Consider the following 54,291-nt stretch of genomic DNA (forward strand, 5'->3'; position numbering starts at 1 on the left):
ACTCAAGTACTTGTCTTAGGAGCCAGGCACAGTAGCTCACGCCTGTAATCCCAGCACTTAGGGAGGCCAAGGTGGGTGGATCACCTGAGGTGAAGAGTTCGAGACCGGCCTGGCCAACATGGTGAAACCCCATCTCTACTAAAAATACAAAAATTAGCTGGGCGTGATGGCGTGTGCCTGTAATCCCAGCTACTTGGGAGGCTGAGGCAGGAGAATCGCTTGAACCCGGGAGGTGGAGGTTGCAGTGAGTCGAGATTGGGCCACTGCACTCCAGCCTGGGTAACAGTGAGAGTCAGTCTAAAAAAAAAAAAAACTTGTCTTAGGGTCTGCTTCTGGGGAACCCAAACTAAGACAGAAAGCAGTCATTTATTCATTCAACAAATATTCATTAAGCCCTTCTATGAGTCAGACCCTGCGTAGATCACGGGGATAAAGCCTTGAACAAGACACGATGTGTCCCTCCTCTCAGGGAGCTGATAGTCCAAGGAATAGGCAGTAATAAGAAAACAAGTAATGTCAACATTTTGAATAGTGACAAATACGGTGAAGAAAATAATATGAGAAGTGATGAAGTAGTTTATATGAAGTGGTCAGAGAGGGTCTCTCTGAAGAGCTGACATTTATGCTGAGACCTAAAGGATGAGAAGGGGCCAGCCATGAAACAATTTTGGAGAAGAGCATTCCAGAAAGATCATAGTAAGAAGAGAGGCTCTGTGGGCATGGTGTCACGTGCCTGTAATCTCAGCTACTTGGGAGGCTGAGGCAGGATAATTGCTTGAACCCGGGAGTCGGAGGTTGTAGTGAGCCAAGATCATGCCATTGCACTCCAGCCTGGGTGACAGAGCAAGATTCTGTCTCAAAAAAAAAAAAAAAAAAAAAAAAAAAAAGAGAGAGAGAGGGTCTGAAATAAACATTTGCTTGGGATATTTAAGGAGCAAAATAAAATTATGTAGTTGAACTATGTCAACTAGAGAGAACACAGTAGGAGAAGTAAGTGGTAAGAAGTACATGGGTTAGAGAAGTAAAAGTAAGCAGGGGGCCAGACATGGTGGCTCATGCCTGTAATCCCAGCACTTTGGGAGGCTGAGGTGGGAGGATCACTTGAGGCCAGGAGTTTGAGACCAGCCTGGCCAACATGGCAAAATCCCATCTCTAGTAAAAACACAAAAATCAGCTGGGCATGGTGGTGCTTGCCTGTAATGCTAGCACTTTAGGAGGTCGAGGTTGGCGGATGACTTGAGGCTAGGAGTTTGAGACCAAGCTGGCCAACATAGTGAAACCCTGCTCTACTAAAAATACAAATATTAGTTTGGTGTGGTGGTGCACGCCTGTAATCCCAGCTACTCATGAGGCTGAGGCAGGAGAGTCGCTTGAGCCTGGGAGGCAGAGGTTGCACTGAGCCGAGATTGCGCCACTGCACTCCAGCCTGGGTGACAGAGTGAGTGAGACACCATCTCAAAAACAAACAAACAAAACAAAACAAGTAAGCGGGGCCACATCATGCAGGCCCCTAGGACACAGTAGGAAATCTGGATTTTATTGCAAGGGCAACGGAAAGCTCTTAAGCTTTTTGTTTTGTTTTGAGATGCAGTCTTGCTCTGTCGCCCAGGCTGGAGTGCAGAGGCTCGATCTCGGCTCACTGCAATCTCTACTTCCCGGGTTCAAGCAATTGTCCTGCCTCAGCCTCCCGAGCAGCTGGGACTACAGGCATGTGGCACCATGCCCAGCTAATTTTTTTTTTTTTGTATTTTTAGTAGAGATGAGGTTTTACCATATTGGTCAGGCTGGTCTTGAACTCCTGACCTCGTGATCCAACCACCTCAGTTGCCCAAAGTGCTGGGATTACAGGCGTGAGCCATTGTGCCTGGCCGTTTTTGTGTTTTCCTTTTTCCAGACATGGTCTCATTCTGGTACCCAGGCTGGAGTGCAGTGTTGAGATCATGGTTCACTGAAGCCTCAACTTCCCCGGCTCAAGTAATCTTCCTGCCTCAGCCTTCTGAGTAGCTGGGACCACAGGCACCCGCCACCACGCCAGGCTAATTTTTGTGTTTTCTGTAGATATGGTGTTTCATCATGTTGTTCAGGCTAGTCTAGAACTCCTGGGCTCAAGCAATCTGCCCATCTTGGCCTCCCAAAGTGCTGGGATTACAGGCATGAGCCACCATGCCCAGCCTGCCACGGAGAGTTCTCAGGAGAGGAGTGATATAATTTGATTTAATAAAACAGACAAATTCCCTTAGGCTGTGTGTGGGAAACTGTTCTCAGGAGACAAGGTGACCGTTAGCAGGCTACTGTGATTGTTTCTGATGAGACAGTGGTGGCCTGGGTAGTTGTAGCTACCGAGTAGACAGATTTGACATTTTGTAGTTAAAGTTGACAGGGCTTGCTGACAGGTAGAACGTGGGGATCCAGGGAGGTGAAGAAAATGACCATTCAGTTCCTCCTAGTGCACCTGGAAGGATGGTTGGGCCATTTACTGAGATGGGCCAGAATGGCAGGTACAGGTTTTTGGTGAAGGTGCGTGTGTGGAAATGAAGAGTTCATGATAGAGATGGTCATCAGACACCCAAGAAGTGTCAAGTAGGCAGCTGAGCTATGGCTCTGGAACTGCAGGGAGGGTCCAGCTGGAGATGTGAATCAGGAAGTCATTAATCTACAGGGCAGCACCCTCCAATAGAAATAGAGCATGAACCTCTTAGGTGACTTAAAATTTCCCAGTAAGGACCTGGTACAGTGGCTCACACCTACAATCCCAGCACTTTGGGAGGCCAAGGTGGGAGGATGGCTTGCGCCTAGGTAGGAGTTTGAGACCTGCCTGGGCAACACGGGTAGACCCGTCTCTCCAAAAAAAAAAAAAAAAAAAAAAAATTAGCTGGGCGTGGTGGCGCCTGCCTGTAGTCCCAGCCACTTGGGAGGCTGAGGTGGGAGGACTGCTTTAGCATGGGAGGCGGCAGCTGCAGTGAGCCATGACCACACCAATTTTTTACCCCCTGCTAGCCACATTGAAAAAGTAAAAAGAAACAACAGGTGAACTTAATTCAAATATTTCTGTCACCATAGCTACAAATAAAAAAAAAATTCAACGAATGTACCCAATATGTCCCAACAATTATTGCAGCACATAATCAATATAAACATATATGAACTATTTGACACCATTTGACATTTCTTCTTCCATATCCGATGTATCTGACATTTAGCGCACATTTCATTTGCACTCACCCACGCTGAGGCGCTCAATTGCCTCTTAAGCCCGTGGCTAGAGGCTGCCTTAAAGTTCAGCGCCGCCACGGAGCTTTGGGTCCACCCGGACTGTAAAAACGAAGCACTTCCGTTAGACTGACCCGGCCTGAAGTACCGGCGGAACGGAAGTCGCTTGTGTATCAGCCCAGCGGCGGACCGGTGAGTGGACCCGATTTGCCGGCAGAACTAACGCTGCGGGACCCCGGGCACTGTTGCTGCTGCGGGAGGTGAGCAGCGCGCCCGCCAGGGTGGGCTGCGCACCTGCTTTTGAGTGGCGCCTGGGGCAGGAGGGGCCGCGGATCCCGGGAAGCGCGCGGTGTTCAAGAGGGAGGATGGCACGGTGGTTACGGCGTGGGGCCTGGCGTCAGGCTGTCGGAGTTCGTACCCTAACCCCGCCGCCTAACCCCGTGTGACTTTGGACAGGTCACCTCCACTTCTTCCAAGGCTTCGCTTCGCCACCCATGAAGTGGGGTTGACGGTACAGCCTGCCTCACAGGGTTGCTGTGAGGGTTATAGGTAATAATTCGCGGAAAATGTTTTGCACCATGCCTAACGCATTGTAACCAGCCAATAAAGTGTTTGGGATGTTGTTGTACACTATTGTTCTAGCCTCATTGCCGACTGTCAGAATTAATTTCGAGCCTGCAGAGAGGCTTCTACACTGTGTTATGCAAAGCATTTTGCTTGTATTACTGCGTTTGATCCCACAGTAGGCTTATGGAGATAGGTGCTATTATCCCCATCTAGAGGCTCCCAGAGTTTAAGACAGGTGCCTAAGGTTTAGCTGGCTTAGCAGCAGTGGGGTCAGATTCAGACTCTAGGGTCCATACTGTTTTTTTTAATTTTTTTTTGTTTTTGTTTTTTGAGACGGAGTCTTGCTCTGTCGCCCAGGCTGGAGTGCAGTGACGCGATCTCGGCTCACTGTAGCCCCTGCCCCCCGAGTTTCAGCGATTCTCCTGTTCTCCTGCCTCAGCTTCCTGGGTAGCTAGGATTACAGGCGCATGCCACCACACCCGGCTAATTTTTGTATTTTTAGTAGAGTCCATACTCTTAACCAGGATGCTCTAATACTCTCCATGAAAGGGGGTGTGGGCTGTGAATTGCAGTTAGTGAACACTTACTGTATCTCAAGTTGGGTTTTTAATATCTTATTCTTATAACACTTCTTGGGTGGGGGGGTAAGTGCTGCTTTTATCCTTATTTTACACAAGTGGAATTGGTGACTCAGAGACAGAAATTTGTCTTGCCAAAGGTCACACAGCAATTATGGAGTAGAAATGGGCTATTTTAAAGCTCACACTTTAAGGCTGTTCTTCTGTGACACTTGAAACTGGGTTGGCATTGCTCCTGAGTGCTAGTAGCAGATGTGGCAGGTGATCTCATTGGAAATGTAATGGGCCATATCTGCTCATTACACATGTATAGCGGGGTTCCCCTGACCCTAGGTGGCAGAATGGTGCCTGTCCGTGGCCTGTGAGGAACCAGGCCGCACAGAAGGAGGTGAGCAGCAAGCTGGTGTTACTGCCTGAGCTCTGCCTCCTGTCATATCGGCCGTGGCATTAGATTCTCATAGGAACACAAACCCTATTGTGAACTGCGTGTATGCAAGGGATCTAGGTTGTGCATTCCATTTACTTTTTTTTTTTTTTTTTTTTTGGAGACAGGGTTTCTCTCTGTTTCCCAGGCTGGAGTGTGGTGGCACAATCTCGGCTCACTGCAACCTCTGCATCTCCGGCTCAAGTGATCCTTCTAGCTCAGCTTCTCCAGTTGAAGGGACTACAGGCACACACCACAATGGCTGGCTAAGTTTTTATTTTTTAATTTGTTGTAGAGACGGTGTCTTGCCATGTTGCCCAGGCTGGTCTTGAACTCCTGAGCTCAAGCAATCCTGCTGCCTCAGCCTCCCAAAGTACTGGGATTATAAAGATGTGAGCCACCGCACTGGCTCAAGATTACACACTCCTTATGAGAATCTAAATGCCTGAGGTGGAACAGTTTCAACATACCCCTGCTTCCCTGTCTGTGGAAAAATTATCTCCCATGAAACCGATGCCTGGTACCAAAAAGGTTGGGAACCACTGATGTTTAGCACCTGCCATGAGGCAGCTACCACAATGGGAGATGGTGAAGGTGTAGAAATGAATGATGCTTGTTCCCTGCTTACAGGAACCTGCCAGTTTACTAGGGCTGGCAGAAGTGTCAGTAATAACAGCAAAGTGTGATGAGTCTTGTGATGGAGAGCTAGAAGAGAGCTTTGGGAACCCAGAGAAGGATCCCACCTAGACTTCGAGGGTGATGGCCAGAGCAGTCTTCCCAGAGGAAGAAAGCTGAAAGTATCACAGGTGTTATACAGCCACTAGAGGGAAGATATGCCAGCCAGAGAACAGCGTGTGTAAAATCCTACAAGCTAGTGAAGATTAATACAAAGAAGTGTGGCATGGCTGGAGTGTGGTAGGCCATAGTCAGGGGGTCCATTAAAAATATATGGTGATCCTAGAATTCTTCCTTAGTCAGAAAAAAAAAAAAAAAAAGTAAATAGTATGGCTTCATCTCCTGTACCTTAGTTACCTAAGTCTTCCTGGGAGGCAACTATTGTTTCTTATGCACTCTAGAGATATTGGATGTACCTGCAAATAGGTACCTCAATATTCCTACCCGCTTTCCCCACAGATTCATCAGTAGTATAATGTAGGTAGCGTGGAGCATTTTACTTCCTTGCCTTTGTCACGTATAGGTTCAGCCTCACTTTTTTTTTTTTTTTTTTTTTTTGAGCTAGGGTCTCACTCCGTCACCCAGGCAGTGGTGCGATTATGGCTCACTGCAGCATTGACCTCCCGGGCTCAAACAGTCCTTCTACTTCAGCCTCCTTAGTAGCTGGGACTACAGGTGTGCATCACTGTGCCTGGCTATTTTTTGTTATTTTTATAGAGATGAGGTCTCACTATGTTGCCCAGGCTGGTTTCAAATTCCTGGCTCAAGTGATGTTTCTGTCTCAGCTTCCCAAAATGCTGGGATTACAAGCATGAGCCACTGCACCTGGCCACCAGCCTTGGTTTCTAACAGTTGTATCTTGTTCCATTGTATGGATGTACCAGAACTTACTTAACTAGTCCTTTATTGATGACATTTAGACCTTTCCCTTTCTTTTGCTATTAGAAACACTGTTGCATTGAATATCTTTTTATTTTTTGAGACAATCTCACTCTGTTGTCCAGGCTAGAGTGCAGTGGCGTGATCTTGGCTTACTGCAACCTTCTCTTCCTGGGCTCAAGAGATTCTCATGCCTCAGCCTCCCGGGTAACTCAGAATACAGGTGTGTGCCACCACATCCAGATAATTTTTGTATTTTTAGTAGAGATGAGGCTTCATTGTGTTGGCCAGGCTGGTCTCGAACTCCTGGCCTCAAGTGATCCACCAGCCTCAGTGTCCCAAAGTGCTGGGATTACAGGCGTGAGCTACCATGCCTAGACTGAATGTCTTTATACATAGGTCATTTTGTATGTGTATAGATTTATCTGCAGGATAAATATGAGTGGAAATGCTCTGTCAGATGGTTTGCACACTTGTAATTTTGATGGAAAGTGGCAAATTGTTCTCTATAAAGGTTGTGTTATTTGCTAAACCAAGTGTGAGAGGGTCTGGGTGGAAAGTTTGAAGGTAGTAGTTTGAAACTCTTGTTTTTTTTTTTTTGAGATGGCGTTTCGCTCTGTTGTCCAGACTGTAGTGCGACCTCAGTACATAGCAACTTCTGCTTCCTGGGTTCAAGCGATTCTCCTACCTCAGCCTCTTGAGTAGTTGGGACTATAGGCACGTGCCACCACATCTGGCTAACTTTTGTATTTTTAGTAGAAATGGAGTTTTGCTATGTTGGCCAGGCTGGTCTTGAACTCCTGACCTCAAGTGATCCTCCTGCCTCGGCCTCTCAAAGTCCTGGGATTAGAGGCATGAGCGACTGCGCCCAGCCAAGACTCTTAAAGGGTAGGAGTCACTGATCAGGCATACAGTGCCCTCACATTAGATGCTTTCCTTCTGAAGGAACTCAAAGGAAGATGCCCTCAGACAGTGAGTGGTTTTCACAGTATTAAGAGGCAGTGTAGCAAGATGGGTATTGGCACGGGCTTTGCATCCATGCGGATTTTTACCTGAGTTCTTGTTTGACTGCTTACTGGCTGTAGGAGCTTAGGTGAGTTCCTCAACCTATGTCTTTCGGAATAGGAACAATAATAGTGTCTGTTTCCTAGGATTGCTGTAAAGATTTAATGAGTTAATACACTTAAAGCCTTGGGAACTGGTCTTGGCACAAGGTGCTATTTTGTCATTTTGTCAGGGCTTTCCATCTCATCTCTACCACCCCTTGTTTTGAAAACGCTGCCTGGATTTGCATCTCATCTCTGGCACTCCTCTGTGTGGTCTTGGGCAAGTTGCCTCTGTGTTTTCAACTGTAAAACAAAGGTCATATTATTAGGAGTACCTTCATCATGGGCTTTTGTGAGGGGTAAATGGATGTATACACTGAAGTGCTCAGAGCAGTGTTCTGTCCATAGTGTTCAATAAATGCTGGTGATGTCTGTCATTCTTTTGCAGACCGTGGGCTGGTTAGTGCCATGCACCCTTTACAGTGTGTCCTCCAAGTGCAGAGGTCTCTGGGGTGGGGGCCATTGGCCTCTGTGTCTTGGCTGTCGCTGAGGATGTGCAGGGCACACAGCAGTCTCTCTAGTACCACATGTCCCAGTCCAGAGAGGCGGGAGGATGGAGCTCGGAAGGATTTCAGCTCCAGGCTGGCCGCTGGACCGACTTTTCAACATTTTTTAAAAAGTGCCTCAGCTCCTCAGGAGAAGCTGTCTTCAGAAGTAGAAGACCCACCTCCCTATCTCACGATGGATGAACTTCTTGGAAGGCAGAGAAAAGGTTGGTTTTACTTCTCTTATCCCTTTGGGCTTCCTGCCTTGCTCCTTTCTGTCATTCCTGGCGTGATTCTTTTATTACAGACCTGGCTTGGAAGGTTAACAGTGTGGGAAGGCTGTGGGAATCATCAGACTCCACCCAATAATATTAATATCAAGAAACTTGGCCGGGCACGGTGGCTCATGCCTGTAATCCCAGCACCTTGGGAGGCCGAGATGGGTGGATTGCTGGAGCCCAGGAGTTCAAGAACAGCCTGGGTAACATGGTGAAACACTGTCTCTACAAAAAATAAAAAATTAGCCAGGTATGATAGCCTGCACCTGTAGTCCTAGCTACTCAGGAGGCTGAGGTGGGAGAATCATTTGAGCAAAAGCTTATTATCATTCAGCTCTTAACTTTTAGTTGGAATTTATTGGAGTCTGGAAATAAGACCTGCTGGTGGCGACAACTGCCAGAATGTGAAATTCATATTCCTACCACTGTGTACAAAATTTGTTTTACTTCATAATATAGCCTTGCTTTCATTTAAGATGAAGTTACTCTAAGAAGAGGCCTCATTTTAATTTTGTGACTTTATGTACCCTCTGGCCACTGCTGCTACTTCCAGAGGCTGGAAAACCTCTTTATTTTGAGGAGGAGTGTAACATGTGGATTTAAACTTATTTTCCCTTCAGGCTGATAAACACTATCACCTAGTCCTTCCTTTTCTGTTCTTTTCTTTTTTTTTCTTTTTTTTTTTGAGACTCACTCTGTCACCCAGGCTGGAGCTCAATGGTGCGATCTCAGCTCACTGCAGCCTCTGCCTACTGCCTCCTGAGAAGTGATTCTCCTGCCTCAGCCTCCTGAGTAGCTGGGATTACAGGTGCACACCACCATACCTGGCTAATTTTTTGTGTTTTGGTGGAGACATTGGTTTCACCATGTTGGCCAGGCTGGTCTCGAACTCCTGACCTCAAGTGATCCACCCGCCTTGGCCTCCCAAAGTGCTGGGATTACAGGCGTGAGCCACCACGCCTGGCCTAGTCTTTCCTTTTCTAATTGGTTTTAAAACTGTATTTCCTTGATTCTCAGGTACATGTTTTCCCCATTTAAAAAAAGATAACATGCCTTGTAATTGGTGTGGATATATAATGTGGTATTTTTGTTTGTTTGTTTGAGACAGGGTCTCACTCTGTTGCCCAGGCTGAGTGCAGTGGTGTGATCATGGCTCACTGCAGCCTCAGACCCCTGGGCTCAAGCAGTTCTTCCTCAGCTTCCTGAGTAGCTGGGACCACAGGCATGTATCACTTGGCTAATTTTTAAATTTTTTGTAGAGACAGGGTCTCCCTATGTCGCCCCGGCTGGTCTCAAACTCCTGGGCTCAAGTAATTCTCCTGTCTCAGCCTCCCAAAGTACTGTGATTATAGGCATGAACCACTGAGCCCAGCCTAATATGGTATTTCTTTTGTTCTGAAGGTCTGTCATTAATTTGGGGGTACATCTGGCAATTTATGTTATCTTAGGATTGAGGCAATAGGGGACTCAGTGGATAACCAGATGCCTCAGACATTTCTAGATCATTTGGGAGGGAGACCTTCTGAGACATGAGGCCCCTTCTTGTCTGTCTACCATGGATTCCCCCCAACCTCTCACTGCAGTCTACCTTGAGACCTATGGCTGCCAGATGAATGTGAATGACACAGAGATAGCCTGGTCCATCTTACAGAAGAGTGGCTACCTGCGGACCAGTAACCTCCAAGAGGTACATGCATTTCCTATTTCCTTTGTTTCCTGGACCTGGGCAAGGTTCTGCATTTGTGCCCATTCTTAGGTGCAGTTTCAGGAGCAGGGTGCCCCCTGGTGAGAGAGAGTTCCCTTGGGTGAAGTGTTCACCATGGGACTGAGTTGTACTGAGTTGTTCCAGCTGTTTTTGAAACTTTTATGGTGATGTGCACCTTCAGGCAAGGAGCTAAGTTAAGAATTGGCTGTGGGGAGGGAAGTTGGAGAGTTACTGTTTAATGAGTACAGAGTTTTAGTTGCAGATGATGAAAAAGTTATGGAAAATGCATAGTTATGAAATTGCAGATGTTCTTAATGCCACAGGACTGTACACTTAACAATGGTTAAAATGTCCAGGTGTGGGTTACCATGCCTGTGATCCCAGCACTTTGGGAGGCCAAGGCAGGATTGCTTGAAGACAGGAGTTTGAGGCTGCAGTGAGCTATGGTTATGCTATTGCTCTTCAGCCTGGGCAAGTGAGTGAGACTCCCTTCTCTATTTAAAAAAAAAAAAAAAAAAAGGGAAAAAAATAGTTAAAGAAAAATAATAGCGTGGGTGCAGTGGCTCATGCCTGTAATCCTAGCACTTTGGGAGGCCAAGGCGGGTGGATCACTTGAGGTCAGGAGTTTGAGACCAGCCTGGCCAACATGGTAAAACCCCATCTGTACTAAAAATACAAAAATTAGCTGGGCGTGGGTGCCTGTAATCCGAGGCTGAGGCAGGAGAATTGCTTGAACTGCTTGGGAGGCAGGGGTTGCAGTGAGCCGAGATTGCCCCACTGCACTCCAGCCTGGGAAACAGAGTGAGACTCTGTCTCAAAAAAAAAAAGAAAAAAAAATAATAATAAAGAGCTGTAGGGCAGGAACTGTACAAGGCTAATATCCAAGATTCCAAGATTGTAATTTTCCTTGTTTTCCTTTCTCTCCATTCAGGCAGATGTGATTCTCCTTGTCACGTGCTCTATCAGGTGCGAATTTGTTCTTTTCCTAGGAGTGAATGTATCTTATGTAATAATGCCACAGCTAACAGTTCCTGGCCTGGCTGTCTATGGAGATGAGCCAGTGGCCCCATGGCAGTAGGACTTGCAGTTTTCCCACAGTGGAGATAGTCTTTATACGACTGGCTGACATCGGCTGAGCATGTACCGTGGTGTCAGGTTCTGAGTGAGTAACATAATGCATGAACAAATTTAATGATCACAACAACGCTGTGTGTTTGGTGCTGTTATAGATGAGGAAACCAAGAATGTGCTGAGCCACTCAGCTCTTCCTGAGCTTTGTTTTGTAACTAATGGCATGTATTTATAGTATAGCTGCCTGGGGTAGGATACAGTCATAGGCTCAGGGAGAGTTTTGAATAGAGGTGGGTGACATCCATCAGAGGTGAACATACCTTCTTTCTCACTTTGGTTCTGTGTTCAAGACATGCTAGTGTTAATGTTTCCATATCTGGCTATACCCTCAATTAATTCATCTGACATTTTTCTTCTGTAGACCTCTGCTGCTTGACACTGAGCTATGTGCTTTGGGTGATTCAGAAATGAACCTTTTTCCTTGGCCTGGCTTTGAGGAGCTTAGTCTGATATGGGAACTAAGATAGATGAACAAATAGCTCCAACATCTGGCAGAAAATGCTAGTTCAAAAAAATCAAACAATGAGGCTGGGTGCAGTGTGTCACACCTATAATCCCAGCACTCTTAGAGGCCGAGGTAGGAAGGATCACTTGAGTCCAGGAGTTCAAGGCTGCAGGGAGCTATTCAAGACCAGCCTGGGCAACAAAGTAAGACCCTGTATCTACAAAGAAAAATAAAAGATAAATTGCTGGCCAGGCACGGTGGATCACACCTGTAATCCCAGCACTTTGGGAGGCCAGGGTGGGCAAATCATGAGGTCAGGACTTTGAGACTAGTCTGGCCAACATAGTGAAATCCCGTCTTTACTAAAAATACAAAAATTAGCCAGGCCTGGTTATGCATGCCTGTCATCCCAGCTACTCAGGAGACTGAGGCAGGATGATTGCTTGAACCAGGGAGTTGGAGGTTGCCGTGAGCCGAGATTACACCATTGCACTCCAGCCTGGTGACAAAGTGAGACTCCATCTCAAAAAAAAAAAAAAAAAAGAGAAATTGCTAAGTACAGGGAAAAATCTAGTTAAAGTAGAAGGGCATTAGGATCTGGAATCATAAAAAAAAAAAAAGTTGAAGGGCAGTTAAAGGAAGGACAAACTCTCCAACAGAGGAGAATTGGGGAAGGCCTTACGAAGTAGATTGTTTTTGAGTTTGGCTTAAAGGCTTGTTAGGATTTGAAGATGTGTAGGAAGGGTGTCATTCTAGGAAAGGTAAATCATAGCAAGTGTTGCTTCTTCAGGTGGTCCCCCATCTACCTTCCCCAAGTGTAAATGGTAGATACGCATTTAAGGCAGGGCTGTCCAATCTTTTGTCTTCCCTGGGCCACATTGGAAGAAGAAGAAGAATTGTCTTGGGCCACACATAAGATACACTAACACTAATAATAGCTGATGAGCTAAAAAAAAAAAAAAATCGCAAAAAAAAAAGAAATCTCATAATGTTTTACAAAAGTTTATGAATTTGTGTTGGGCTGCATTCAAAGCCATCCTGGCTGCATGCGGCCCGTGGGCTGTAGGTTGGAAAAGCTTAATTTAAAGGGTTGAAGGTGGTTTTTATTTTCTTCCCACTGTCCTACTCTCTTAGATTCCTCTGTGGTTTATTTTTGGTTCAGTTTTGCCTCCTTTGATCTCTGTAGGGAGAAGGCTGAGCAGACCATCTGGAACCGTTTACATCAGCTTAAAGCCTTGAAGACAAGGCGGCCCCGCTCCCGGGTTCCTCTGAGGATTGGGATTCTAGGTATCTGGTAATTTACGCATTTTGTCAGTTTTGAAACTTGGACTCTATGTGGCTTTATTTGCTAGTGTTTCCTTTAGAGGCTGGGTTCCCAGTGTCTGAAGAAATCTTACATACCCCATGCAATTCTTGTACTTACTGCCAGAGGCTACAGGATTAAATGAGATAAAGTTCATGAAAGGGCTTTCCGTAGTTCCTTAAAGTAATAGGTGCTCAGAAAGTGGTATATCCTGCCTGGAGTCTAATGTGGCTCATGGTAGCACAGAGTTATGGATAGAATTGGAGTCTGAAGGGACAGCATGAATTTCCTTTTTTTTCCTTTGAGGTGGAGTTTTGCTCTTGTTGCCCAGGCTGGAGTGCAATGGCGAGATCTTGGCTCACCGCCACTTCTGCTTCCTGGGTTCAAGCGATTCTTCTGCCTCAGCTTCCTGAGTAGCTGGGATTACAGGCATGTGCCACCACACCCGGGTAATTTTGTGTTTTTAGTAGAGACGGAGTTTCTCTATGTTGTTCAGGCTGGTCTTGAGCTCTCCACTTCAGGTGATTCACCTGCCTTGGCCTCCCAAATTGCGGGAATTACAGGCGTGAGCCACCACACCGGGCCGGTGGTTTAATTTTTTTTCTGGGCATTATAATTGGATTGCTCTGGAACCCTTTTCTGTGATTTTCTTATATAGGAAGATGCAGGCTCCAGTGGTATGGGAGTGTTGGTTAAATTTGAAGGATGGTACTCAATTTTTAGAGAAGTTTTCTGTGCCCTGGTCTCTAATCCCAGCTTGAGATAAAGTGGAATAAGAAGCCATTAAACACCTGGTGAATTTGGGGAAAGGTGCTTGTTTCTTTTTCCCTTCCAGGCTGCATGGCTGAGAGGTTGAAGGAGGAGATCCTCAACAGGGAGAAAATGGTGGATGTTTTGGCTGGTCCTGATGCCTACCGGGACCTTCCCCGGCTGCTGGCTGTTGCTGAGTCAGGCCAGCAAGCTGCCAACGTGTTGCTCTCTCTGGACGAGACCTATGCTGATGTCATGCCAGTCCAGACAAACCCCAGTGCCACATCTGCCTTTGTGTGAGTCACTGCCTAAGAGATGGGGAATAAGCCTCTTCTTTCTTTCACACGTTTTTTTTTTTTTTTTGAGACACAGTCTCACTCTTGTCACCGAGGCTGGAATGCAGTGGCATGATCAGGGCTCACTGCAGCCTTGACCTCCTGGGCTCTTGCTTTAGTTCCCTGAGTAGCTGGGACTACAGGTGTGTACCACCACACCCGGCTAATTTTTTTTGAATTTTTGCAGAGATAGGGTCTCACTATATTGCCCAGGCTGGTCTCAAACTCCTGAGCGCTGGTGATCCTCCCATCTCAGCCTTCCAAAATCCTGGGATTATAAGGGTGAACCACCATGCCTGGCCATGGCATTAAATTTTCTTTTCCTTTCTTTTTTTTTTTTGAGACCGAGTCTCACTCTGTTGCCCAAGCTGGAGTGCAGTGGTGCAGTCTTGGCTCACTGCAACCTCTGCCTCCCGGGTTCAAGCGATTCTCCTGTCTCGCCCTCCTGAGTTGCTGGGACTACAGGCGTGTGCCACCACACCTGGCTGATTTTTTTTGTATTTTTAGTAGAGACGGGGTTTCACCGTGTTAGCCAGGATGGTCTCGATCTCCTGACTTCATGATCTGCCTGCCTCACCCTCCCAAAGTGCTGGGATTACAGGCGTGAGCCACCATGCCTGGCAAGGCATTAAATTTTCTATAACAGAGGTTGCCAAATAGCTTACCACCTCTTTTTGTAAATAAGGTTTTATTGGAATACAAGCATGCCCATTTATTTACATATTGTCTCTGGCTGCTTTTGCCACTAAAGCAAGGTTAAATAGCTGGGACAGAGACTATAGCCTGCTAAGTCTCAAATATTTACTATCTTTTTTTTTTTTTTTCCAGAAAAGTTTGTCAACCTCTGTTTATTTTAATGGCTGTATAATATTCTCTTGTTGGAATGCTTAGTAAAAATAATAGCTAACATTTATTACGTAATTCTTCAGTGAACGTCTTTGATACATATCCGTAATTATTTCCTTCAGATAGATTAAGGCTTTCACATGCAGGATGTGAATTAAAGAGAGTGATTTAGCTTAGATATCTAGCAGTTGGATCAGGAATGCGTGAGAAATGCAGAATTCTGTGTTTTAAATCCAGAGTCTCCTTGCCCTATACGCACACACATACAAACATTTTATAACATTTATTTTTTTCTGGTCTGGATGTAAAAAATCCAGATAATATACTCATAAAAACAATAGGTACAAATGTATTTAGGCTGTCTGGAAAAAAGAATTTAAAAACAGTAGAGGGGCTGGGCGCAGTGGCTCACACCTGTAAATCCCAGCACTTTGGGAGGCCGAGGCGGGTGGATCACCAGGTCAAGAGATTGAGACCATCCTGGCCAACATGGAGAAACCCCATCTCTACTAAAAATACTAAAGTTAGCCGGGCATGGTGGCGGGCACCTGTAGTCCCAGCTACTTGGGAGGCTGAGGCAGGAGAATCACTTGAACCCAGGAGGTGGAAGTTGCAGTGAGCTGAGATTGAGCCACTGCACTCCAGCCTGGTGACAGAGTGAGACTCTGTCTCAAACAAAACAAAACAAAACAAACAGTAGAAAGTCCAGGTGTGGTAAGTGTGTACTCGAGCCTCTCACCGCTGTGCTTCCTCAAGGCTGGCCACTGTCCCACTGGTTATAGTTTGGTTTGTATTCTGTGATTAGATACCAATTTTTAAAGATAAAAAAGGTCTACTTTAGTGCTTAGGTATCAGACTGATCCAGTGTGAGCACTGTGGCAAGAGGATTCAGAGCCAAAGAATAATGCCATTAGAGCTGAGACCTGCTCCTTGGGTCACACCAGCACACCTTGCTACTGTTACTAAGTTCTGGTACTTTCTTCTCCAGGTCGATCATGCGAGGCTGTGACAACATGTGTAGCTACTGCATTGTTCCTTTCACCCGGGGAAGGGAGAGGAGTCGGCCTGTTGCCTCTATTCTAGAGGAAGTGAAGAAGCTTTCTGAGCAGGTGAAGAGTTCTCCAGGCTTTCTTGCTGTGAGCATGTTTGAGGGAGGATGAGGATAACCTTTGTAGTTTTGGAGCCTGTGCCGTCTCTGAGTTATTAAAGTTTAGGACCATGCTTGGCCAGAAAGAACTACTTGGGTGTACATCATTGGTTTATTGCCCATAAATTATAGAGCTCCACTGTGGAGGCAGCACAGTGGATGGAGAAGGCATGGGTTTACAGTCAGGTGATGGAGTGTGAATTCTGGCTTGGTTTCTAGGCATGTCAATTTAACTGTTGTTGTAATGCATTTACCTCATCTATGAAAAGAGAATAAAAGAATACCTTGCTTGCAGGGTTATTAGAAGAATTGGAGGAAAAGTTTTTAATTACCTGGCACATAGCTAAGTTTTCGAGGAATTAGGTATTTGTCTCTTCCAGGAAAAACTCCCAGATTTATTGTTCATTTTATCACTGATCCAGCTCACTAGTTGAGGAACAGAATAAATGAGGGGACTAAGGCGGATCAGAAGCCACAGAGGAGATCTGTTCCTTTTCCTCCCACTGGGAGCTGGTCCTCAGCTTCTGAGGAGGTCTTTTCCTTAGCCCCAGGCCTGAATCTGCTACCCCTGCAGAAGAGGACAATAGGTGGGAATATGGTGGCTTTTCCTTCCAGTGGTGTCTCCCTGCTTCCTAACTTGTTTGGCACAGGAATCATGGGAGGGGGCCAGGGTAGCCTCTGCTCCAGTTCTTTTTTTATTTTTTATTTTTGAGACGGGCTGTCACTCTGTCACCCAAGCTGGAGTACAGTGGTATGGTCAGAGCTCACTGCAGCATCAACTGCCTGGACTCAAGCGATTCTCCCACCTCAGCTTCCCAAGTAGCTGTGACCACAGGTAGGTGCCACCATGCCCAGCCAATTTTTATTTTTTATTTATTTTTATTTTTATTTTTTTTTTGAGACAGAGTCTCGCTTTGTCTCCCAGGCTGGAGTGCAGTGGCACGATCTCGGCTCACTGCAAGCTTCGCCTCCCGGGTTCCCGCCATTCTCCTTCCTCAGCCTCCCGAGTAGCTGGGACTACAGGCGCCTGCCACCTCATCTGGCTAGTTTTTTGTATTTTTTTAGTAGAGACGGGGTTTCACCGTGTTAGCCAGGATGGTCTCAATCTCCTGACCTAGTGATCCACCTGTCTCGGCCTCCCAAAGTGCTGGGATTACAGGCTTGAGCCACCACGCCCGGCTGCCAATTTTTAAATTATTTGTAGAGATTAAGTCTCACTATGTTGCTCAGGCTGATCTAGAACTCCTGGGATCAAGCAATCATCCTGTCTTGGCCTCCCAAAGTGCTGGGATTACAGTCATGAGCCACTACGCCTGGCCTCCCTGCTTCACTTCTAAGTCACCAGTTGGCTTTCATCCTCACATTCTGGCAGTGCTGTCTTCTCTTGCCCCACTCCCAGATAATCAGTTCCCTGATTTGGCCCCTAGCTGCTCCCCTGCTCTGTGAGGCATTCTCCATACCTCACCTCTCAAAGTGCTTCCTGGTCTAAAGTTGTCTCCTTCCTCTCCCCTTCCAGCTCTCCCTCGGTACCAAAACTCACTCCTTCAAGATAGAGACATTCTGTTGAAATAGATTGAGATGGTGAAAAAACTAACCAGCCTTCCTAGGCCGTTTGCCTGTAAAAGAAGGAACTTAATAACATTGAAGTGAGTGTTAGTGAATTCAAGGCCACAGACTTGTGGAAAATTAAGATTTTACTTGTATTTTAAAGTATCTGTTAGTCATTTAATAATTTCGCTTGTCTAGTAACTTTTAAGATTTTTTTCTTTCATTTAGATTTTTAGACTACAGTTGCAAAGAGTATAGAATATTGTGCCTTTACCAGAATGTCCATTTATTCATTCAAACAATGATTATCCATTGGAAGTCTTCTAAGTAAGCAGCTTTTATAAAAAGTCTTTTAAATCTTTTTATATGAAAAAAATATACAGAAAAGAGAGAATAGTACAATGACCCCTCTGCCCCAGCTAACAATCACCTAATTTTAACAATTGTTGCATTTTGCCATATTTGTTTCATTTACTTTTATTTTTCATTTTTTTTTGAGATGGAGTCTCACTCTGTTGCCCAGGCTGGAGTGCAGTGGTGTGATCTCAGCTCACTGCAACTTCCATCTCCCGGGTTCAAGTGATTCTCCTGCCTTATCCTCCTGAGTAACTGGGATTATAGGTGCCTGGCACCACACCTGGCTAATTTTTGTGTTTGTTTTTTTTTTTTTGAGACAGAGTTTCACTCTTATTACTAACCAGGCTTGAGTGCAATGGTGTGATCTCGGCTTACCACAACCTCCACCTCCCAGGTTCAAATGATTCTCCTGCCTCAGCTTCCCAAGTAGCTGGGATTATAGGCATGCATCACCACGCCTGGCTCATTTTGTATTTTTTTAGTAGAGACGGGATTTCTCCATGTTGGTCAGGCTGGTCTCCAACTCCTGACCTCAGGTGATCCGCCCGCCTTGGCCTTCCAAAGTGTTGGGATTACAGGCGTGAACCACTGCACCTGGCCTAATTTTTGTATTTTTAATAGAGACGGGGTTTCATCATATTGGTCAGGCTGGTCTCAAACTCCTGAGCTCAAGTGATCCACCCACCTCGGACTCCCAAAGTGCTGGGATTACAGGTGTGAGCCCACCACGCCTGGCCTCATTTATTTTTTTCTTATTGAAAACGTATTTCAAAGTAGAGCATGTCATTTCACCCTTAAATATGCATCTCTAAAAAATAAGGATATTTTCTCTTTTTAAAAAATATTTTTATTATTTATTTATTTATTTACTTATTTTTGAGATGGAGTTTCACTTTTTTTGTGCAGGCTGGAGTGCAATGGTGCAATCTTGGCTCACTGCAACTTCCGTCTCCTGGGTTCAAGTGATTCTCCTGCCTCAACCTGCCAAGTAGCTGGGATTACAGGTGTGTACTGCTACACCTGGCTAATTTTGTATTTTTAGTAGAGATGGGGTTTCACCAGGTTGGCCAGGCTGGTCTCAAACTCCTGACCTCAGGTGATTCGCTCGCCTCAGCCTCCCAAAGGGCTGGGATTACAGGCGTGAGCCACCGCGCCTGTCCTATTTATTTATTTATTTTGAGAGACAGCGTCTTGTTCTGTTGCCCAGGCTGGAGTGCAGTGTTACAATCTTGGCTCACTGCAACCTTTGCCTCTGGGACTCAAGTGATCCTCCTGCCTCAACCTCCTGAGTAGCTGGGATTATAGGCATCCACTACCATGCACTGCTAAAGAATATTTTTATTTTATTTATTTATTTATATATTTATTTAGAGACGGAATTTCACTCTTTTTGCCCATGCTGGAGTGAAATCGTGCGATCTCAGCTCACTGCAACCTCCGCCTCCTGGGTTCAAGTGATTCTCCTGCCTCAGCCTCCCGAGTAACTGGGATTACAGGCATGCGCCACCACGCTCAGCTCATTATTTTTATTTTTTTTTTGAGATGGAGTTTCACTCTTGTTGCCCAGGCTGGAGTGCAGTGGCACGATCTCGGCTCACCGAAATCTCTGCCTCCCAGGTTCAAGTGATTCTCCTGCCTCAGCCTCCCTAGTAGCTGGGATTATAGGCATGTGCCATCACGCCCGGCTAATTTTGTAATTTTAGTAGAGACGGGGTTTCTCTATGTTGATCAGGCTGGTCTCGAACTCCCGCCCTCAGGTGATCTGCCCGCCTCAGCCTCCCAAAGTGCTGGGATTACAGGCGTGAGCCACCGCACCTGGCCCATTTTTGTATTTTTAGTAGAGACGGGGTTTCACCATGTTGGGCAGGCTGGTCTCGAACTCCTGACCTTAGGTGATCTACCCTCCTCGGCCTCCTAAAGTGCTGGGATTACAGGTGTGAGCCACCGTGCCCAGCCAAGAATATTTTTAATACCATTAGTTCTTCCAGTGACATTAACAAAAATTGCTAAATACCGTCTCATTCCAGTTCATCCTTATTCAGACTTCCCTAATTGTTCCTTAAGTCATTCTGCATTTGGTTTGTATGTCTTTTTATATATGTGTGTGTATTTTACTTAGTTTTATGTCCTACTTTTTAATAAATAAACTCTTTGTTTTGGAATGAGTTTACGTTTACAGGAAGGTTGTAAAGAGAGTCTCCTCGAGCGTTACCATCTTTCTTTGGTACATTTTTTGGTGCTGTAATCCCAGCACTTTGGGAGGCCAAGGCAGGAGGGTGCCTTGAGTGTAGGAGTTCAAGACCAGCCTGGGCAACACAGGGAGATGCTGTCTCTATTACAAAACAAACAAAACAAAAACTAAGAGATTAATATTGGTGTGTTACTATCAACTCTCTTGAGACTTGATTTGGATTTTGCCTGTTTCTCTACTAATGTCTTACTTCGTTTCCAGGATCCAATCCAGGATTCACATTGCATTTAGTATATCCTACTTTTTAGATAAGAGAATGACTTACACAAATAAATAGCCTTTATGGAGACTGGAGTTATGACAGCTAAATGCATTGCATGGTCCTTGATTGGGATTCTGATCAGGGAAAAAAATGTTATAAAGAACATTATTTGGACCGGGTGTGGTGGCTCACACTTGTAATCCTAGCATTTTGGGATGCTGAGGTGTGCGGATTACCTGAGCTCTGGAGTTTGAGACTAGCCAGGGCAACATGGTGAAACCTGTCTCTACTAAAAAATACAAAAAATTAGCTGGGCGTGGTGACACACGCCTGTAGTCCCAGCTACTCAGGAGGCTGAAGCAGGAGAATCACTTGAACTTGGGAGATGGAGGTTGCCGTGAGCCAAGATCGCGCTAGTGCACTCCAGCCTGGGTGACAGAGTAAGACTCTGTCTCAAAAAAAAAAAAAAAAAAAAAAAAAAAAGGAACATTATTTGGACTATTGGTAACATTTGATTTATGGAAAGTAGATTAGATAATAGTATTGTGTCAATATTTCTGATTTTGATGATTGTCCTGAAATTATATAGGAGAATGCCTTGTTTTTAGGAAATATGTACTAAAGTATTTGGGAGTAAAAGAATATGATATCTGCGACTTTTTCTCAGAAGGCTTAAAAAAAATGTAGTCGGCTGGGCATGGTGGCTCACGCCTGTAATCCCAGCACTTTGGGAGGCCGAGACGGGCGGATCACGAGGTCAGGAGATCGAGACCATCCTGGCTAACACGGTGAAACCCCGTCTCTACTAAAAATACAAAAAATTAGCCGGGCGAGGTGTCGGGCGCCTGTAGTCCCAACTACTCGGGAGGCTGAGGCAGGAGAATGGCATGAACCCGGGAGGCGGAGCTTGCAGTGAGCTGAGATCCGGCCACAGCACTCCAGCCTGGGCGACAGACCGAGACTCCGTCTCAAAAAAAAAAAAAAAAAAAAAAAAAATGTAGTCATATGTGTGTTGAAAGAGTGTATATGAGTGTCTGAATGTGAGTGATAAACAAATGGGGAGCATTGTTAACATTTGATGAATTCAGGTAAAGAGTATATGGGAATTCTTTTAATACTGCAGTTTGTAAATTGAAATTATGTCAAAACAAAGTTACAAAACAAGTCTTTTCTAGCAACCATTATTTATGAAACTTTATAATATAACATTTCTATTTTTTTTTTTTTTTTTTGGGACGGAGTCTCGCTCTGTCACCCAGGCTGGAGTGCAGTGGCCGGATCTCAGCTCACTGCAAGCTCTGCCTCCCGGGTTTACGCCATTCTCCTGCCTCAGCCTCCGGAGTAGCTGGGACTACAGGCGCCCGCCACCTCGCCCAGCTATTTTTTTGTATTTTTTAGTAGAGACGGGGTTTCACCATGTTAGCCAGGATGGTTTCGATCTCCTGACCTTGTGATCCGCCCGTCTCGGCCTCCCAAAGTGCTGGGACTACAGGCTTGAGCCACCGCGCCCGGCCAACATTTCTATTTTTTGAGACGAAGTCTCGCTCTGTTGCCCAGGCTGGAGTGCAGTGGCATGGTCTCGGCTCACTACAACCTCCACTTCCTGGGTTCAAGTGATTCTCCTGCCTCAGCCTTCTGAGTAGCTAGGATTACAGGCACCTGCCACCACGCCCAGCTAATTTTTTGCATTTTTAGTAGAGATGGGGTTTCACCATGTTGGCCAGGCTGGTCTCGACCTCCTGACCTTGTAATCTGCCCACCTCAGCCTCCCAAAATGCTGGGATTTCAGGAGTGAGCCACTGCACCCGGCCTATAATATAAAATTTCAAACAGACAAATTGAAAGACTAGTATAATAGAAAAACGTGATTGTTAACATTGAAAGACTAGTATAATAGAAAAACGTAATATCTCCATGCACCCATAAATGTATTTTTTCTGAACCATTTGAAGTAATTTGTAGACCTCAGGACACTTGCCCCTAGATACTTCAGTATGCATCTCCTATGAGTAACAATTTTTCTCTTTATAACCATGGTATCGTTATCATATATATGAAGATCAATAGTTATCTAAGCCAGACACTTTGGGAGGCTGAGGTGGGAGGATTGCTTGAGTTTAGGAGTTTAAAACCAGTCTGTGCAACATGGTGAAATCCCTTCTCTACAAAAGAAAAAAAAAAAAGTAGTCCCAGCTACTTGGGAGGTAGAGGCAGGAGGATTGCTTAAGCCTGGGAGGTTGAGGCTGCAGTGAGCTATGATCATGCCACTGCACTCCAGCCTGGGCAACAGAAGGAGACCCTGTCTCAAGAAGAAGAGGAAAAAAAAAATCTAAAACAGTTCTTTTATTTACTTTTTTGTTGTTTGCTTTGAATGATGCATTAACTTTTTGAAGAAATCAGACATGAGTCTCCTTTGTCTGATTTTTTTTCCTCATGTTGTCATTTAATATATCTCCCTGAATTCTGGTAACTGGAAGTTAGGTGTAAAAGCTTGATTACTTTAGGTTAAGTATTTTTGGTGAGAATACTTTATATAGTCATGGTGTATAACATTCAAATGACAGATCTATCATAAATTAACCATTATTGTTGATTATTGAGTTTGTTTCCAGTTTTTCTTCTATTCTAAATAATGTTTTGAAGATTACATGAGGCTTCATTATGAGTTTTAGCTCTTTAGGTAAGATATCTAAGCTTGAAATTATCAGGTTATAGACACAACATATTTATCGGTGTCTCTTGGTAGGTTTGATTTTTCTTTTGTTTAAAACAAAAGATGTGTTAATTGCAGCTAATTTTTAATTAGTGTTTTTTTATGAAGCTACCCAAAAGTTTTAAAATTCCAATATATTTTCCCACGTTTAGGGGCTGAAAGAAGTGACACTTCTTGGTCAGAATGTTAATAGTTTTCGGGACAATTCAGAGGTCCAGTTCAACAATGCAGTGTCTACCAATCTCAGCCGTGGCTTTACCACCAACTATAAAGCCAAGCAAGGAGGACTTCGTTTTGCTCATCTTCTGGATCAGGTCTCCAGAGTAGATCCTGAAATGAGGATCCGTTTTACCTCTCCCCACCCCAAGGATTTTCCCGATGAGGTGAGCATCAGGTTAGCTGTGACAAACTGATATTAGTATTCTTGAGCATGCCAAAGGCTGGACCTAGTAGGGAGGCAACAGAGACCTGGAGTCCTGCTCAGGGATCCTGTGGGGTATTGCTGCATCACCCTCTGGATCTGCTGGTCCTTTGAAGATTTAAAGTCCACCAGTGTCTGGGCATGGGGCTCATACCAATAACCTCAACACTTGGAGAGGTTGAGGCAGGTGGATTGCTTAGGCTCAGGAGTTGGGCAGCCTGGGCAACATGGGGAAACCTTGTCTCTACTGAAAATACAAAAAATTAGCTGGGTGAGGTGGCATACGACTGTTGTGCCAGCTACTTGGGAGACAGAGGTGGGAGAATCATTTGAGCCCAGGAAGTCAAGGCTGCAGTGAGCCAAGATTGCACCACTGCACTCCAGCCTGGGTGACACAGCAAGACCGTGTCTCAAAAAAAAAAGTCTGCCAAGGTGGGAGTGGAGGTAGGACTGATATTCAGCGGAGGTTAAGACCGCCTGCAGGACCGTGAGGGCTATACAGAGAGGGTTCGTTACAAAGTGGGCAGCTGAGTGGTAATAATGGTGATGGGGTGGTAATGGTGGTATGGGGTGGACAGGAAGGAGGTGGTGTGGTGCTCTGGGAAACAGCCCAGACTTTTGCCTCAGACAGACCCAGGTTCAAATCTCAGCTCTTCCACTGCTTTACCAGCAAGCATGTGATGTTTTCAGCTTTTCACCTTTATCTGTAAAATGGGGTTAATAAGGCGTTAACAGTTACCTCCTGCTATGGGTTGTTGTGAAATAGATACAAAGGCATACCTTGTTTTATTGCACTGTGCAGATACTATGGAGTTATTTTTAACAAATGGAAGGTTTGTGGCAACTCTGAGTAAGTCTGTCAGCACCATTTTTCCAACAGCATGTGCTTACTTCACGACTCTGTGTCATATTTTGGTGATTTTCACAGTATTTCAAACTTCATTATTATTATGTCTGTTATGGTGATCTGTGATCATTGCTGTTTAATGTTACTCTTAAAATTGTTTCGTGATACTGTGAGCCACACCCACATAAGACGGCGACCTAAACTGATAAATGATGTGTGTGTTCTGACTGCTCCACTGACGGCCATTCCCCCATCTCTCTCCCTCTCCTCAGCCCTCCCTATTCCCCGAGACACAACAATATTGAAATTGGGCCATTTAATTACCCTACAGTGGCCTCTAAAGTGCTCAAGTGAAGGGAAGGGTCGCACAGCTCTCACTTGAAATCAAAAGCCAGAAATGTTTAAACTTACTGAGGAAATCATGTTGAAAGCCAAGCTAGGCTGAAAGGCCTCTTATGCCAACCAGCCAAGTTGTAAATGCAAAGGAGAAGTTTATGAAGGAAATTAAAAGTACTACTCCACTGAACACATGAATGATAAGAAAACAGCCCTTTTGGCTGGGTGTGGTGGCTCACACCTTTAATCCCAGCACTTTGGGAGGCCAAGGTGGGCAGATCATCTGAGGTCAGGAGTTCTAGACCAGCCTGGCCAACATGGCAAAATGCTGTCTTTACTAAAAATAGAAAAATTGGCTGGGTTTGATGGTACACACCTGTAATCCTAGCTGCTTGGGAGTCTGAGGCTGGAGAATTGCTTGAACCCAGGAGGCAGAGGTTGCAGTGAGCCGAGATTGTGCCACTGCATTCCAGCCTGGGCAATAGAGTGAGTCTTCATCTCAAAAACAAAAAAACAAAAAAACAAAAAAACCCACCAACCCAAACCAGCCTTTTTGCTGATATGGAGAAAGCTTCAGTGATCTGAAGAGAAGATCAAAGAAGCCACAGCACTGCCTTATGCCAAAACCTAATCCAGAGTAAAGCCTTAGCTCTCTTCAGTTCTCTGAAGGCCAAGAGATGTGAGGAAGCTGAAGAAGAAAAGTTTGAAGCTAGCAGAGGTTGACTTACAAGGTTTGAGGAAAGAAGCCATCTCTCTAACATCAAAGTGCAAGGGGAAGCCACAGTGCTGATGTAGAAGCTGCGCAAGTTATCCAGAAGATCTAGCTAAGATCAATGATGAAGGTGGTTCTACTAAACAACAGTTATTCTGTGTAAATGAGCCGTCTTCTATTGGAAGAAGATGTCATCTGGGACTTTCATAGCTAGAGAAGAGTGTCAGTGCCATTCTTCAAAGCTTTAAAGGACAGGCTGACTTTCTTTTGTTTTCTTTTAAAAAAAATTAGAGATGGGGTCTTACTGTGTTGCCCAGGCTGGTCTTGAGCACCTGACCTCAAGCAGTTCTCCCACCTAGGCCTCTCAAGGTGCTGGGATCACAGGCGTGAGCCACTGCACCCAGCCAGACTCTCTTTAGGGGCCAGGGCAGCTGGTGACTTTAAGTTGAAGCCAGTGCTCATGTGCCATTTTGAAAATCCTAGGGCCCTTAAGAATGATGTTAAATCTCTGCCTGTACTCTATAAATAGAGGAACAAAGCCTGGATGATAGCACACCTGTTTATAGCATGATTTACTGAATATTTAATTTTTAATTTTTTGTAGAGTTGGTGTCTCCCTGTGTTGCGCAGGCTGGTCTCAAACTCTTGGACTCAAGTGCTCCTTCTACCTCATTCTCCCAAAGTGCTGGGATTACAGGCATAAGCCACTGTGCTTGTCTAGTTAACTGAGTATTTTAAGCTCACTGTCGAGAGCTACTGCTTAGGAAAAAAGATTCCTTTCTAAATATGACTGTTCATTGACAATGCACCTAAGTCATCCCAGAGCTCTGATAGAGATGTACAGAGAGATTATTAGTGTTGTTTTTATGCCTGCTAACACAATATCCATTTTGCAGCCCATGGATCAAGGAGTAATTTCAACTTTCAAGCCCTATTATTTTAGTTTTTATATAAGATCGATTCTTATTTAAGAAATATATTTCATAAAGCTATAGCTGTCATAGATAATGGCTTCTCTGATGGATCTGGGCAGAGTAAATTGAAAACATTCTGGAAATAGTTCATCATTCTAGATGCCATTAAGAACATTAATGATTCATGGGAACAGGTCGAAATGTCAACATTAATAGGAGTTTGGAAGACACTGATTTCAACACTCGTGGATGATTTTGAGGGGCTCACGACTTCAGTGGAGGAAATAACTGTAGATGTGGTGGAAATAGCAAGAGAACTAGAATTAGAAGTGGGGCCTGAAGATGTGACTGAATTGTTGCAATCTCATGGTCAAACTTCAATGAATGAGGAGTTGCTTCTTATGAATGAGCAGAGAAAATGGTTTCTTTTTTTTTTTTTTTTTTTTTTTTTTTGAGACGGGTCTCACTCTGTCGCCCAGGCTGGAGTGCTGTGTTGCAATCTTGGCTCACTGCAACCTCTGCATCCAGGTTCAAGTAATTCTCCTGCTTCAGCCTCCCAAGTAGTTGGGATTATGGACACCTGCCACCACGCCCAGCTAAATTTTTGTATTTTTAGTAGAGATGGGGTTATGCCATGTTGGCCTGGCTGGTCTTGAACTCCTGACCTCAAGTGATCCACCCACCTGGGCCTCCCAGAGTTCTGGGATTACAGGCATGAGCCACCGTGCCTGGCCTGAAAATGGTTTCTTGATATAGAATCTACTCCTGGTGAAGATGCTATGGATATTATTGAAATGACAACAAAGTGTTTAGAATATTGCATAAACTTAGTTGATAAAACAGTGGCAGGGTTTGAGAGGACTGCAGTTTTGAAAGATGTTCTATTGGGGTAAAATATTATTATAGAATAAATATTCTATTGTGGGTAAAATACTATCAAACAGCATCGCATGTTGTAGAGCAGTCTTTCATGAAAGAGTCATTTGATATGGCCGACTTCATCGTTGTCTTGTTTTAACAAATTGTCACAGCCACCTCAACCTTCTGCAGCCACCACCCTGATCAATCAGCAGCCAGCACCATTGCTCACTTGAAGGCTCAGATGATCGTTAGCATTTTTTTTAGCAATAAAGTATTCTAAGGGTGGGTGTGGTGACTCATCCCTGTAATCCCAGCACTTTGGGAGGTTGAGGCAGGAGAATCACTTGAGCCTAGGAGTTGGACACCAGCCCAGGCAACATAACAACTTTATAATTTTTATTTTTATTTTTTTTCGAGACTGAGTCTTGCCCTGTCGCCCAGGCTGGAGTGCAGTGGCATGATCTTGGCTCACTGCAACCTCTGCCTCCCGGGTTCAAGCAATTCTCCTGCCTCACCTCCCAAGAAGTGGGGACTACAGGCGCGTGCCACCGCGCCTGGTTAATTTTTGTGTTCTTGGTAGAGACGGGGTTTCACCATGTTGGCCAGGCTGGTCTTGAACTCTTGACCTCGTGATCCTCCCGCCTCGGCCTCCCAAAGTGCTGGGATTACAGGTGTGAGCCACTGCGCCTGACCCTATAATTTTTAAATAAAAAAATTAGCTGGGCATCGTAGCACATGCCTGTAGTCATAGTTACTTGGGAGGCTGCAGCAGGAGGATCGCTTGGTCTAGGAGTTCAAGGTTGGGGTGAGCTATGGTTTCACTGCACTCTAGTGAGGGCGATAGACTGAGACCCTATCTCAATATATTTAAAAAAATTTAAGTATAATGAAATTAAGGTATGTACATTGTTTTCACTTAATGGACTGCAGTATAGAGTAAATATAACTTACTTGCACTGGGGAACCAAAACATTTGTGTCACTCACGTTATTGTAATATTCTTGTCATTGTGGTGATCTGGAGCCAAACCTGTGATATCTCTGAGGTATGCCTGTGTTGTGTCAAAGGTACTTAGCACAGGGCCTGGCATGGAGTAGGTAAGCCTGCATCTGAAACCTTCTATTGGAGGTTTTTGGTTTCAGTGAAATGTCTTTCTTTTGGCCCCCACTTTCATCTTTTTTCCTCTGGATTGTCTTCTTATTCAGTTGTAAAAGTTCTTTATATATCCTTTAATTTTTTGACCACTGCAAAACGGCCTTTCTTGCAATGGAGGAGAGAGACTGGGCTCCATTCTCTTTATGTTTTCTTTTCTTTTCTTTTTCTTTTTTTCTTTCTTTTTTTTTTTTTTTTTTTTTTTTGAGATGGAGTCTCGCTCTGTCACCCAGGCTAGAGTGCAGTGCCGTGATCTGGCCTCACTGCAACCTCTGCCTTCGGGGTTCAAGTGATTCTCCTGCCTCAGCCTCCTGAGTAGCTAGGATTACAGGTGCACACCACCATGCCCAGCTAATTTTTGTATTTTTAGTAGAGACGGGGTTTTACCATGTTGACCAGGCTGGTCTCAAACTGCTGACCTCAAATGATCTGCCCAGCTCAGCCTCCCAAAGTGCTGGGATTACAAGGGTGAGCCACCACGCCCAGCCTCTATGTATTCTTGATTCAAATCCTTTGTCAATATGTTTTCAAATATTTTCCCCTAGTATCAGTTTTTTGATGGCATCTTTTTTTTTTTCCCCCTTTTTTCTTCTTTTAAAAATTAAAAAAAAAAATAGACCCAAGGCCTTGCTGTGTTGTCCAGGCTGGTCTTGAACTCTTGGCCTCAAGCAATCCTCCTGCCTTGGCCTCCCAAAGTGCTGGGATTACAGAGGTGAGCCATGACACCTGGCCTGATGGTATGTTTAAAAGTAACTAGTTTGGGCTGGGCATGGTGGCTCACGCCTGTAATCCCAGCACTTTGCGAGGCTGAGGCAGGCAGATAACTTGAGGTCAGTATTTCTAGATCAGCCTGGGCAGCATCGTCTCTGCTAAAAATACAAAAATTAGCCAGGCGTGGTGGTTCACACCTGTAATCCCTGCTACTAGGGAGGCTGAGGCAGGAGAATCGCTTGAACCCAAGAGACAGAGGTTGCAGTGAGCTGAGATGGCACCACTGTACTCCAGCCTGGGTGAGGGAGTAAAACTCTGTCTCAAAAAAAAAAAAAGAAAGTGACTAGTTTGTTGTAAGCTAGATGAAAGAAGTGCCATTTTTGCCTTCTTTGCCTGCTGACCCTAGTGTCAGCATTACCTGTATTCAGCTCCATGGCTTTAATCTGACCTCTGCTTGCTTGCTTCTCTCTACTCTTTAATTTTTTTTTTTTTTTGAGATGGAGTCTTGCTCTGTCACCCAGGCTGGAGTGCGGTGGCGTGATCTCGGCTTACTGCAAGCTCTGCCTCCCGGGTTCACGCCATTCTCCTGCCTCAGCTTCCCGAGTAGCTGGGACTACAGGCGCCCGCCACTACGCCCGGCTGATTTTTTTTTGTATTTTTAGTAGAGACGGGGTTTCACCGTGTTAGCCAGGATGGTCTCGATCTCCTGACCTCGTGATCCGCCCGTCTTGGCCTCCCAAAGGGCTGGGATTACAGGCGTGAGCCACCGCGCCCGGCTTCTTCTCTCTGCTCTTTGAAAGCAGAGATGCCATTAGGTGAAATGTCTGGGATAACAGAAGGGGGCTTGAACAAAAGTTAGGGAATAGGTGATTTGTGTGTTTGGTTTAATTAGCCTCTTTATTATGTGAAAATTAACCTTGGAGGATACATAGTAAGAGCAGTGTTGCTTTCTGTAAGGTTCTTTGGTGAGATTTTGATTACCTATAATGTGTTCTGTTTCATCAGGTTCTGCAGCTGATTCATGAGAGAGATAACATCTGTAAACAGATCCACCTACCAGCCCAGAGTGGAAGCAGCCGTGTGTTGGAGGCCATGCGGAGGGGGTCAGACTTGCTTGGAGAGGGGGCATCCCCCACTTTTCCATGTTTCCTTAATGACCAAACAGTGTCTTTGTTGCCAAGAACCTAGCGTAGTGTGTGGCACACAGTAGCTGCTCAGTAAATATTTATTGTATGACTAAGCCACTGGGCACTGGAGTTTGCTTCTGCTCACTCCATAAGCAAAGGCTAAGGACTGGTCACCCATTTTCACTGTGTAGTTTAAAAAACGTAAATATTTACTGAGCAGCTACTGTGTGCCAGTGAGTATTTATTGTATGACTAAGCTATGGAGCACTGGAGCTTGCTTCTGCTAATTCCATAAGCATAGGCTAAGGACTGGGTCACCCATTTTCACTGTTTAGTATGTTTTTTTAAATTAAGCATCTATGGTGTGGCACACTCTGAGATTTTAATTCTTTAATGTTAACATTAAGGTTTTGTTACATCTTAGAATTTAAATGTCACTCTATGTGTTCACTTTGAGAATAATAAGTATTACACAGATGAGACTGAAGGGAGAATGTGTCTCAAGGCAAGCTGTATGGAATTAGTGCTTTGTCTTTTTCCACAGGGCATAGTGTTCTAGAGGTCCTCTAAAATGTTTAATCTGGAGGCCGAGGTGGGCAGATTGCCTGAGCTCAGTAGTTTGAGAATAGACCAGCCTGGGCAACATGGGGGAACCCAGTCTTTACACACACACACACACACACACACACACACACACACCCCTGCGCAACATGGCAAAACACACACACACACACACACACACACCCCTGCGCAACATGGCAAAACACACACACATACACACACACACACACACACACACACCCACACCCCTGCGCAACATGGCAAAATCCAGTCTCTACACACACACACAAAACCCCCTGGGCAACATGGCGAAACTCAGTCTCTACACACACACACCTGGGCAACATGGCGAAACCCAGTCTCTACACACACACACAACACACACACACTAGCTGGTGTAGGTGGTGCACATCTGTGGTCACAGCTGCTTGAGAGGCTGAGGTGGAAGAATCACTTGGGCCCAGAAGTTTGAGGCTGCAGTGAGCTGAGATTGTGCCACTGCACTCCAGCCTGGGAGACAGAGTGAGACTCTGTCTCAAAAAAAAAAAAGTTTATGTCCTTGAAATAAAAATCCATAGGCTCTAGATTAGATTAGAAGATACAGCTTGGATCAAAAGGGCTCTTTTGGATACTTTAATCTACTTGTGTGCCCTGCCATGTGGATGAGAAGTGATTACACGTGGGAATTCATAGTGTTATCTTTTTGTAGCATTCATTTAAAAAGATTGGATTTATGTAGGCCTTTTCCTTTTGTTCTTTATTGCAGATATTCAAGAGAAGCTTATGTGGAGTTAGTTCACCATATCAGAGAATCTATTCCAGGTACATTTAAGAAACCCATTCTGCTGTGCATGTTACTCTACCAGTGACCAGCCTTGTTGTTAGATACAGGCAGCTGTCATCACCTTTGGCATTTCCTTGTGACACAATTTCTTTTTTCTTTTTTTTTTTTAAAAAACGGAGTCTCGCTCTGTCGCCCAGGCTGGAGTACAGTGGCCGGATCTCAGCTCACTGCAAGCTCCGCCACCCGGGTTTACGCCATTCTCCTTCCTCAGCCTCCCGAGTAGCTGGGACTACAGGCGCCCGCCACCTCGCCCAGCTAGTGTTTTGTACTTTTTAGTAGAGACGGGGTTTCACCGTGTTAGCCAGGATAGTCTCGATCTCCTGACCTCGTGATCCACCCGTCTCGGCCTCCCAAAGTGCTGGGATTACAGGCTTGAGCCACTGCGCCTGGCTGTGACACAATTTCATACTTCTTGTGCTCTTCTTCTTTCTCTTTCTCTCTCTTTGTATTCTTTCTTTTATGTGTTTCTGACTTTTTGTTGTCTTAGTCCTGCTGGAAATACTCAGGTATGGATGACCTTGTGGTCTCGAGGCTATAGAAACTCCTTTTCTATGGTCTTTGTATTTCTGGACATAGAGGAAAGACCTTATCTCATCTTGTACGGTGACAAAGTTATGTCTAAATTAGTTCTGATTTTAGAGCAATTGATATCTTTTAAAATGTGTACTTTTTCTAACTAGCTTTATGGCAACTTATTACTGTAAATTTTAAAAATAATTCCTTTCATATTATCTTATTCTATATTCTCCTCTGTCCTCTTCCTCCTAATAAAATAGTCTGTAGTCTTTTAGTTTAGATTTGGTTGTGGGTGTATACATTTTTCCCAAAATTTCTAATTATAACTGTTTTTTTTGTTTTTTTTTTGTTTGTTTTTTGTTTTTTTGAGATAGAATCTTGCTCTATTGCCCAGGCTAGAGTGTGGTGGTGCAATCTTGGCTCACTGCAGCCTCTGCCTGCCTGGTTCAAGCGATTTTTGTACCTCAGCCTCCCAAGTAGCCAAGACTATAGGCTACCACGCCCAGCTAATTTTTGTATTTTTTTTGGTAGAGACGGGTTTTACCATGTTGCCCAGGCTGGTCCTGAACTCCTGACCTCAAGTGATCTGCCTGCCTCAGCCTGCCAAAGTATTGGGATTATAGGCATGAGCCGCTGCACCCGGCCTAATTATTGTAACTTTTATGCACAAAGACTTTCATTTTGTTGGGGCAGGGTAATGCGGAGTCTAGGTATGTGACTATGGGCGAAGCTCCACTGTTACAGGCTGTGTGGTAGCAGATAAGTGACTTCATTTCTTTGGGCTGCAGCTTTCTCATGTGTAAAATGGAGTTAATAGTACTCACCTCATTGGGTCATTGGAATAATTTTTTTGGGGGGGAATAGGCTCTCATTCTGTTGCCCAGGCTGGAGTGCAGTGGCATGAACACAGTTCACTGCAGCCTTGACCTCCCTGGGCTCAGGTGATCCTCACACCTCAGCCTCCTGAGCAGCTGGGACTACAGTTGAACACCACCATGCCTGGCTAATTTTTGTATTTTTTTGTAGAGATGGGGTTTTGCCAGGCTGGTCTCGATCTCCTGACCTCAAGTGATCCGCCCACCTCAGTCTCTCAAAGTGCTGGGATTACAGGGGTGAGCCACTGCACCCAGCCGCTACTACTGTCTTAAATGACCGTTGTATGAAACCAAATTCAGAAATATATTTTTGTATGAAACACCACAAGCTTTTCACTGGTAAAAACTGAAGGACTGAAATGAAAATGTGGACTCCTACTGTGTCCCTAAATGCAGCACTGGAAGTGGAAATACCTTTTCTAGTGCTTAGGGGAAATGTAGGCCAAGAAGCTGGTCTCTGTCATGGAATGCTGTGGATGAAGAGGCCCATCTTGCCTTACTCTGTACTGACTATTTGTTTTACTTATGCATGGGCTGAATGTCCTAGGGAGGGCCTTACAGTTGCTATCCCTCCCTTGTAATTCACATATGCCAAAGGCCTCCCTTGAAGGTAAACAGCAGTGACCTGTCATCCTTTGCTGTGTGTCACAGGTGTGAGCCTCAGCAGCGACTTCATTGCTGGCTTTTGTGGTGAGACGGAGGAAGATCACGTCCAGACAGTCTCTTTGCTCCGGGAAGTTCAGTACAACATGGGCTTCCTCTTTGCCTACAGCATGAGACAGGTGAGTCCTGGGGTTGGGGAGCACTGACATCATTCCTGACCAGTTTGGAGGTGATTGTAGAGATCCGGGCAGAAGAGAGAGTGGTGGCAAGGCAGTCCTTGAGAAACCACAGGCTCTTACGATTCACTTCCTTTCATTTTTCTAGTCCACTCTGTCTACTCTTTGAAATAGTTCAGCAGTTTGGTGATACATGATTACTGTGCCAGTATTCCTCTTCATTAAAATATTTTAACATTATGTTTAGATTGTTTACAATTTGAATATGGAAGGAGAAAACCTTTTCTTTATAAGAAATCTAAGATTGTTTCTTAACATGCAGAACTCCTTTTTGGTTTGCAGGTGTGATTTATTTTACCGGGGCCCCTGGTCATCTTCGCAACCATCCTCAGTGGTTCCTCATTTCTGTTTTCCTAGGCAAGTGAACTCACTTGGAAGCTTCCCAAGAAACAAAACAGATTCCCGGGAAAACACAGCAGAAGGAGATTAGGAAAGGAGAGATTAGTGCACTTTTCCTGCAGAGAAGGATAGTCCTGGTTGACTGTCATTTTCTTGATTGTAGGCATGGATTTGCATGGTTCACTCCTCATTCCCTCAGTCACCTTTGTGGCAGTGTGCTTGTGTTTGGGCAGGAGATTGAAGGCCCCTGTGGCCAGGGGTCTCAGAAAAGCTGGCTGACGAATGACTGAACCCATGACTTCATTGTCATTGTTACTGAGCTGCCATCAACCAAACTATTTTTTTTGTTTTTTTAAGAAGCAGTGTCTTGCTCAGGCAGTCCTTCCCCCTCGGTCTCCCAAAGTGCTGAGATTAAAGGTGTGAGTCATGACACCTCGACTAATTCATTTGTTTTAAAGCCACTGCATAGTGTTCTGTGGACAGCGTAACTGTGCCGATGTATGTATCTATTCATGTCTCTTTTATTGTTTTGGAGAGATGAAGCTTCAGAGGAACTGTTAGTTTCTGTTTTGCTTTCTTTCCATGGACATCACAAATATGCAAGAGAAATTCTTTTTTTTTTTTGAGACAGAGTCTCGCTCTGTCGCCAGGCTGGAGGGCAGAGGTGTGATCTTGACTCACTGCAACCTCCACCCCTGGGTTCAAGCGATCCTCCTGCCTCAGCCTCCTGAGTAGCTGGGATTACTGGTGCATGCCACCATACCCGGCTAATTTTTGTATTTTTTAGTAGAGACAGGGTTTCACCATGTTGGCCAAGATGGTCTTGCTCTCTTGACCTCGTGATCCACCCAGCCTCCCAAGATAAATTCTTTTTTTTAATTTTTTGAGACAGAGTCTCGCTCTTGTTGCCCAGGCTGAAGTGCAATGGCATGGCAGCTCACCGCAACCTCTGCCTCCTGGGTTCAAGCTATTCTCCTGCCTCAGTCTCCTGAGTAACTGGGATTACAGGCATGTGCCACCACGCGCGGCTAATTTTGTATCTTTAGTAGAGACAGGGTTTCTCCATGTTGGTCAGGCTGGTCTCCAACTCCTAACCTCACGTGATCTGCCAACCTTGGTTTCCCAAAGTGCTGAGATTACAGACGTGAGCCACTGCACCTGGCCTGAGAAAATCTTTTTAATACTAGGATCGGTAGAGGTGGGAGGATCACTTAAGCCCAGGAGTTTCAGACCAACCTGGGTAACAGGGAGACCCTGTCTCTACAAAAAAAAAAAAAAAAAAAAAAAAAAAAAAAGCCAAGCGTGGTGGCACATGCCTGTGTTCCCAGCTATTTGGGAGGCTGAAGAGGGAGGATCACTTGAGCCTGGGAGGTTGAAGCTGTGGTGAGCCAAGATTGTGTCACTGTACTCCACTTTGGCAACAGAGTGAGACCCTATCTCAAAAAAAGAAAAAAAAAAAAAAATCCTAGGGATGGGAAATGGGTTTTCAGTGTGTGGGAGAAGCATCCTATGGTCAGTGAATATGAATGTTCACTTTGGGACTGAATTCCTAAGTTAGGGTTAAGGTTACAGGAACTTAATCAAGAACTTAGTGAATGAGAGCAAGCACTCAAATTGTGCCTCTGCCACTTAATAACTGTGTGACATTGGCTGGGCGCGGTGGCTCACGCCTGTAATCCCAGCACTTTGAGAAGCCAAGGTGGGCAGATCACGAGGTCAGGAGATCGGGACCATCCTGGCTAACACGGTGAAATCCCATCTCTACGAAAAATACAAAAAATTCGCTGGGCGTGGTGGTCCCAGCTACTCGGGAGGCTAAGGCAGGAGAATGGCGTGAACCCGGGAGGTGGAGCTTGCAGTGAACTGAGATCGTGCCACTGCACTCCAGCCTGGGCTACAGAGCGAGACTCTGTCTCAAAAACAAAAACAAAAAACAAACAAAAACTGTGTGACATTGGGCAAATGTCTTGGTTTCCTCATCTGTGAAATGGGGATAACATTAGTACCAACCTCATAGGGTTGTTCTGGGGATTAAGTAAGATAATATGTTTAAAGCAGTTACAGTTGTGTTTCATGCATAGTAAATGCACAACAGAGGTAAGTTATTGTTGTTAGTAGACAGAATGGAGTAAACTCTGCAATATTTTTAGGATTCTCCATTTTCCTCTGTGGATCTTCTCTTCAAGGCAGACTGGTTTGAATGTCCAGACTTTGGTATATAGATACTCCTTTTATTCCATACTTTTGTCTAGCTCAGTGGTTCTCCAGCTGTACTGAGCATGAGCTCATGCCATATAGATATATATATACACACTGTGGTTTTGAATGATTTAAAGGCATTTTAAGGATAAATTCCCTTTTTTCTTTTGGACTAGGTAATACATGCTTGTAGTATAAAATTCAAAAGTTTAAGTGGTGTACATGAGTAGTTCTTCCTTCTTCCTAGGTTGCCTAATGTTTTAGTTCCTTCCCTTAAGGCAACTACTCTTCGCAATTTCTTTTATAACTTTCTGAGGATATTTCATGTTTTCATAAGCATGCCTGTATGTATTCTGTCTACACCAAAGTTATATGTATTCATCTGTACTTTGCTTATTTCAAGTAACAGTAGATTTTGGAGAACAATCCACATTAGTACATATAGAACTATCATTCTGTTTAATAGCTGCACAATATTCCATTGTATAGATAAACCATAATTTCTGTGACTACTTGCCTAATGAAACATTTAGGCTGCATTGCATCTTATGTCTTTATAAATAGTGCTGCTGAGTAACCTAGTGTATATGAGCCATTTGGTATATGTATAAGTGTAATGTTAGGATAAATATGAAGAGTAATTTTGAGTCTGTGATTTTCATGTGCTAAATTTAGAATTTAACCCTTGCAAAAATGTGACTCCACTACATTTCTATCTTGGAATGCTCCCAGAGCCAGAGAAAGCTCTTGGCTCTGGCTTGGGTTTCTGTACATGTGTCTGTAACTTGTAGGTAGAATGAACATGGTGTCCCTCTGTGCATTAAGAATAGATTCTACAAGTCCTGGGTGACCTCTGTTTCCTCTTTTTTTTTAATAGAAGACACGGGCATATCATAGGCTGAAGGATGATGTCCCGGAAGAAGTAAAATTAAGGCGTTTGGAGGAACTTATCACTGTCTTCCGTGAAGAAGCAACAAAAGCCAATCAGATCTCTGTGGGCTGTACCCAGCTGGTGCTAGTGGAAGGGGTGAGGCCATATGTGTTTGTGTTATTATGTTGTTTTTTATGTTTCAGAACATTAGATCTTTGATTTTTTTTTTTCCTTACTATGTTGCCTAGGCTGGACTCAAACTGCTGGGCTCAAGTGATCCTCTTGCCTCAGCCTCCCAAGTAGCTGGGACTACAGGCTGATGTTTTAAATCAAAGTTTTTGTAGTTTTCAATATACAGATTTTGTCCATGTTTTGTTAGATTTACACACAAAAAAAGTATTTATTTATTTATTTATTTATTTATTTTTGAGACAGAGTCTCACTCTGTCACCCAGGCTGGAGTGCAGCAGCAAGATCTCAGCTCACTGCAAGCTCTGCCTCCTGGGTTCACGCCATTCTCCTGCCTCAGCCTCCCGAGTAGCTGGGACTACAGGTGCCCACCACCATGCCTGGCTAATTTTTTGTATTTTTAGTAGAGACGGGTTTTCACTGTGTTAGCCAGGATGGTCTCGATCTCCTGACCTCGTGATCCACCCGCCTCGGCCTCCCAAAGTGCTGGGATTACAGGTGTGAGCCACCAGGCCCGGCCTTTTTTTTGAGGTGGAGTCTCGCTCTTTTGCCCAGGCTGGAGTACGGTGGCACAGTCTCAGCCCACTGCAACCTCTGCTTCCCAGGTTCAAGTGATTCTCTTGCCTCTGCCTCCTGAGTAGCTGGGATTACAGGTGTGTATCACCATGCCTGGCTAATTCTTGCATTTTTTTAGTAGAGACAGGGTTTCATCATGTTGGCCAGGGTGGTCTCGAAGTTATCCGCCCACCTCAGCCTCGCAAAGTGCTGGGATTACAGGCACGAGCCACCATGCCCGGCCTTTTTTTGTTTTTGTTTTTGAGACGGAGTCTTACTCTTTCGCTTAGGCTGGAGTGCAGTGGCACGATCTTGGCTTACTGCAACCTCTGCCTCCCAGGCTCAAGCAATTCTCCTGCCTCAGCCTCCAGAGTAGCTGGGATCGCAGGTACCCACTACCATGCCCAGCTAATTTTTGTATTTTTAGTAGAGACAGGATTTCACCATATTGGCCAGGCTGCTCTCAAACTCCTGACCTCAGGTACTCCACCCACCTCGGCCTCCCAGAGTTGCGATTACTAGTGTGAGCCACTGCTCTCGACCACAAAGCTCTTTCTTAAACATCCAACATAGCCATTACTTACTTGGGGCTAGAGAATAAATAGATTTTTCAAGGCTAGCAGTTGGAGTCATTGCTTTCTTTTAGAGGAGACTTTCTTTCCTCCAGACATGGCCAATTTAAAACACCAAGTTGCTATGTCCAGAGTGGCAGAAAAGATGATAATGGCTCACATCACTCAGCATTTACTGTCTGCCAGGAACTGTGCACTTTATGGCCATCAGCACAGAATGCCACCACTGTCCTTGGAGAAAGGTGCTGTTATTAGCTCCCTTTTGTGCAGGAGGGTACTGACCTCAGAGACAGAGCATAACTTCCCTAAGGTTACACAGCTAGTGTGTGGCAGAGTCGGTATTTGATACAGCTCTATCTCCAGCGTCTATAATCGCTCTGCCTTTTTTTTTTTTTTTTTTACATTATGGAGAATTTTAAACATATGTAGACATGGAGGCTGGCCGTAGTGGCTTGCGCCTGTAATCCCAGCACTTTCGGGGGCTGAAGTGGGTGGATCACTTGAGGTCAGGAGTTTGATACCATCCTGTCCAACATGGTGAAACCCCGTCTCTACTGAAAAAACAAAAATTAGCCAGGTATGGTGGTGCACACCTGTAGTCCTAGCTACTCACGAGGCTGAGGTGGGAGAGTTGCTTGAACCTGGGAGGCGGAGGTTGCAGTGAGCCAAGATCACACCATTGCACTCCAGCCTGGGTGACATAGCAAGACTCCATCTCAAAAAAAAAAGATATTTCTTCAGTAAATACTTCAGTATATATGCCTTTAAGATAAAGACTTTAAAAAAATTATAAACAAAGTGCTATTATATCTGACAATAATTGACAACAGTTTCTTAATATTCTTTTTAGATTTCCAGAGCACTTCCAGCTTTCTTAATATTATCAGATATTTGTTCAGTGTTCTAATTTCCCTGTTTGTCTCATGAATGTTCTTTTACACTTGGTTTTTTTCAAATCATAGAACCTGAACTCTCAATTTAATTGATTTTATTATTTATTTTTTATATTTTTTGAGAGAAAGTCTCTCGCTCTGTCGCCCTGGCTGGAGTGTGGTGGTGTAACAATAGCTCACTATATCCTTGAACTCCCTGGGCTCACATTGACCCTCCTGCTTCAACCTCCTGAGTAGCTGGTACTATAATGTGTACAACCATGCCTGGCTAATTTTTCAAATTTTTTGTAGAGATCGGGTTTTGCTGTGTTGCCCAGATTGATCTCAAACTCCTTGACTCATGCAATCCTCCTACCTCAGCCTCCCACAGTTTTGGGATTACAGGCATGAGCCACTGCACTGGCCTGAACTCTCTTTTTTTAAAAAAATTTATTGTAAAACAACTGCAAACCCATAGGGAAGTTGCAGTGTATTACAAAGACCCTTGAATCATTTCACAGTAAGTTGCTGCCCTGATGTCCCTAAACCCCCAAATACTGTAATGTGTATCTTGTACAAACAGGGACATTCTCCTAGATAACTGTAGTACAACTATGAAAATCAGGAAATTAACCTTGTTAGATTACTACTATCCAATCCTGAGACCCCATGTAAGTTTCTCCAGTTGTCTTCAAACTGTCCTTTATAGGAAAAGGATTTGGTTTAGTACCACATGTTGCATTTAACTGTCATGTCTCTCTAGTCTCCTTTAGTCTAGGATGGTTTCTCATTATTTCTTTGACTTCCATGACCTTGACACTTAAAGATTACAGGCCAGTTATTTTGTAGAAGGTCCCTAATTTGATGTATTTTCATGATAAGCTTCAGGTTATGCATTCTTTGGCAGGAATACCAGAGAGAGGACGTTGTATTCTAATCGTATCCTGTGAGGTGGCGTACAGTTCTGATTTGTCTCATTACTGATGATGTTAACTTTGAAAACATGGAAGATACTGTCTCCCAGCCTTCTTGACTGTAAAGTTACTCTTCTTCCTTTTGTAACTAGTAAGTATTTTGTAGGAAATAGTAGAGACTCTAAACCTCAGCTGAAGGTTGTTTTCCTAAAGCGGTATTCATTTAAAGACTGAACTCCTTCCTGTGTCTTTGATACTTAAGAATATAGCATGTAGTCAGAACTTGATTTTCTAATGGCAGATTATGTGCCCTTTGGATTCTTTTTGGCTCATTATTTTAACCCCGGACTGGGTATCACTCAGTGTATTTAATGTAAGATTCTTATAATGATATACTTCTGTCCCTTCCTCCTCCTTCTGTGCTATTGTTCCAGATTTTTACTTTTGTATCCCTAAATCATTGTTATTTTTGCTTTAAACAATTATCTTTTAAAGGAACTTTAATAAATGAGAGAAAAAAGTCTGTATTTACCCACTCATTTACTATTTCTGGCATTCTTCATCCCTTGTGTACGTTCACGTTTCCACTGGGCATCGTTTTGTTTGTGCTTGAAAGGCTTCTTTTAACATCACTTGTAATGCAGGTCTTTTGGCAGTGATGCCGCCCAGGTTTTGTTTGTCTGAAAAGATCTTTATTTCACCTTCCTTTTAAAAATATACTTTCACCGATTGTTGACTTTTAGGTTGACATTTTGAAGGTATCATTCTGTTGACTTCTGACATACATGATTCTGACAGGTTTGTGGTCATTCTTCTTTACTCTATGCCGTTTTCTTTGGCTGCTTTTAAGATTTTGCTTTATCATTGTTTTTAGGAATTTGATGTGGCTGGGGGTGGTTTTCTTTGTGTTTACCCCTTTGTGTTTTCTTTGGGATTTTTTTGAGGCTTCTTAGTTTCTGGGGTTATAGTTTTCATCAAATCTGGAAAAATTTCACCTGTTACTCTTCAGATTTTTTTTGCTCTGCTTCCTCTTCCACCCACCTCCACCACTTCAGTACTTCAATTACACATATGTCCAACCACTTGATACTGTCCCAGAGATCACAGAGATTGTTCCTTCCCTCCCTCCCTCCCTTCCTTTTTTATTTTTTATTTTTTTATTTTTTTAATTTTTGAGACGGAGGCTCACTTTGTTGCCCACACTGGAGTGCAGTGGCATGATCTCGGCTCACTGCAACCTCTGCCTCCCGAATAGCTGGGACTACAGATGTGCGCCACCATGCCTGGCTAATTTTTGTATTTTCAGTATCGATGGGGTTTCGCCATGTTGTCCAGGCTGATCTCAAACTCCTGACCTCAGGTGATTCACTCGCCTCAGCCTCCCAAAATGCTGGAATTACAGGCGTGAGCCACCGCGCCTAGCCAAGAAAACTTTTTTATTCTCTGGATAGTTTGGCCTCACTACTACGATGTGGCCTTCTGTCAGGAGTTGCTAGTAAATATATCCCAAGGAACCGATGAGCATAATTTCTACCCTCCAGGAACTTACGACTGTGACAAATCCATAAACTCTTCTATTTGGTGGTGGATTCCAAGCCACATGTGAGTTCTCGGAACTGTTCAGTGGACAGTTCCCAGGTTACTCTCTTTGCCTGACTTCATGGAGTTTTATGCTACCTGTGCAAGTGTTAGTGTTCAGTGAAGACTCATAAGGACCCCCTGCATATTTCTGAAATTCTTTTTCTGCTTCGCTCCCTCCTTTCTAGAATTTGCTTCACAGTTTCTAAGTATTTCAGGCTCCCTGGAGCCTGACCCCTCTCTCTTCAGCGCAGGGAGGACCGTTGTGCTGTGCGTGGGCTCTCCCCTCCTGCTTCACAGGCTCCCGTCTGGCATTGCCTTCTGGCAGAAAGCGGGGGTGATTGGGGGGCTCACTTTGTTTTCCTTCTCTCGCAGTTCACAGTCTTGTGTGATCTTTTTTGTCCAGTATCCGAAAACGGTTGTTTCATGTATTTTGCCCAATTTGCTGGTTATTATTTATAAGGCTGAAGGGTAAACTTGTTTCTCTCTCTTTATCATGGCTGGAAGAGAAGGGTTTCTGTAGACTCTAGAAGTTCATCCCATCATAGTGATGTTAGTATTTTCCTGGCTCTGTCTTCTGGGTGTTGTGATGGAGATTCTGCCTTTCAGTCTGTCTATTCAGTAACGGCAAGTAATCCAGGCCAAACAATCCCAGAACATTCATGAGTGATTAGTATGAGACTGGGTACAGTGACAGTTGGTTTTCCAAATGCATCACTCATATGTCTCTGGATTTAGGCCTGTTGGAGGTCCATTCTTGCAGAAGGCAGTTCTCTACAGACTCATTGATTAATTGATTCATTACAATAGAGTTAGCAAAACTTTAGCGTTTCTATTGTGGGCCATACACTGCCCTTGCTGGTGAAGCAGCAGCAAACACTGAGTCTTCAGTGATTCCTTGGTTAAGGATTGCTCTGTGGGTCGGACTCTTGGGGATCCAAGACAGAGAAGGCACAAGTTCTACCCTCCAAGAACTTACGACTGTGACAAATCCATAAACTCTTCTCTCTTCTTTCTGCAGCTCAGTAAACGCTCTGCCACTGACCTGTGCGGCAGGAATGATGGAAACCTTAAGGTGATCTTCCCTGATGCAGAGATGGAGGATGTCAATAACCCTGGGCTCAGGGTCAGAGCCCAGCCTGGGGACTATGTGCTGGTGAAGGTGAGGAGTCCTTTTGGGCTGTCGGCTTGTACTGTGAAATGAGTGTTGGTTTGGATAATTTGTGGTAATAAAGTTTTGTCCTAGAGACACATTTTAGTAAAATAAAAATCTCCTCTCTGGCCGGGCGCGGTGGCTCAAGCCTGTAATCCCAGCACTTTGGGAGGCCGAGACGGGCGGATCACGAGGTCAGGAGATCGAGACCATCCTGGCTAACACGGTGAAACCCCGTCTCTACTAAAAAATACAAAAAACTAGCCGGGCGAGGTGGCGGGCGCCTGTAGTCCCAGCTATTCCGGAGGCTGAGGCAGGAGAATGGCGTGAACCCGGGAGGCGGAGCTTGCAGTGAGCTGAGATCCCGCCACTGTACTCCAGCCTGGGTGACAGAGCGAGACTCCGTCTCAAAAAAAAAAAAAAAAAAAAAAATCTCCTCTCAACCAGTACAATGGAAGGGCACTTTGGATTGTATTTTAGACTGCTCCTTACTAATGCTTTCTTATTCTTCTTACCTTTTCTCGTGCCCTGCCCTGGAAGGGTTCTTTGTGGGAATTCGGTGAGTCTGGAGTAAGCAGTGGCAGGTAGTTTCTTGCTGCAGAGAGGCCAGGAGGTGTAAGTGATTTCCAGTGAGTAGAGAGTGTTCCCTGACGGAGATCAACGTGTTCTTTGTGATCTCTGACGGATCAGGCCTCTCTAACGTACATGTGCTCAAGTTTCTTGGGTCTCTTCCCTGGACTTGCAGATCAGCTATATGGCTATGGGATTTTCCCTCTCTTTCTTTCTCTCTTTCACTGGCGATATGCTTCTTTTATTCTCTCCTTCCAGTTCTTCTTTTCTTCTGCCTTCTCTTCTCACACTGCCCAGTTCTGCTACTGCCACCTTCCCTGTCTTGTTCTCATGTCCACTTTGCCTCAGAACCAGAAGCTGGCAGGACACGGACTAATGGGTTAGGCAGGACACAGACTGATGCCCTAGAGCATCCACAGAAGTTCCTTTAAGGGCAGGGAAAATGCCTGTTTTGTTTCTGTTTATTTATCTTTATCTTCTGGCACCTAGGGCAATTCCGGGTACAAAATATGTACTTAGTGAGTATTTACTAATGGACTGACTTGTTCTTATGGTAAGAAATGTGACCACAGATAACTTTGGGTCACATTCTTTCAGCTCTCGGTTGGAGGAGAGAGAACATTTCTCACCAATTGTTGGCTGTAAATATCCTAAGGAAGGATTTGACTGGCTCAGCCTTGGAGTTAGGAGGACAGGGTCTGTGATGGGCAGTTTCACCTGAATTTTATGGTTAGAGTTGAGGAGGAGCCATCTTCCAAGAGAAAAGGGAGACATGTCTGGGTCTGACCTGCTTTGACTTCTTAAATTATATATATTGCCATTCCATGAGGCCTCTCTTCCTGCCAGGATCAGGGGCACACAGGAGCCATGTGGTCTGTGCCAGCCAGTCGCCTCCATCAGATTCCTTTTAGGGGCTTCTCCTCTAGAGGCTCCATGTGAAGTCCCAGTGGTACAGTCCTAGTTACCTTGCCTTCTTCTGCCTGGTTTTCTTTCAGATCACCTCGGCCAGCTCTCAGACACTTAGGGGACATGTTCTCTGCAGGACCACCCTGAAGGACTCCTCTGAAAATTGCTGACCTGAGAGGATGGCCTCAGAGCTGACTTGGGCAGTCCTCCCCAACAGGAAGGGGAGACATTGCCGGCCACTGAGGAGAGAGGTCATGAAGCTGTGGAGATAAGCTGCAAGGGGTGAAGCAACTTTATGTCAGTGGAAAACGTGTCTCTTTAAAGCTGCTATGTGAACAGCTTTTATAGTCATTAAATTTACCCAAACTAAAATTAACCCTTTGTCTCTCAATTTTACTTCATTTTTACCTTGGTTAGTGTTTCTGGAGTTTTCCCTGCAGTCTCTGTTAAGTGTTTTCCAACCCAGTTTCTCCTGTGGACACTGCTACCTCTCTGGTTTTCTCCCCTGGGCCTAGGAGGTAGAGACTGAAGGAGAGGAAGGTGGGGAGAACCATTTGCTTGGGAAAACTGCTCTCGACCCTCCTGACATTTGCATTGGATGCCACTAACTTAGCTGCCTATCGCTGCACTTTATTTTATGTGTTTTACCTGAGGATTTCCCTCATGGTCCTCTTTTTTTCTGACACCAAAGTTGACTTTTAAATTGTTCTAAAGCCACTGAAGCAAAAAACTTCATAAAACACTCTGCTTTCCTTTACAACCCCCACAACAAAAAAAATTATTTGTTGGAAAAAAATGGTTTTTTTACTTGAGATGAAACAATATCGTCTGGGCACGGTGGCTCACACCTATAGTCCCAGCACTTTGGGGGGCTGGGGTGGGCGGATCACTTGAGCTCAGGAGTTTAAGACCAGCCTGGCCAACGTGGTGAAACCCTGACTCTGCTAAAAAAAACTCCAAAAGTTAGCTGGGCGTGGTGACAGGCGCCTGTAGTCCTAGCTACTCAGGAGGGTAAGGCAGGAGAATACACTGAACCTGGGAGGTGAAGGCTGCAGTGAGCCGAGATCATGCCACTGCCCTCCAGCCTGGGGGAAGCGCGAGACTCTGTCGCAAAAAAAAAAAAAAAAAAAAAAAAAAAAAAAAAAAACGAAACTGTTAATTCAAAACATAAACTGGGCATGGTGGCTCACACCAGTAATCCTACCACTTTGGGAGGCTGAAGCGGGTGGATTGCTAGAGCCCAGGAGTTGGAGACCAACCTGAGCAATGTGGCAAGACCCTGACACTATAGGAAAAAAAAAAAAAAAAAAAAATTAGCTGGGTGTGGTAGTGCAGTCCTGTAGTCCCAGCTACTTGGGAGGCTGAGATGGGAGGATCACTTGAGCCCAGGAGATAGAGGCTGCAGTGAGCTGTGATCACACCACCACACTCTAGGCTGGGTGACAGAGCAAGACCCTTTCTCAAAAAAATAAAAAACATGAAAAACCAACAAAACTTAGAGATGTGGTTTACCTCTGTCACTCACTTCTTTAAAAGTTTTCATGAGTGTTCAGTCAAAACCAACTATCCCCTTGAAATGTTATCTGTCTGAATTTCCAAGTGGACCACAGGACTGTAGACTGTCTTGGAATGTCCTCAGAAGGCTCTGTGATAGATCAGGCACAGAGTAAAAACCCAAGTCCTTTCAAATGGATGAGGAAAAGACAAGGATAGAAGAAGCTTTTCAAACTTCATATTCTCTCCTGTAGCTGTGGTCTCTTCTTCCTCCTCTGCCTCCTTGGAAGCCTCGTTGCCCTCCAAAGCCTCCCTGGCCTTTGCCACCAGCATTTTTTAGTCTGTGAGGTCTGACAGCACTTGGAGTTTTAGAAAATGTCATTACCAGGTGGGGCACAGTGGCTCACACCTGTAATCCCAGCACTTTAAGAGGCTGAGGCAGGTAGATCACCTGAGGTCAGGAGTTCGAGACCAGCCTTGCCAACATGGCGAAACCCTGTCTCTACTAAAAATAACAAAAAAATTAGCTGGGCCTGGTGGCAGGTGCCTGTAATCCCAGCAATTAGGGAGGCTGAGGCAGGAGAATCGCTTGTACCCAGGGGGTGGCAGTGAGCTGAGATCGCGCCATTGCACTCTAGCCTGAGCGACAAAAGCGAAACTCTCTCAAAAAAAAAAAAAAAAAAAAAAAAAAAAAAAAAGAAAAGAAAAAATGTCATTACTTATTAGGCTTTAAAAAAATTATGTATCTTTTCCCTTGGACCTATTAGTAGATTTCAAGTAGTGGTTCTCAGCCCCTTCACCACCACCAAGGTTATTTCATTCTGTGGGTATCATGAGAAAAAATCCGAGAGATGGTAGCATGGAATTTTTGGAGTTAGAGGACTTTGGTTCACGTCCCCACTTTATTGCTTGAGAGTTGTCTGAAATTGAGTAGTTAATTTATTCTTCTCTGTCTTGGTTTTTTTTTTTTGGTTTGTTTGTTTTTTTGAGGTGGAGCCTCACTCTGTCACCGAGGTTGGAGTACAGTGGCACGATCTTGGTTCACTGCAACCTCTGCCTCCCGGGTTCAAGCGATTCTCCTGCCTCAGCCTCCTGAGTAGCTGGGATTACAGGTGCCTGCCACCACGCCCGGCTAATTTTTTTTTTTTTTTTTTTTTTGAGACGGAGTCTCGCTGTGTCTCCCAGGCTGGAGTGCAGTGGCGTGATCTCGGCTTACTGCAAGCTCCGCCTCCCGGGTTCACGCCATTCTCCCGCCTCAGCCTCCCAAGTAGCTGAGACTACAGGCGCCCGCCACCACGCCCGGCTAGTTTTTTGTATTTTTAGTAGAGACGGGGTTTCACCATGTTAGCCAGGATAGTCTCGATCTCCTGACCTCGTGATCCACCCGCCTCGGCCTCCCAAAGTGCTGGGATTACAGGCTTGAGCCACCGCGCCCGGCCTGCCCGGCTAATTTTTTATTTTATTTTTAGTAGAGAAAGAGTTTCACCATGTTGGCCAGGCTGGTCTCGAACTCCTTCCTGACTTCAAGTGATCCGCCTGCCTCGGCCTCCCAAAGTGCTGGGATTACAGGTGTGAGCCACTGTGCCTGGCCTGGCTTAGTTTTTTAATGTGAAACATGAAGATAGTAACATGCATATCTCACGTGGAATTCAGTGACACAATCATCCTTCTAGAGAGTTTAGCACAGTCCGTGGAACATTACGAGCTCTTATCAAATGGGAGAGATCATCAAAAGATTTTGCTTCTCAAGCAGATTGGGTGTATTAGGATATGCTGGGGCTTTTACTGTGTCTGGCCATGATGTCCTTTAGACCTTCTCCATTTACCTGCACAATAGGAACCTCTTCCTCAGGTGCTGGTTTGGCGCTCAAGGATTGGTTTCTACTCTTAGGGTCCATCTTCTACTGAGAACATTTGTGATGGTTCTTTACCCTAGTCCTTTCTTCAAAAGGCCCTTAAAGCAGGTTTTGAAATTATTTCAGTTTTTATAAAAAGGTAAAATAGGCCAGTGTGGTGGTGGCTTATGCCTGTAATCCCAGCACTTTGGGAGGTCAGGGTGGGTGGATCACTTGAGATCAGGAGTTCGAGACCAGCCTGGCCAGCATGGTGAAACCCCATCTCTACTAAAAATACAAAAATTAGCTGGACGTGGTGGTGCATGCCTGTAATCCCAGCTATTCAGGAGGCTGAGGCAGGAGAATCACTTGAACCCAGAAGGTGGAGGCTGCAACGAGCCGAGATTGCATCACTGCACTCCAGTCTGGGTGACAGAGTGAGACCCTGTCTCAAAAACAACAAACAAACAAATGGTAAAACATACATATGGTAAATAATCCAAACAATACAGTAGGTATCTGTAATCAATCAGTTTCACTCCTACTAATCCCCTAGTTCTCTTTTACAAAATCCAGCACATTCATCATTTTCTAATGTATCTTTTCAGAGATAATCTCTGTGTATAAAATAATTTATATTTGTGATTATTTTACACAAATTGTTGTATACCATACACACTATTAATAGCTTTATTGAGGTATGTGTAATTTACATACAATTGATGTGTACATTTTTTCTTTTCTTTTTTTTTTTTTGAGATGGAGTTTTGCTTTTGTTGCCCAGGCTGGAGTGCAAAGGTGCAATCGATCTTGGCTCACCGCAACCTCTGCCTCCCGGGTTTAAGCGATTCTCCTGCGTCAGCCTCTTAAGTAGCTTGTATTACAGGCATGTGCCACCACACGCAGCTAATTTTGTATTTTTAGTAGAGACGGGGTTTCTCCATGTTGGTCAGGCTGGTCTCGAACTCCTGACCTCAGGTGATCCGCCCACCTCAGCCTCCCAAAGTGCTGGGATTACAGGCATGAGCCACCGCACCCGGCTGATGTGTACATTTTTAAAGTGAACAATTTGATAAGTTTTTTTTTTTTTTTTTTTTTTTTTTTTGAGACGGAGTCTCGCTCTGTTGCCCAGGCTGGAGTGCAGTGGCCGGATCTCAGCTCACTGCAAGTTCCGCCTCCCGGGTTTACACCATTCTCCTGCCTCAGCCTCCCGAGTAGCTGGGACTACAGGCGCCCGCCACCTCGCCCGGCTAGTTTTTTGTATTTTTTAGTAGAGACGGGGTTTCACCGGGTTAGCCAGAATGGTCTCAATCTCCTGACCTCGTGATCCACCCGTCTCGGCCTCCCAAAGTGCTGGGATTACAGGCTTGAGCCACCGCGCCTGGCCTGTTGTTTTTTTTTGAGACAAAGTCTTGCTCTGTCTCCCAGGCTTGAGTGTGGTGGTGTGATCACCACCGCACTGCAAGCTGGAACTCCTGGGCTCAAGGGATCCTCCCGCCTTGGCCTCCCAAAGTGTGATTACAGCGTGGGCCACAGTGTCTGGCCTGATGAGTTTTGACACAGGTGGTTTGACACAGATAAGTTTTCCATATACACCTGTGGAACCATCACCAAATCAAAATTTTCTTTGATTTCTTCTTTGACCAGTGGATTATTTAGAACTAGATTTTAAAATTTCCAAATATTTGGGGATTTTCCTGAGATCCTTATGTTAATGATTTCTAATTTAATTCCATTGTAGTCATAGAACATACTTTATATAACTTCAATCATTTGAATATATTGAGACTTGTTTAATGGCTCAGGTTACGATCTGTCTAGGTAAGTAGTCTATGCATATTTGAGAAGAGTATTCTGTTGTTGGGGAGAGAGTTCTATAAATGAGTCAATTCGGGTTGTTTAAGTCTGTAATATCCTTGCTTATTATCTGTCAGGTTGTTCTATTGACTATTGAGAGGGGGATATTGACATTTCTGAAAGTAATCGTGTATTTGTCTCTTTCCTCCTTGCAGTTCTATCATGTTTTGTGACATTCTCTTCACATCATAATAAGGATACATATTATTATTATGACTTATCACTGTTCATGTTAATGTTGATTACCTGTCTTAAGGTAGTGTTTGTCAGATTTCTTCATTTGCAAAGTTGTGTGTTTTTTTGTTCTTCTCCCTTTTCACACTACGGTCTTTGGAGGAAAGTCACTAGTGCAGTGGAAACTTAAGAAGTAGAACGTTATCCTCTACTCTTTTTTTTTTTTTTTTTTTGAGACTTTATGGAGTTTAAGCTCACTTCCAACAGGGAAGACAAATTTGAGTTTTTTCCTGCCTCTAGTATGGTAGAGAGCAGTTTTCAGCCTGAGACACCCCTAGGTAAGTAACTGAATTGGGGTTTGTCTTGGCTAAAGTTAAGATTAACAACCAGGTGGTCTTAATTCCTCTTTACCGTTAGAGCGCTCAGTAATTGTGTAAGTTGTGACATCGTTTGTTCTGCTTAACTGTTTTTGTTTGTTTGTTTCTGTTTTTGTTGTTGTTTTGGTCTTTTCCCCATTGGGTTTGATCAAGTATCTGATAATCAAATCTGAAGGAAAATTCCAAATTATGGAGGTGGCTAAATTCTGTCACACACACACACACACACACACACACACACACACACACACACACACACAATGTTGTGTGGTAGGGGGAGAAAAAACGGCCAGCAAAAGGAAAAAAAAAAAAGAAAGAAAAAGAGAACGGCCTGGCATCCAGCCCTGCCCAGTGGAAGCTCTGGAGCAGGCATGTACTCACTGCTACAGAGCCTCAGTGCTCAGGTGTCCAGGTGGGCTGTGGTACTCCTCACTCCTTGAAAGCCACGTTGGTGTTATTCCCTGTCTGTTCCAGCCGTACTGCAATGTGAATGTTCTTGATGACTTTGAGCCGCAGGATGCTGTAGGGGCAGTCTATTTGGGCAGATGAAAGTGCAGAGCCCAAAGTTGAGGCCAGAGGTCACAAGCTGATAGCCTGCGTTGCCTGAAGGGCTCAAATTAAAAACTAGGAGGATTCATTAAAAATATGGAAAACCTGGAAGATCTGACAACACTGGATCCCCTGGTCTCACAGAGTGGCAGACATCTGGGGCTGAGGGTGACCTTGAGATGGGCCACATGTTCTCTAGCTTGCCGGGGTCCCCACCAGGCCAGTGGTCAGGTTCCATTTTTACTGCACTGTCCCTACAAGGGGAATAATATATGTATCATTTAGCAGAGAAATATTTCTCTGTGTCCATGTGTCTATCAAATAAATATTTCTTTGTACTCGCATCTCTATTAAAAGGGGGAAGCTTGGCCAGGCGTGGTGGCTCATGCCTGTAATCCCAGCACTTTAGAAGGCTGAGGCGGGTGGATCACTTGAGGCCAGGAGTTCAAAACCAGCCTGGCCAACATGATGAAACCCTGTCTCTACTAAAAATACAGAAATTAGCCAGGTGTGGTGGTGCATGCCTGTAATCCCAGCTACTTGGGAGCCTGAGACATGAGAATTGCTTGAATCTGGGAGGCAGAGGTTGCGGCGAGCCCAGATTGCACAACTGCACTCCAGCCTGGGCAACAGAGCAAGATTCTGTCTGAAAAAAATAAAAAATAAGAAAAATTATACCCATTTTATAGATGAGGAAGCTGAAGCCCAGAGAATGGACACCCCTTGCCCAAGTTACCCAGCCCAGGAGTGTCAGACTCCAAGGTGTGCTTGAACATACCCTCCTCGGGTCATCCTGTTAATACACTGTCCTGCCCATTTGCTCAGGTAGGCTCATGTCCCCTGGCATGAAAGTCGGAAGATTTTATCCAACCTGCACCACTGACTTGCTGTGTGTTCCTGGGCAGGTTCCTCTCCCACTCTGTGCTTCAGTTTCCTTACCAGTAAAAATGGCTTTGAAACATGCCTAAGTGGAAAAGATATCGTGTGGTGACATGAAGCACATGACTTTTGCTAGCCCTGCATGGCTGCCTCTTGATTCATGGCAGTGAGGGGTTGGTCTGCCTGGCACCCAAATGGGTGATGCAGAAGTGCCCATGTGTACTTATTCCTTGAGCGAGAGGTACAGTTTGCAGCGCAACGTGACCTGCAACAGGCTATTGCTTAGGATTTGCAGGGTGATGTCAGGTCTTTTGGTGTCTTCTGTGACCAACCTGTGAGAGGCACGGAGGATGTTGGTGTGGCCTGGCCAGACCTCTGTGACTCTGTGGGGTGTGGGTATCAGGATCTGCTGGAATAGAGGCAGAGCCCAGGAGGGGTGGGAGCAGCTTTGGGACAACCCCTTCCCTTGCCCCCAGCCCAGCTGTAGAACACAGAGCTCTAGTTCTAGTCTCCAAGGCTTGACGACCCAGACAAGTCCCTTCCCTTCTCTGGGCCTCAGTGTCAGCCTCTCTAAAACGGGGGAGGGAACAATAGAGGAGCGTAAGCATCTGCGAAAGAGAAGCAGGCCAGCGAGAGTCAGGGAAGGCAAGGTGGCAGGTGAGCCCTCTGCCATCTGCTCAGGACCCATCTGCTGGGATCCCTTCTGCACCCTCAGCTACCAGCACCTCCCTGAGCTGAGAGGAGCCGAGTTTTAGGTATTTTTTGAACATTAGGTACAAGCTGGTGACTCATCTGGTGCCCACTGGAAGAGGCAGCAACAAATTCAAATGCCGGAGGAAAGCTTGGCTGGGTCAGGCTCCCTGCTGTATATCTGCGTTTAGCATGGATTTTTTTGTTTTGTTTTGGAGATGGTGTCTCGCTATGTTGTCCAGGCTGGAATGCAGTGGCTATTCACAGGTGCAATCACATTACAGCCTCAAATTCCTGGGCTCAAGTGATCCTCCTCCTCGGCCTCCTGAGAAGCTGGGACTACAAGTTTGTGTCACTGTGCCAGCTCCAGTGGGCTTTGTTTGTTTGCTTTTGACATGGAGTCTTGCTCTGTTGCCCAGATTGGAGTACAGTGGTGAGATCTTGGCTCACTGCAACCTCTGCCTCCCAGGTTCAGGTGATTCTCCTGCCTCAGCCTCCCAATCAGCTGGAATTAGAGGTGTGTGCCACCACGCCTGGCTAATTTTTGAATTTTTATTAGACATGGGGTTTTACCATGTTCACCAGGCTGTTCTCGAACTCCTGATCTCAAGTCATCCACCCGCCTTGACCTCCCAAAGTGCTGAGATTACATGTGTGAGCCCTCTCGCCTGACCTGGAGGTTTTTTTTTTGAGACAGAGTCTCACTCTGTTGCCCAGGCTGGAGTCGTAGTGTCACAATCATGGATTGCTGCAGCCTTGAACTCCCGGGCTCAGGTGATCCTCACACCTCAGATTCCAGGGTTGCTGGGACTACAAGCATGCGTCACCATGCCTGGCTAATTTTTGTAGTTTTTGTGGAGATGGGGTTTTGTCATGTTGCCCAGGCTGGTTTTGAACTCCTAGGCTCAAATGATCTGCCCATCTTGGCCTCCCAAAGTGCCGGGATTACAGGTGTCAGTCACTGTGCCTGGTGACAATATGTTTCTGTTGTCGAGGCCGCTCAGTTTGCATTAATAGTACTTTGTTATGGCAGTCCTCACAATCTAATACAATTGGGAAACCCAGATATTGATTAAAACCTTCTAGATTTTTATATGTTGGCAATTCATTAAAAATACTTTTCAAAAACCTATGCAGATTTGCAAAAAACCCAGTTGTAGGCTGAATGTAGAGGGCAGGAGGGCTGCTGGGCTGAGGTCCCAGATTGAGACCCTACTTTCTTCCTAGGAAGATTGCCAGTGGCTTGGAGAGACATAAGGTCAAGAAAAGTAGACTCGCTTAGCACTTTCCAGGCTATAGAGAACCTCCAAAGACACCGTGCTGAGAACACAGCCGCTCAGGGCACCAGGAAAGGCCAGAGGCAGTCCTGGCCCTCCACTTACCCACCTGCCCAGAGAAGCTCCCACAGCAGGGGGAGGCTCTTCCCTGAAAGCAGGTCCCCGATCGACCTGCGACAGGTCCAGCCCACTGCTCTTCTTGGAAAGACATTTGCTTACAAAGGGCAGGTGGTCCAGGACAGGGACACCTTTGCTCCTGGCCCCTGTCACAGGCAGGCTGAGCATGCAGCCCAGGATGCTGTGCTCTGAGAACAGGTCTGAACTGTCTGAGGACGCAAGCCCCGCCTCAGTGTGGGGCTGTACCGTTCATTCAACCCTTCACCAAATTCACTCAGTCATTCGGCAGCCAGCACTTACTGAGCTCTTACTCTCTCCTGGGCTCAGGGGACAGGAGCAGTGTGGCTCCTGCCCTCACGGAGTTTCCTGCTAGGGAGAGAGACAAAAGCTGAGCACTCCGATCAGCAAGCGAGGCAATATTCCAGTGATCTGTGCTGCAAAAAGAAAAAATACAGCGGAGTCGGAGCATGACCAGGACGAAGATCTGTTTCCGATGGGGTGATAAGGGAGGGCCTCTCTGAGGAGGAGGCCTCTGAGCTGAGGCCTGAGTGAGGTGGAGGAATCCATCACTCAGGCTGATCCCAGGGAGAGCCATGGCGGCAGAGAGAACAGAACGTGCAAAGGCCCTGAGGTGCTGGTGAGCCTGGCGCACTAGGAAACAGAAAGTGAAGTG

At 45.1% G+C, this 54,291-nt stretch overlaps 1 protein-coding gene across 1 annotated transcript; it reads left to right on the forward strand.

Moving 5' to 3' along the window:
* The first annotated feature begins 2,785 nt into the window (after window positions 1-2,785).
* CDK5RAP1 (CDK5 regulatory subunit associated protein 1) lies at window positions 2,786-44,739 on the forward strand. The gene is given in 15 exon segments (XM_050807127.1): window positions 2,786-3,470; window positions 7,828-8,037; window positions 8,040-8,151; window positions 9,786-9,889; window positions 10,839-10,873; window positions 12,670-12,770; window positions 13,622-13,832; window positions 15,706-15,826; window positions 23,088-23,318; window positions 29,895-29,992; window positions 31,344-31,399; window positions 33,464-33,594; window positions 37,067-37,216; window positions 42,762-42,902; window positions 44,459-44,739. Coding segments are annotated over 14 exon segments (1,617 nt in total). The 5' UTR covers window positions 2,786-3,470; window positions 7,828-7,992; the 3' UTR covers window positions 44,540-44,739.
* Window positions 44,740-54,291: the final 9,552 nt, after the last annotated feature.

The sequence above is a fragment of the Macaca thibetana genome, chromosome 10 (genome assembly GCF_024542745.1).
Source record: "Macaca thibetana thibetana isolate TM-01 chromosome 10, ASM2454274v1, whole genome shotgun sequence".
Lineage (NCBI taxonomy): Eukaryota > Metazoa > Chordata > Mammalia > Primates > Cercopithecidae > Macaca > Macaca thibetana.